The sequence below is a fragment of the Typha latifolia genome, chromosome 15 (genome assembly GCF_019914945.1).
Source record: "Typha latifolia isolate L0001 chromosome 15, TyphaL0001v2, whole genome shotgun sequence".
In the NCBI taxonomy this organism is placed as follows: Eukaryota; Viridiplantae; Streptophyta; class Magnoliopsida; order Poales; family Typhaceae; genus Typha; species Typha latifolia.
In genome coordinates this window covers 3,962,971-4,035,059 of record NC_133100.1, presented here as the reverse complement: position 1 = coordinate 4,035,059, position 72,089 = coordinate 3,962,971, and the positions used below count along the sequence as shown (strand labels likewise).

The 72,089-nt window shown below is 38.4% G+C and overlaps 1 protein-coding gene and 1 pseudogene across 2 annotated transcripts; one reads left to right on the top strand and one right to left on the bottom strand.

Moving 5' to 3' along the window:
* Positions 1–24,945: 24,945 nt before the first annotated feature.
* Positions 24,946–28,328, bottom strand: LOC140802168 (uncharacterized; annotated as a pseudogene).
* A 3,426-nt stretch (positions 28,329–31,754) lies between these two features.
* On the top strand, positions 31,755–62,410 carry LOC140802076 (cellulose synthase-like protein G2). 2 transcript variants are annotated; one of them, XM_073157502.1, is made up of 8 exons: positions 31,755–32,465; positions 59,532–59,636; positions 60,330–60,461; positions 60,549–60,761; positions 60,857–60,971; positions 61,054–61,235; positions 61,308–61,661; positions 61,743–62,410. In XM_073157502.1, exons 1-8 carry the CDS (start codon positions 31,848–31,850, stop codon positions 62,277–62,279), a joined length of 2,256 nt encoding a protein of 751 aa, XP_073013603.1. In that variant the 5' UTR covers positions 31,755–31,847; the 3' UTR covers positions 62,280–62,410. The 2 variants fall into 2 exon arrangements, with proteins under 2 accessions (XP_073013603.1, XP_073013604.1); XM_073157503.1 differs by lacking the exon at positions 59,532–59,636.
* The last annotated feature ends 9,679 nt before the right edge of the window (positions 62,411–72,089 follow it).

Below are 72,089 nucleotides of genomic sequence, written 5' to 3'. Positions count from 1 at the left end.
CGCATAGGTCCTTTCTGCAATGTGGAGGGGGGCCCCACTATAGCATCAGCTCCATGACCCATTGATTCGGATCATTGCCTACCCTAGCCGTAGGTGGCTCGGGCCAATCTTGTAATGCCCTCGCCCGGCACAAGCACGTGCGAACCCACGCGCCCACACGGCACGCGCGGCGCACGAGATAAGTCGAGCGGATCCCATTACACATAGATACACTTCTATGCACATATAATTATGACATCATCAAATAATACCTGCTAACATATCCATGCTCACATAATCTAACACCAAATAAATTATATTATCAACCAACTAAATATGTTAACATATGAATATTCGAGTCCACAATAATATACACTAGCCCATTGCATAATCTGGCAGGACCTACACAGGCCACGACAAACCTCAAGATACATCTTATAACTACTAACACACGAGTATAATATAATTTGACATGTATTATACTAAATATCATCTAATACAATGGAGTATAAATATCAAATAATTGTACAACTCAATTTCTATATAAACTATCATCTATACCATCTCGCACCAATAGCTCACCTCATCAATCTAAAATATCTTCAAAGGATACCTCAAGTCGCTATCACGTACCAATATCTAAGAGGCTTAGAAAAGAAATAAAGAGAATCATGAGCAAAAGGCTCAGTTAATAAACCTTACCCCAAATTAGTGATGCTAAACAGAGAGTAAATCATATACTGAATAATATGAATCAGAAAGAGTATCATATCATGAATGAGTATCTGAATGTATTCTCAATAATGTATAAATGAAAAGTAGATAACATGTCATAATTGATAAAAGTATATAATCCTTGACAATGAATAAACAAATCTCCATGTCATACTATCATCATAACTCTCTCTCAAATATGACACAGGATGCATGCCGACCATGACCATGCTATGATATCAAATGCAACTATATATGATGTATATTTACTACTCGATAATCAAGTAATCAGATGATAAGAAAATCATAGGCATTTCTCAACATCTTAGTCATCAATGTCATCATCATACTAGACTACTATGCACAGTCAACACTCGGTACCCGGTTTCAATATCATGCCCGAAGGCTGAGAGCATACTCTACCATCCGCAAAGAGTATCTCAAATATAACCATACCCTGCCATCCGCTAAGGGTAACAACATCCATCCAAACTGGGCACCCTTCTAGCTGATAGAAATCTCGTGAGGATAACTCACCACATATGCCCTAGCGAACGGCATGTGTCCGAATGTCTGCTGTGCACACAAACTAATGACCTCGGACGTAAGGCCAATAGGATCGCGACTATGTCGAGCGATCAATCATCTACCAAGCGCATTCTAACCCTCATGCCCACTCAGGTATCCTCATGCTTTCTATCAACTATCCTATTAATCACATTTCATGCTTTCCTTTTAAATGACAAATTATATGTATATATCTAGTATGATAACAAGTCAATGCATAATAAAAATTTAGGTGGAAAAGGAATCAAGAGAAAAATGATGCATTGTAGTCTCCAACCATGTAGTCAACACTTGCATCCCATGCTAATCTATTACATGCATACTCATACTACAGATCGACTGGACATAAATTATAAGAATATAATTCTCTTTAATCATATCTATTTATCATCATCATACTCATATTCAAGATTAGCCTAATTACATGCATGATAAAAATATGCTCGACTGTAATCATCTCTAGATAAAGTCATATTATCATGCTGGAGGGCCAAAACATGCATGCACATAATACATAATATAACATAGTTTGAGAAATGCGACTAGGGGATAAGACTACTCACCTCTGATAAGAAGACCCAACACACGTATCCCTCACGTCCATCAATCAACTGTCACACATCAATAGCAAAGTTCACAGGGTCTCAAATAAGGGGTTCGAGATCTGAAAATATTTAAGTAGCATGAATTTAGCCATTCATCTAATTAAAATCCGTTCATGTAATATATGATGATTTATTAGGTTTTAGAATTTCTACTTATCTTTATAACTAGCTAGATTTTTACTTATAAAAAAAATATAAATATAGATAAAAATGTAATTATAATTAAATTATATCTTGATTAATAAGGGACTATGTAGTCATTACTTTATAAAATAATAAATAAATACATAAGCATAGTATTTTATTTGTTACAAAATAATATTGTATAATATATTATTAGAATTACTTAAAATGTATCTCATAAGAATATTAGTATATATAAATTTGATAATTATAATTTACAAATCTATATATTAATCTAATAGATATATAAATAAATAAATATAAGTATTATCTATATTTATACCTAATTAATCATTAATTATACAAATTATAATTAATAATAATCATATTGAATAATATAAATTATTATTAAAATAATTAATAATAGAGATAGAGAGAGAAAGAGAGTGAAAGAGAGAGGCCCATCCAGCGGCCGGCCTCTCGCCGACGGCTCGGCTTCGGTGAGCCTGAATCCAAGGTTGAGAGAGAGAGAGAGAGAGAGAGAGAGAGAGAGAGGGAGGGAGGGAAAGAGAGAGGCTTCCCCCCAGTGGCGATAGGCCGACGGTGGCACGAGGGGAAATAGAGAAGAAGTTTGAGAGAGAGAGAGAGAGAGGAGAGTGAGAGAGACTGAAAGAGAGAGGGGAGAGAAGAAATAGAGAGAGAGAGGAGAGTGAGAGAGAGACCGAAAGAGAGAGGGGAGAGAAGAAAAAGAGAGAGAGAGAGAGAAAGAGGCAGTGGGTAGGGAGGTCGCGACGGCGGCGGCGGCGGTAGGGCCCGCCGAGCTTGCTGGCCTGGCCAGATTGGTTGGGCCGGCAGCTGGGGCGCGTGGCGCCGTCCCCTCCCGCCACTACATGGCACAAGGCCGGCCATGCTGTGGCCGGCCACATCGTACCATGAAATAAATAAATTATTTTTTTTAAGGTTGGGTTGTTACATTTTCCTTCTCCTGACTCCGAAACTTAAATCACAATGGTATTATAAGAAAATCCACATATCTAGTTCCACTACTTTCTAATCAAATCGAGAACTATTCAATATCACGTTTTCAAATCTATAACTTATACTTCGTTTACTATACTCATTAACTCCTAACATTACACAACCACAAGTAACTCTCTTACAAGAATAAAATTCCTCGATCTAGGTCAGTCAGGTAATCATACTATGTTTATAGATATCAATAATACCACTAGTATGCAAGAAAGAGCACATTCATTCTACAATATAAAAAGTGTTGTCATCTATTAATTGAATCATGTTCTACTACAAAATACCTCAAGCTGTCCAAATCTTTCAAATTTTCTACTAATTGCAACGATATAACAACGTAATGCCATAATCATCTACTAAATGTATACTCCGATCCCAAATATGCTCAATAGATTATCCCTCAATACTATCACTAATACTAGGTAGAACGATAAATACAAGTTATTTCAACAATATCCGAAATACATAATTCATACTTCTCTTTCTAGACAAATAATGTCACTAATCTAACCATACTCAGCATCATCCGATATCCTCATAAAATTTAGGCGATATCACAAACTCTCTTATTTAAAGTGCACTGCTCATATGTTTAAACCATTATACAAATTACTAAATAAATCAATATAAGAGATCACACCTATCTATATAAGACTACAATATCAACTTGTATTTATAATACATTCTTCAAAATAACGTACAGTTCATTGAATCCAACCTATCAATGTTAATCTTAATGCAACCTCAAACGAAATTTATACACTCTTCTGATTCTCCACATTATCTTCCTTCTTAATTTGCAATATCTAAAAGATTAAATTCAAACTACCTCAAGAAACATACATGATAAAACTTATAATGCTCTTTCTATCAATCATTTTCTAAATCCAAATTATTTATTCCTCGATTCACATAATGCCAATTTAATCATTATTTATTTAATTACTATCATTACTAGTATATCCATCATAATATCACTTAATGATAACGATATTCAAATCCAAAGACTATCTACTGAGTTTTACTAAGTAATCCAATAATCTCTTCAATATCTCGACAGATATAATATTCAATTCGTAATATTAATCCATTACCACCCAGCTATTTACTAATCCATCATACTTGATCTCTAAGAATACATAACCATGACTTAGACAAATCCACAAAAATATTGTACATGAACTAAAGCTACTAAGATTAATCTCCCGAATTGGTCATGCTATTATGATCTGCTAATAGAATAACTGACACTAACTGATTCATATAGATCAGAAGACATCCAAAAATATAAATTACAACCTTACTAGTATATCTTCCATTTTACTTTAGATCAACTTGCAGCCTTTAACTTTGCAATTCATGAAAAGATCAAATTTTCACCAACTATAATGGGACCAATCATGAAAAAATTATTTCCCAATCAAATATCTTATTAAGACTCAAATGCAAACTTGTAAGTCTTTACAATTATTAAGATCAATCTCATCATTTTAAAAGACTTGTTCAATAACCTCTAGTAATAATCGAACATGTAAGCCAACAGTTAAACAAATGCAAATATAATCACTTTTCTATACATCATTATCTATTTATTATCTAGCAGTATAATAAACATTCATCGATACATTGTATATGAAATATCATAGTCCTCTGTATTCCTTTCATTACCGTCCTATGAAGCAATTAGTTTAACTTCCAAATCATCTAATAGTCATAATAAATAATCATATCTATAGGCTCTATGAATAACTCTATCAAATTATTTTGTCCAATTAGTATCATCAAAACAACTAACTTGGCAAAGCACATAATATCTCAACTTAACATCTATGATTAAAAATCAACATATCTCATTTCTAATTAAATCACTTAAACCTCATATTTCATCAAGAGTTTCAACTTAATATTCTATCACATCCTCTATACAAAGTCCACCACATATACTGAACAATTTAATCTTATAGCATTATCAAAAATCTTTCTATAACATCATTAATATCACCTGATAATCATAAAAAAAAATAAGTCTGTATATTTGTAATTAAAATTCATCACCCAAAACACACGATCGTCATGCTATAATATTCTTATCCTCTAAATCAATGCCCAAAACTAAACTAACAATCAAAATATACTTTCACTGTCATATATGTCATGAGACTATCAACTTAGTAACTATGATCACTCTATATAATTCCTTTCATTATCATTTTTTCCATCTAATCATACTCACACAATTAGCAACTTCTAAACTAAACCTACTACCATGTCATCCAGAACTATATACATTACATTTCAACTACTGAAATTATTTATAATCCAATAACTGTATCCATACCATATTTCCTATGCTTAGTACCCTATTTGGTAATCATCAACTTAAAAATTTAAAAGGCACATTAATCTTACAATATTATTGGGCAAACATATCCCTATTAAATCATCCATTTTGTCGGTAAAATCAAAATTTTATACCTACTAACATAAGTATCTAGCTAACATAATTTATCATACTAGTCCTCCCAAAATTCTTTTCTATATACAATCTACAATCATCTATATCACATCACCTAATATCTTTTTCACTATACAAAATCATCATGTCTTACTCATCCATCCACAATCCATAATTATAACCCTCATAAAAATTCGAATAGTCTCTCTGCACATATATCTTTTTGCATCAATCTCCTAATCTCAAATGTATCCATAAGAGATCAAAATTCCAAAAATATGCTATATCTCCTCAAAATAACCTCAAATCTACTGATAATAATCCTTCTGCATAAAATACATATCTCCACATGTTTACAAATTTCTACACTTTATCACAACATATGAATATGTTAACATCTCCAATACTATGCTCCACTGATTATAACACCTCGACATTAATAACATCAATGCATGATTTAGTACTATCTCTTCCTATTCATTAGTCACTCAGATAAATTCTCAATATACCAATATCACAAATTATTTCTATCAATATCGTTAAGTATCAAAACTTAATAATCTCAACATTACAATCTAGATCTCTATCTCAACCAATTAATATCAAACTCATTGAGATTGATTACTAGGGTAACCCTAAAATAAACCGACAATAACTATCCTTGATGGTTTGCTAGATCATCCTTAAACCTACGTGTCCACACGGCACGCGCGGCGCACGCGACAGGTCGGGCGGGGCCAGTTACGCACAAATACACTCCTATGCACATATAATCATGACATCATCAAATAATACCTGCTAACATATCCATGCTCACATAATCTAACACCAAATAAATCATATTATTAACCAAATAAATCTATTAACATATGAATATCGAAGTCCACAATAATATACATTAGCCCACTACATAATTTGATAGGACCCACACAGGCCACGATAAACCATCAAGATACAACTTATAACCACTAACACACGAGTATAATATAATTTGTTCTGTATTATACAAAACATTGTCTAATACAATGGAGTATAAATATCAAATAATTGTACAACTCAATTTCTATATAAACTATCATCTATACCATCTCGCATATATAGCTCACCTCATCAATCTAAAATATCTTCAAGGATATCTCAAGTCGCTATTACGTACCACATATCTGAGAGGGTTAGAAAAAAAATAAAGAGAGTCATGAGCAAAAGGCTCTGTGAATAGACCTTACCCTGAATTAGTGATGCCAAACAGAGAGTAAATCATGTACTGGATAATACGAATCAGAAAGAGCATCATGTCATGAATAAATATCTGAATGTATTCTCAATAATGTATAAATGAAAAGTAGATAATATATCATAACTGATAAAAATATGTAATCCTCGACAATGAATAAACAAATCTCCATGTCATACTATCATCATAACTCTCTCTCAAATATGACACATGATGCATGTTGACCATGACATGATGTATATTGACCACTCGATAATCAAGTAATTAGATGATAATGAAATCATATGCATTTCTCAACATCTGATACAATCTCCCCTTTAGGCAAATGTTCGATCTATCCCGATTTTCAGATCGACGTGAATGGGGTGGCACCGGTGAGTACGTGGAGATGAAAGGGTTATAGGTGATGGAAGGGTTAGGGCAAAGTGATAGATAGATTGGAAGAAGGGGGAGGAATGGGCCGTCGCCCCTAAGTGACTATGGTGATTGGCCGATCGAGGGAGGCTAGAAGCGGCATCGTCGGGGAATGAAAGAACGAGAGAGAAGAAGACGAAGGAGACAAGGGCAAAACTCAATTCATTCAATCATCATTCCATGGTTGCCATCCACACCTTTAGAGGCTAACCGAACAATTCAAAAATGACAATTATTAATCCTAAAACTGTAGATTTTTGTCGATTACGTTCGAACGCAAATTTTGCATTCTCGTATTTGCGAGCCCTGATGCAGGTGTTCACAAGCACGTTCGAACGCACTCCATCCGTGTTCGAACGCGCCCGATCGCGTTTGAATGCATATTTTACGTTCTCTATTTTTGCGAACCTGATATAGGCGTTCACAAGCGCGTTCGAACGCACTCCATCCGTGTTCGAACACGACATACATAAAACTTATTTTTCTATGAAATAAACACTAAAACAAGAATAAAAGATACCCCTAAAGTGTATCCATGCTCGAGACGTCATCGGTGAAGTCCGAATCGTATCAACATCTCAGACATCAATGTCATCTCTATATGTCATCATCATACTAGAGCACTATGCACAGTCAACTATACCATCTGCAAGGAGTATCTCAAATATAATCATACCCTGTCATTCGCTAAGGGTAACAACATCCATCCAAACTTGTCATCCTTCTAGCTGATAGAAATCTCACGAGGATAACTTGCCACATATACCCTGGCAAACGGCATGTGTCTGAATGGCTACTGCGCACACAGACTAACGACCTCAGACGTAAGGCCAACAGGATCGCGACTATATCGAGCGATTAATCATCCACCAAGCGCGTCCTAACCCTCACGCCCACTCGGGTATTCTTACGCTTTCTATTAACTATCCTATCAATCATATTTCATGCTTTCCTTTTAAATGACAAAGCATATGTATATATCCAGTATGATAATAATCCAATATATAATAGGAATTTAGGTGGAATAGGAATCAAGAGAAAAATGATGCAATGTAGTCTCCAACCATGTAAGTCAACACATGCATCCCATGCTAATCTATCACATGCATACTCATACTATAGATCGACTGGACAGAAAATTATAACAGTATAATTCTCTTTAATCATCTCTATTTATCATCATCATACTCATATTCAATATCAGCCTAATTACATTCATGATAAAAATATGCTCGACTATAATCATCTCTAGATAAAGTCATATTATCATATTAGAGCGCCAAAACATATATATACATAATACATAAAATAACCAAGTTTGAGAAAAACATCTAGGGGATAAGACTACTCAGCTCTGATAAGAAGACCCAACACACGTATCCCTCACGTCCATCAATCAATCGTCACAAATAACTAGCAAAGTCCACAGGGTCTCAAATAAGGGGTTCAGGATCTAAAAATATTTATGTAGCATGAATTTAGCTATTCATCTAATTAAAATATGTTCATGTAATATATGATGATTTATTAGGTTTTATAATTTCTACTTATTTTTATAAATAGCTAGATTTTTAATTAATAAATAAAAGTATAAATATAGATAAAAACCTAATTATAATTAAATTATATCTTGATTAATTAGGGACTATGTAGTCATTACTTTATAAAATAATAAATAAATACATAAGCCTAGTATTTTATTTGTTACAAAATAATAATGTATAATAAATTATTAGAATTAATTAAAATGTATCTCATAAGAATATTAGTATATAAATTTGATAATTATAATTTACAAATCTATATATTAATCCAATAGAGATATAAATAAATAAATATAAGTATTACCTATATTTATACCTAATTAATCATTAATTATACAAATTATAATTAATAATAAATATATTGAAGAATATATATTATTATTAAAATAATTAATGTCTAAATAATCTATTTGCATTAATTAAGAAGGAAAAACCTAAATAAATAACATAAATAAATAAATAAATAAAACATTGCCATCAGTGCTAGGCTTAGCCTAGCATTGCGTGTCATCAGTGCTTGCTATAGTGCTGGGCTCAGCCTAGCACTGCCTGCCATCTTTATAAACATTGCCATAAATAAAACACTGCCTGCTACAGTGCTAGGCTGAGCCCAGCACTATGCAGAAAGAGAAGGAGAAGAAGCCAAGGAAGAAGAAGAAGAAAGGAAGACGAAAAAGAAAGAAGAAAGGAAGACGAAAAAGAAAGAAGAAAGAAGAAGAAGAAGAAGAAGAAGAGAAGAAGGGAGGAGGGAGGGAGGGAGTTGCGGACCGGGCTAGCGGGGAGGGCACCGGCCGTTGGTGGCCATCTAGTGGCCGGCCTCTCGCTGGCGGCCGGCTCTAGCAAGCCCGAGCCTGAGCCCAAGGGTAAGAGAGAGAGAGATAAAGAGAGAGAGAGAGAGAAAGAGAGAGAAAGCGAGAGGAAAAGAGAGACGGCCATCCAGCGGTCGACCTCTCGTTGGCGGCTCAGCTCCAGCGAGCCCGAGCCTAAGGGCAAGAGAGAGAGATATATAGAGAGAGAGAGAAAGAGAGAGAGAAAGAGAGAGGCTTACAGCCGGTGGCGGCAGGTCGGTGGCGACACGAGGGAAAAGAGAGAGAAAGTTTGAGAGAGAGAGAGAGAGGAGAGTGAGAGAGAGACCGAAAGAGAGAGAGGGGAAAAAGAAAGAGAGAGAGAGGGGAAAAAGAAAGAGAGAGAGAGAGGCGGTGGGGAGGGCGACCGTGGCGACAGCGGCGGGGAGGGCGACCGTGGCGATAGTGGTAGGGCCCACCGAGCCAGCTAGCATGGCTAGATTGGCCGGGCCGACGATTGGGGCATTTGGCGCCCTCCCCACTTGCCACTGCATGGCACAAGGCTGGCCACGCTGTGGTTGGCCACATCGTGCCATGAAATAAATAAATTATTTTTTTTAAGTTTGGGTTGTTACAAATCTCTAGTTGTAGGTTGCTCAAGCCCTGGTATTGGTGCAGGTGGTTCATGCCAGGGTGTACCCCACTCTATTTTGGGCCAGACCCTAGCTATGGGTGGCTCGGTCCAAGCCCTAGGCGTAGGTTGTTCAGGCCAAGCCCTAGGTGTCGTCAGGTTAGACCATGCCCTAGCCATTGGACGGGGTGGAGTTTTAGTGCGCTGAACTCCATCTCATGCACCTAACCTTGGTGGGTTCGTCTATTGGTGTGCACGCCCAAGGTATGGTTCCACCCCAAATCCTACGACATCCTCTTCTTCAATCGGTTCCGCATTCATAGGTTCGAAAGCTACAACACTCCTCTCTATTTGTGCTCAGGAAGTCCGTTCATCACGGAGTTCGTGAATAGCAGACACCATCTCAGCCATGAATGCTTGTATTAATTACAAGGATTTAAGCACCTTCGGTTGAGATGTCGAGGGTGGTGGGGTTGGTGGTTTCGGTAGTGGACTTTGTTCTTGAGTAGTCAGGTAGTCGTCGTCGGTGGTGGATCCCTGACCATAGAAGTCTCCCCAATTACTCTTGCTGCCATCCTTCATGTGATTGTCATCTAGTCCGAGGATAACGATGGCTCTAATACCAAATTGTTACGAACCACTAGAGATTATCTGCAACAAGGTAATGTAGGCTTTGATTAGGGTGAATGATGGTAGATGGAGAGGGTGGAAGGTGGGATGATGGCGGTGGTGATGGTGAGGAAGATGAAGGGCAGCGATGGGCAGCGATGGCGGTGATGAAGGGAGATTAATTTACTTCTCCTCCTAGGTTATCTTACTCTTACTCCTAAGATAAACTCAAGGCTAGAATACTTTCTCAATGCTTGCATGCTTAACAAAGATTAACAAAGAAGCCCAACCCCTCTATATATAGAGAGGTCGATTATAATGAGTCCTACTAGTACTAGCCCTAAAAGCTGACACAACTCGAATTAAGATGTCTTAAAGGCTTATATGACTTAATTGGACTTTCCCTAAATGCTTAGACTTAACTAGACTTGCCTTAAGGGTTGTCAGGACTTATTTGGACTTGTCTTAATAGCTCACATAACTAAACTAGACTTGCCTAAAAGGCTTACATCATAAATTAATTAAAAGATAAAAGACTTGAGCAATCGAGCCCAATGTCGCTGTGAATTGATCCGATTAGATGCGGATCACATCAAAAAATTGATTCGAATAGGGTTAAGCTAGTTCGTACCGCATTTGTTGATATGAACCGGCATGGTCCGATTCGTAATGGTTATGGACAAATTTGAGCATGAAACTTGTGAGGGTATTTTGAATGATTTAACCATTGGATATTTCTAAAATTTTGATATATGGTCACAAAAGAAGAGGGCTTTCAAATGGACCTAGATCTCATGGTTTGATTGCTTAAATATGGAGTTATCGACCAAACAGTGGCTAAAGGTTAGGATGTAAACTACTGGCCGATAGGAAGAGAAGGTAAGGGAGAGAAAGCTGACCCTTAAGGATAAGGGTGGTAAGGATGAGGGAGATTAGGAGCTTGAGATATTGCCAATGGAAGTGGTGGCACCAGTTGGTGAAAAAGGAGGGGATGGTGTAGCCTTGTCTAAGATGACTGGGAGGAGATAAACATTAAGGGCTTTAGCCAATAATTCTTCTTTAATTCATTGATTGAACATCAGAGCCATATATATTATTGGCTACACTCCATATATATATAGAGGCTAGTCTTAAATTGACTTAAACTAGGATTTGCCTTAAGGGCTTAAATTGGAGATAAATATGACTAGGGAAAAACATGACTTAGTTAAATGTCTTTCTTATCCTACAGATTATTTCTTTGTTCTATTATAGATAGAGGCTAAATCATAATTTTGAATACAAAAGTTGTAGATCATGATGTTGCTGATCTTTTCTAAGTGGTTTCATAATATTTGGATGTGAGATGAATATCATCTAAATATTTTCTTGAATTACACAAAAGTTAACTAAATTGAACTTAGCTAATTAAATAAACTTTAACCTACTTAGAATTTAACAAAACCACAGAAGAAAAATAAATAAGATAACTAGACAACTTGATGCAGATGGACTTCAAGGTGGAAGGGAGATCGGTTTGGCTAGAGCAATTGCGGTTGAACCCTAGGGTTAGCTTGCAAGCTCTAACTAGGCTACCCAAGCCAACTTCCAGAACATGTTGATATGACTAGTCTTCAACCATAGAGGAACTGAGCCCAAGTAACCCTTCAGGTGCTGTCTTAGACTCACTTTTTTAGAAGCTCGGCCAAGTCTTCGAGGAGTTGCACGGGCTTCCACTAATTCGAGACCATGATCACCGGATCGAGATCGCACTAGGGCAAGACCAACCAATGTGAGGCCCTACTAGTACCTACACGCCCAGAAGGAGAAGATCACATGACTAATCTACTAGATGCTTAACTTGGTGATACACCTTGCGAGAGTCTTTTAATATTGTACTAGTTATTTATTTCAGAAAAAAAATAAGGTTTCTATATGTTGCGTTCGAATGTGGGAGGGGGCGCATTCGAACGTCCGTGCGAATGCCTGCAGATATTCACATCGATAGAGAATGCAAATTATGCATTCAAACGTGCTCGGCCACATTCGAACGCCCACGTGAGAACGCCTGCATACATTCGCATCGCCATATATTGAAGAGGATGTTCCATTCCTATCAGTGGTATTACAGCCTAGGGGACCTCAAACCTCCATTAATGGTGGAGACAAGGAAGATGGCATCATTAAGGAGATCAATAGAGGCAACACCAACAACGAAAGACTCGACCCACGAAAACCCTAACCGAGAGGCCGATCCCCTTGGTGTAGCCGTAGTAGGACCAGTTAACCGATGCCCATGGACGCAATGCAGAACGATCATAATGCCTTGAAGGAATATGTCAAGAACCGGTCAGCTTCGTCATCTGCTCGAGAAAGATCGGTGCCGCAATAAAGACCAGCGATGGAACCACATCGAACCGATACAGGTACGACATGTTTATGTTAATGAGCCACTTTTACCTATTCCTACACAACATCTCTCACCTCCGGTACAGAACCCTAGGCCGGCGATGGTGGAACTCGAGAGGTGCGTGGCACCGGTGTGCTTCGTTGATGAAGAAGATTAGAACTTTGATGATTATGTCAATCCCTTTGGAGATGGTGTTGGACGTGTTTGAGGATTCCGAGAAGGAGGGCAACAATCAGAGTGGTTCAGACCTGAACCAAGGATCTTTCGCGAGTATGATAATGCTATTCGGGGGAGAACCATACGCTTGGACTTTCTAATATTCTAAGGTGGGGATCCGACGGATTGGTTATTTCAAGTGGAGCAGTATTTTGATTGTCAAGTGACAGCGGAGAATGCAAAGGTACGGTGAAAAGCTTTCACCTCTAGGGAACGATAGTGCATTGGTCCTGATCGGCCGTTCGAGGTGGAGGATTTACCGATTAGGCAGAATTTTATAGAAGGATTACACACATATTTGGGACAGCAGTGTATGAAGATTTTGTTGCCACATTAAGCAAAATAGTTCAGAGGACAATCGTATCGGATTACCAAGCAGAGTTTGAAAGAGTTAGTAGCCGGTGCGAGCAACCTTGGTCCGAACAGACATTGATGAGCACTTTTATTTTAGGGCGAAAGGAGGAGATCTAGGTGGACGTTCGTGCTCTCTGTCCTACCACTCTTGAGGAGGCCTTCGAGAAGGCCGTGAGGTTGGAGCAAAAGCACAAGGCTCTAAAAATGGCAGTGAAGGCAAGTTGGGGCAGTCGAGATGGGCGGTTTGCACCGAGAATGCCGGCTGAAAATTCTGCGAGTTCAAAGACAGTGGCTGCTAGTACAGGGGCATGACCACCCTTGAGACCATCTTCCAATGTTAGAGGAGGCACAAGAGACCCCCCCCCCCACCCCCGTTCGAACTCTCACACCTGCCCAGGTGGAGGAGCGAAGGGCGAAGGGGCTTTGCTTTCGATGCGATGAACGTCTTAACCCCAGCTATCGGTGTTCCAAACCGATCTAGTGTGTAATGCTCATTAACGATCTCAAGGGGGATGATGAGGTTGTTGGTAATGGAGAGTATGCAGAGGAAGTCCTTGGGGAGGACGTGGAGGAGGGCGTGGAGGAAGATATCTAAGTTGAGATATCGAAGCAAGCATATTTGGGTACTTCCACGCCGAGGACATTGCAGGTTGATGGACTTGTTAGAAAGCACTGTTTGCATATCCTTATTGATTCTCGGAGTACACACAACTTTCTAGATGAGAGGTTAGTGAGGAAGATGGGCTTGGATGTTGAACCGACCATGGGGTTTCAAGTTGCTATTGGAGACGGCACGAAGCTTTGGGCGGAGAGCTTGTGCTATCGGGTTGGTATATAGGTGCAAGAACACGACATCATTATGGATTTGTATCCATTGGCGTTGTGAGGAGTGGACATTGTCCTTGGCACTTAGTGGTTGCAGAGCTTGGAACCCGTCACATTTGATTTTCAGAGTTTGTGGATAAAATTTCAGCAAGGAAACAAAGTGGTGCAGCTTGATGACATTCGGTCCCTACCGATTCTAGCGATGCAGTAGATGGTCGGGTTGCCTTGTGCGAGTGATTGAGCTATCTTCTTCAGTTATAACTAACAGGAGATGAGCCTCAAATGAGTCCAAGTACTACAATTAATTTGTCTAATTTATTGAATAAATTTGCTGGACTGTTTGAGGAACCAAAGGAGTTGCCGTCGACGCGAACAGCAGACCATCGCATAGAGATTGTGCCTGGAGCTGCATTTGCGGACGTGAGACCGTATTAGTATCCACATGTGTAGAAGGAGGTTATCTCCAAAATGGTGCCGAGATGTTGGAGCAAGGCCTCATACAACCAAGTCATAGCTCTTACTCATCGCCCGTATTATTGGTGCGAAAGAAGGACGGGTCGTGGCATTTTTGTGTCGACTATCGGGCACTAAACGCTATCACCGTCAAGGACTGGTATCCCATTCCGGTCATAGAGGAGCTGTTGGACGAGCTTGTAGGGGCGACCATATTCAACAAGCTTGACTTAAGGGCCGGGTATCATCAAATTAGAGTTCACCTAGTGGATGTGCACAAAACTGCATTTCGGACTCCGGATGGGCACTACGAGTTTTGGGTGAGACCGTTCGGCCTCACCAATGCTCCAGCAACTTTCCAAAGCCTAACGAATGATATTTTTCGGCCTCTGCTGCAACGGTATGTTTTGGTATTCTTTGAGGACATTTTGGTGTACTGTAGGACTGAAATGGAGCATTTGCGGCATTTAGAGGATGTGCTGAATTTGTTGAAGCAAAACTAGCTGAAGTTTAAGAAGTCTAAGTGCCTATGGGAAGTACCACAAGTGGAGTATTTAGGTCACATTATAACAGCATGAGGAGTGGCGGCAAATCCTCAAAAGGTGGCGTGTATGACAGCTTGCCCGATCCCTACTTCCACCACAGGATTAAGCGGCTTCTTGGGGCTGACCGGGTATTATCGGCACTTCAACATTGAGTATGGCAAGATTGCTGCTCCTCTCACTTCATTATAGAGGAAGGACTCTTTTAGATGGACGGAGGAAGCCACTACAACATTTGAAGAACTAAAAATAGCAATGACAACGATGCTCGTTCTAGCTCTACTAGAACTGTACCGATGTCCCATAGCCTTTCTCAGCAAGGCTTTATCATAAAAATCCTGACAATTGTCGATTTACGAGAGGAAAATGTTGGCAATCCTCCACACGGTGACAAAATGGAGGCCCTATTTGATTAGGCAATTTATTATTCGAACCGACCAAAGGAGTCTTCCATACTACACTATGGGACAGCGTATTGACACTCCGGCGCAAAAGAGGTGGGTCACAAAATTGCTGGGGTATGATTATGAAATTCAGTATAAGAAGGGGACGAAAAATAAAGCGGCGGATGCACTATCGCGCCAACCTGATACTATCGAGCTCGCAGCCTTTTCTTCTCCCACTTTTTCTTTTCTTGACAAGCTGAGATATGCATGTACATCTGACCTAGATGTTAAGAGGTTGTTATAGGAGGTGTTAGATGATCGGGAGCGCCATTCAGAGTTGGAGAACTGAGGCAGTTTGCTGCTGGACCGCGGGTGCATCCGGGTGCCCACAAACGACGGGTTGTCGCAGAAATTGTTGCACTTCCATGAAACTCCGGAGACCAGTCATGAGGGTATTTTGAGGACTTATAGGAGGCTATCACGGAGCTGCACGTGGCCAGAACTGAGGCCAAACGTGAGGATTTTTGTCCAGGCTTGCTAAGTCTATCAAATGGTGAAGGCAACCACATTGATACCGGCCGGATTACTTCAGCCTCTACCAATGCCTGACAATGTTTGGGAAGACATTTCTATGGATTTCATAAAAGGTCTTCCCCCGATATGTGGCTACTCAGTTATTTTTGTGGTGGTTGATAGATTAAGCAAATATGCATATTTTTTCGCATTGTTGCATCCATTTTTAGCCATGTCGGTGCCTAAAATTTTTGTGAGATATATTGCTTGGTTGCATGGCATACCATGCATGATTGTCTTCAATCATGATCATGTATTTGTTAGATGGAGTTTTTTAGAGTGTAGGGGACTCGATTGAACCTTAGTTCGGCCTACCATCCATAGATGGACGGCCAAACAGAGGTGGTCAATCGAGGCATTGAGCAGTATTTGCCATGCTTTGTGGGAGAGATACTGAGACGCTGGTTGGAGTTCTTACCATGGGCGGGGTGGTCTTACAACACCGCCCACCACAGCAGTATTAGCATGACTCCATTTGAGGTGGTGTATGGGTGCACGGCTCTGACATTACGCGCCTATGACCTTGTGGCATCTGCAGATTGAACGAAGGTGGACTTGGCATTAATGGATAGAGACACCATATTGAGGAGGTTGCTTGCCCATCTTAAACTTGCTCAAAATTGCATGAAGCAAGTTTATGATTGTAGCCACCGGGAGTAGGAGTTCGACATCGACAGTTGGGTGTTCGTGAGAGTGCAATCGTACCAACAGGTGACTCTATGTCTGATACGAAACTAGAAGTTAGCACATTGCTACTTTGATCCGTTTCAGGTGTTAGAGCATATCGGTACGGTTGCATATCGATTGGAGCTGCTCGTGGAGTCGAGAGTACACCCGGTCTTTCATATTTCATTGCTGAGAGAGCGAATTAGAGATCACCAAGTTGTGGGATCAGTTCTACCCGAGCCATTGGAGGAGGTAGTAGTTGTGGAGCCGGTTCGTGTACTTGCGGGGCACCGATGACGTCATGGTATCAGATTGGAGATAGAGGTCCTAGTCCAGTGGCTTGGTAAGCCATCTAATGAGACAACATGGGAGCTGGAGACGGACATCTTGGAGCGTTTCCCTGACTTTGCATCTTGTGGATAAGGTGGGGGAAGCAAGGTGGGCTGATACACCTTGTGGGAGTCTTTTCTTATTGTACTAGTTATTTATTTCAAAAAAAACTAAGTTTTCTGTATGTCATGTTTGAACGCGCCTCCTATAGACATTCACATCGACAGAGAATGCAAATTATGCATTTGAACGTGCTCGGTCACGTTCGAAAGCCCGTGTGCGAGCACCTGCATACATTAGCATTGATAAAGAATGCAATTGTGCGAGAATCCACTATTTCTAGGGTTAATAATTATCATTTTTGGCTTGTTTTGTTAACCTCTTAAGGTGTGGATGGTAGCCAAAAAAAGATTATGATGAATGAATATTAATTTCTATCTCCTTTCTATCCTCTCTACCCTAATCTCCCTTTCCTTCCTTCAAGCCCTAGTTGTGCTCCATCTCGTCGTCAGTGTCCTTCTAACCTTCCTCGTCTGTCGAGTCCTCTCTCTTCCTTGGGATCTCGGGCACTTCTCTCCCGTCATCCTCATTCCTTAAACTCCACAAACCTCCATCTGTCACCACCACCATCACCCCGACTCTTGCATATTTTTGTCCCAGTTTTATTCCAAATATACGATGGGCATAAATACCAAAATCATAGATTGAGAAGTTATGGATCGAACATCCTTAATTTCATAATTTTCCAACTGCGGTAGAATATCTAGTAAATATTTTCCCTTGCCTGCGCGGGCTGCTTCCCTACAACCAATCTAGATATTGAAGAGGACATTCTGTTCCTTTCAGTAGGGCATCATCCAGCTGAGCCATAAGGTCTTACCCTTCACCGATACTACTAGTGCAAGAAAAAGAACAACACATGGTGATTCGGCATGAACTACTGAGTGTTGAATGCCATAACCATCACTATCTAATACTAGTTATCGAGGAGTAGTTAGATGAGCTAGCTGTGATACGAACTTGGTCAGATTGAATCCATTCACGGTACATTAGGCTCGCTTGGGTTGAGTATGGTTATTAATTTAGTCATTTACATTTTTAGCACCTACTACTCTAGTTGAGTCATACACTCAACTACCTACTAAATATGGACTCAACTTGATAATTAGTTAATTAGGTTTAGATAAGTCAATTAATTATTTTAGTGAAGTTAGGACATCTATCATGAGTCCTAGTACCACTTGGACATGCTAGGTCACCCTCATTGTTAGAGTATGAATCTAAGTCGGTCAAGACTTAGCCTCTATATATACCTGTGGAAAGCAGCTCTAATTTTTATTAAGCAAGGATTATTTAGCTAAGGCTTGTCGCCCCCTATCTCCTCTCTTCTTCTCTTGGCTGCCGACATAACTCTCTCCACCTCCAATCGAGCCTCCTTCTGTTATCAAGGTTCTCGACCAGCTTCTAACACGTTCTTCTCTCAATCAGCTCCTTTGATCTCTATTCCATAATCTTCATCCAATTGCTAATAGGCTATGAAACGATCCCTTCAAGATCTGGATTAATTGTAGGAAGCAGTCCGCGCAACCGAGAGAAAATATTTACCAAATATTCTTCCATAGTTAGAAAATTATAAAACCAAGTTGGATCGATCCGTAACTTCCCGATTTACGATTTTCTTATTTATGCCCTTTACAGATTAGAACTGAAACTAGGACAAAAACACGATAGAGTGGGGGTGAAGGTGCTGGTGACGGGTGGAGTAAATAATAGGGTTATGGATGATAATAGAGATGAGGGTGGATGGTTGATGTTGTTTAACGGATAAAGACGAAGGGGAAGAAGTGGTCGAGATTCCAAGGAGGAGGGAGGATCGATAGACGAGGGAGATTAGAAGTTAGATGAGACCTTGCCAACGGTAGAGGTGGCTAGTTGGTGAAAAGGGAGGATAGTGATTAGGGTAGAGAGACTAGAGAGATGACAAAGGAGGAAAGAAACTAATATTCATTAAGTATAATGATTTTGGCTGCCATCCACACTTTTATAGAGGCTAGCCAACAAGCCAAAATAACAATTATTAACCCTAATTATAGTGGACTCCCGCGGATCATGTTCGAACGCGCCTGACCGCATTCGAACGCAGAAAAGGTATTCATTGTCATTGCGAACTGATGCAAGCATTCGCACGTGAGCGTTCGAACGCGTCCGACCACGTTCGAACACACATTTCACATTCTCTATTTTTGCGAACTGATGCAAGTATTCAGAAAGGCGTTCGAACGTGCCCCCTTCCGCGTTCAAACGCGACCTATAGATTATTTTAATAAAAATTAATAACTTATGTAATATGAAAAGACTCTAACTAGGTGTAACAGCTCACTACGCTTCCCCCACCTTGCCCTCAAGGTGTAAAGTTGGGGAAACGCTCTAAAATGTTCGTCTACAACTCCCATGTCGCCTTGTCAAATGGTTTGCCAAGCCACTCGATTAGGACCTCCATCTCTAATCTGGTATTATAACGTCGTTGATGCCTAGCAAGTACACAAACTATCTCCACGATCTCTGCCTCCTCTAATGGCTCCGATAGAACTGATCCAACGACCTAATGATCTCCAATCCACTCTCTCAGCAATGAAATATGGGAGACAGGATATACTCTCGACCCCTCAAGTAGTTCCAAACGATATGAAATTGGACTAATATACTCTAACACCCGAAACAGACCAAAGTAGCAATGTGCTAACTTCTGGTTCGCATCGAACGCAAGGTCACCTATCAATATGGTTGTAGCCTCACAAATACCCAACTGCCAATGTCTAACTCCTACTCCTGATCGCTGCAATCATAAACTTGCTTCATGCGATTTTGAGCAAGTTTAAAATGGGCATGCAACCTCCTCAATGTGACGTCTCTATCCATCAAAACTAAGTCCATCTCCATCCGATTTGCAAATTTCACTAGGTCATAAGCGCGTAATGTCAGAGTCGTTCATCCATACACCACCTCAAATGGAGTCATGCTAATACTGCTGTGATAGACAGTGTTGTAAGACCACTCCGCACATGGTAAGAACTGCAACCATCATCTCGACAGCTCTCCAACAAAGCACCGCAAGTACTGCATAATGCCTCGATTGACTACCTTGGTTTGGTCGTCCGTCTGTAAATGGTAGGCTGAACTAAAGTTTAATCGAGTCCCCGCAATCTGAAAAACTCTATCCAAAAGTTGCTCACTAATACACGATCACGATTGGAGACAATGGTGCGTGGCATGCCATGCAATCGAGCAACATCTCTAACAAAAATTTCAGCCACTGACTTGATTGAAAATGGATGTGGCAATGCAAAAAAGTGCACATACTTGCTCAATCTGTCAACCACCATAAAAATAACAGAATAACCACTTACCAATGGAAGACCTTTTATGAAATCTATAGAAATATCTTCGCAAATACAGTCTGGTATTACTAGAGTCTGAAGTAATCCGACCGGTTTCAATGTGGTTGCCTTATCCCTTTGATAGACTGTGCAAGCACGGACAAAACTCCTCACATCCCGCCTCAGTCCTGGCTATGTGCATCTCTGTGATATACAGGAATAAGTCCTCAAGACACCCTCATGACGAGCCTCTAGAGTTTGGTAGATGTGCACCAACAATTTCTGCCGCAATCCGTTATTTACAAGCACCCGAATGCACCCGTGGTCCAGCAGCAAATTGCCTGGGTTCTCCAATACCTCTTGTAACAATCTCAAAACATCTGGGTCAGATGTACATGCATACCTCAGCTCGTCAAGAAAGTGAAAGGTAGGAGAAGAAAAGGCTGCGAGCCTGACGGTAATTGGTTGGCGCGATAGTGCATCCATTGCTCTATTTTTCGTTCCCTTCTTGTATTGAATTTCATAGTCATACCTCAACAATTTAATGACTCATCTCTATTTTGTCAAAGTGTGGATACGTCATCCCATAAAGTATGGAAGGCTCCTGTGATCGGTTCGGATAATGAATTGCCTACCAATCAAAGAAGGCTTCCACTTTGTCACCACATGCAGAATTGTCAACATCTCTCTCTCATAGGTCGATAATTGATGAGATTTTTGTGATAAAGCCTTGCTAAGAAAGGCTATGGGACGTCTTCCTTATATTAGTACAGCTTCTATGCATACTCCCGATGCATTATATTCCACAACGAACTCTTTGGTGAAGTTCGGTATAGCTAGAATGGGCACCATTGTCATTGTTTTGATTGCAGAAAGCAGTCCGCATAACTGAGAAAAAATATTCACTAAATATTCTGTCATATTCAGAAAATTATGAAACTAAGTTGGATTGATCCATAACTTCTTGATCTATGATTTTTATATTTATGCCCTTCGCAGATTCAAACTGAAACTAGGACGAAAACATGATAGAGTGCGAGTGAAGGTGGTGGTGACGGGTGGAGTGAATGATAGGGATATAGATGCTAATGGAGATGAGGGTGGATGATTGATGTCGTATAAGGGATAAAGACGAAGGGGAAGAAGTGGTCGTGATCCGAACGAGGAGGAAGGACTCGACAGACGAGAGAGATTAGAAGTTAGATGAGACCTTGCTAATGGTAGAGGTGGCTGGTTGGTGAAGAGGCAAGAGAGAGATTAGGGTAGAGAGACTAGAAAGATGATAGAGGAGGAAAGAAACCAATATTTATTATTCATAACGATTTTAGCTGCCAACCACACCTTTATAGAGGCTAGCCAACAAGCCAAAATAATAATTATTAACCATAATTCTAGTGAACTCCCGCCAACCGCGTTCAAACGCACAAAAGACGTTCACTGTCGTTGCAAACTGATGCAAGCATTCGCATGCGGGCGTTCGAATGCACCCCCTTCCGCGTTCAAATGCAACCTACAGAAAATTTATCTTAATAAAAATAAATAACTAATACAATAAGACTCTAACTAGGTGTATCAAGAGCCCATCAATTTATGCACCAATCCAGCCATTAAGGGCAGCAAGTGTTCAATCTAATCCAAGTATATCTTGTTCGGACCTTCATCCAGCAAGTCTTTCTCTTCAACCTTCATCCAACAAGTCCATTGATTCGAAGATATCTCTAGATCTAGCCATCCAAATATCGAGATATTAAATTCATTGGAAATCTCTCTTCTAGAGCTATGACATATCTAATTTTCGAGAGCATCCAACAAGTAGAACTGTCAAAATATTCCTCAAAAGTTTCTTGTCTAGATCTATCCAAGACTGCACCTTATTACAATCTCATCTTCCTCGAGGGTGATCATAACAAGCTGGTGCCACCAACTTCACAAAGCATGATTTACGGACCGACTACCGCCAAATCATAGTTCGGGTGGACGAACACCAGAAGATGGCTTTTTCAACCCATGACAGGCATTATAAATTCTTTTGTTCGGCCTCACCAACACTCCACTGACTTTTCAAGGGGTTTTGAATGATGTATTCCGTCTGCTCCTACGATGATACATTTTAGTGATTTTTGATGACATCCTTATTTATAGCCAATTGAGGAAGGATAACCTACAACACCTGCGAATAGTAATGGAGATCTCGCAGACACATGGGCTAGAGGTGAAGAAGAGTAAGTGCCTATAGGGGACCTTGGGTTGAGTTCCTATGGCACTTTATTTGTTGTGTAGGCGTGGAGGTCAATCCAGCAAAGATGGCAAGCATGGTGCATTGACCATGCATGAGGATGCTCAAGGAGCTCTATAGCTTCCTTGCCCTCACCAACTACTTCCATCGAATCATTCATAGCTATGGAAAGATCCGTGGCCCACTGATTGCCTACTCAACAAGAATGAGTTTGGTGGAATGACAAAGCAAAATGGGGGGTCGAGGAACTTAAGACATGATCGGCGCATCCATGTTAGCCCTACCCGACTTCACCAAAACTTTTGTGATCGAATGTGACACATTCGGTTTAGGGATCGGTGCAATCTTGATGCAAGACAGTTGGCCTATAGCATACATGAACAAGGCCCAAATTGATTGTGCAAACTATTAATATAAATAGTTATGGCCCATGCATAGGGGTGTCAAAAAATAAACAAGTGGCTCAAGCTCGGCTTGGTTGAAGCTTGGGCAAGGCTTGGCTCAACTTGAGCTGAGTTGAGCCTAAGCCTTAATTTAAGGATTGATTGGAGTTTCGAACCGAGCTCGAGCCAAAGCCAGCTCACTCAAGCTCGACTCAGTAGGCTTGATATATAAAACAATGATTCTCAAGGCTCAAACCCTAATCCTAAACTCTCCCGGGGTGGAAGAAACTCGACCCAGTCGAGTAGCTCTGATAGTACTCCAAAATGTCAGGGTCAAGCTGCTGTAACTCCTCGCGAGTGATCCACGTACAATCAGACTCTAGTCGCCCGTGCCATCGAACGAGAAAATGGTGAACCCCTCCTTCTGTAGTAGATGTTATTTGATCATCTAAAATAGCGTCTATCTTTTCTTGTGATATGGATAGGAAAGGAGAAGTGGTAGGTGACACAGTAGGGATGTCTGGAAGGGTAGTAGATGTAGCATAGGGTTCGGTAGGGATATGCATAGGTAGATGGTAGGCTGCTAGATCCTCAATATTAAAAGTATAACTAATGCCATAATCAGGGGGAATATTAATGACATAAGCGTTAGCACCGACAGGTTTCAAAACTTGGAAAGGTCTTGCACTATGGGCATGCAACTTCCGAACAACTCCCGAAGGGAATCATTTAGGTCTGAGACAAATCATAACATAATCTCCAACATCGAACTCCTTGGCACGTTTGTGCAAGTCGGCATGTATTTTATACTGATGATTACTCGCCTCAATTCGCTTAATGATCTCTTGATGCAAAGAATGAACATGATGTGCAAATACTTGGCAGACTTCAGAGACTCTAGAATGAGATGACATAGGCAACAGATCTAGAGTTTTGCGTGCTTTAAAACCATGAACAACTTCAAATGGGCTCATGCCAATAGACCTATTACTGGAGTTATTATATGCAAATTGGGCTATAGGAAGAATGGCATCCCAATTTTTGGTATGATTACCCATGAGATAGCACAAAAAATTTCCAAGACTACGATTAACGACCTCAGTTTGACTATCGATTTAAGGATAATAGGCAATAGAAAATTTTAATTTTGTGGCAACTATGTGCCATAAGGTTTTCCAAAAATAACTAATAAAGCGAACATCCCGGTCGGAAACAATAGTTTATGGAAGACCATATAACTTGACGATATGGGCAAAGTACAATTTGGCCACTTGTGACGCATCAGAGGTCTTAGCACAAGGAATAAAATGGGCCATCTTAGAGAAGCAATCCACAATCACGAGGATTGAATCATGTTTTCTAAATGTGCGAGGCAATCCCAGGACAAAATCCATACTAGCATCCTACCACGGGTGATCAGGCACAGGTAACGGAGTGTAAAGTCTAGTGTTTTATTTTCTGTGCTTTGCTAACTGATAAGTCCTACATTGACCAACTAATTTTGCGACGTCACATTTGAGACTTGGCTAGTAGAATTGGCGCTCCACTTCCTCAATGGTTTTATCACGTCCAAAATGACCTGATAGGCCACCGGCATGGATCTCCCAAACAAGAAAGTCATGCACGGACGTATGGGGAACACAAAGCTTGTTAGCCTTAAATAAGTAACCGTCTCGGAGGGAATTACTATCCAAAGCTAAGTTCGGATTAGTCAGCAAAGTGAGAACGATTTTGCTAAAGTCTAAACAAGTTGTATAATCATCCTTCATTTTGTCCAACCTAGTGACTTTGATGCTAATGGCAGACAGAAGGTTAACCCTTCGGCTAAGCACATCAGCCGCCTTATTCTTAACCCTAGCTCTATGTTTGAGTACAAAAGTGTACTCCTGTAAGAACTCGATCCAACGAGCATTTCTCAAATTTAGTTTCTTCTGAGAATTTAGGAATCGAAGAGCTTCGTGGTCGGAATAAAGCATGAATTCATACGGAAGTAAATAATGGCGCCAATAGCGTAAAGCTTGAATAACTGTATAAAATTCTTTATCGTAAGTGGAGTACTTTTGCTTAGCCTCATTCCTGGCTAAGGACACCGCCGATCCTGATGCCTGAGGCATCACATTCCACCTTGAAAGCTTTAGAAAAGTTAGGAAGACGCATTACAGGCACTATTGTCATTTTCTTCTTAAACTCCTCAAAAGTCTTATTTGCTGCCTTACTCCAATGAAAATCTCCTTTCTTCAAGCAAGTAGTGATCGGCGATATGATAGTACTAAACCCTCTAATGAAGCAGTGATAAAAAGTAGCAAGGCCATGAAAGCTATGCACATCATGAATATTTCGTGGTTTCGGCCAATCAACAATTGCCTTGATCTTCTCAGGGTCAGCGTGGACTCCTTTTGAAGTAACCACAAATCCTAAGAAGATGACTTGATCGACAAGAAAAGAACACTTCTTCCTATTGCCATAGAGTTGAGCAGCACGAAGCGCTAGACAGACTTGACGCAAATAGTCCAAATGAAGCTCTTTTGATCGACTATATATCAAAATGTCACCAAAATACACCGCAAGAAATTTTCCCATGAATGGGCGAAGCACTTGTGTTATAACACGCATGAAAGTGCTTGGGGCATTTGATAAACCGAAAGGCATTATAAACCATTCATGCAACCCATCTTTTGTCTTAAAAGTAGTTTTCCATTCATTGCCTGGGCGAATTCAGATTTGGTGATAACCACTTTTAAGATCGATCTTAGAGAAAATTGAAGCTCTCGCCATCATATCAAGCATGTCATCAAGTCGTGGAATAGGAAAACGATATTTGACTATTATTCTATTGATGGCTCGACTATCGACACACATACGCTAGGACCTATCCTTCTTTGGCGTGAGCAAGGCAGGCACAGCACAAGGGCTTAGGCTCTCGCGGATGAAACCCTTCATAAGAAGTTCATTTACCTGATGTTGCAGTTCAGAATGTTCTTTGGGGCTCATTTGATAGTATGGCAAGTTTGGGAGAGGTGCTCTAGGGACAAAGTTAATTGTATGTTGGATATCGCGTAAATGAGGCAATTGGTCCAGCAGATCATCCAGGAACACATCTTGAAACTCATTTAGTATAGGAGCAGATTCGCCGGATGATGGAGTGAGGGTTGTGCTCCCAACTTCACGAGCCACCAAGGCAAACATAATAGAGCCTTGGTTTGTTTCCTTTTAAAATTCTTAAGAATTTATTATGTGCAAACCCTTTTTACTTGGAGCATTTTTTTTATTATCTTTATTAATTATTTTAGGGCGCATAGGATTTATCTTAATCTTTTTTCCTTCAAAATTGAAAGAGCACGAGTTGGAACGCCTAAAAATAGTTTCATCATGATCAAATAACCAAAGGTGGCCTAAACTGATATGTCCTACATCCATCGACACAATGTCACACCACACATCTTCCTTATAAGAAATGAAAGTGATAGGAACGAGGCATTTCTCATTTATAGCAATGGAAGAATCATTTACCCAAGATATCTTATAAAGATTCGGATGAGGTGTAGACTTTAAAGCCATGCGAGATATAACGTTAGAAGAGACGGCGTTAATACAACTCCCACTAATGATGATGACTTTGCGATCTTTAGTCCCACATTTAATGTAAGTGTGGAATATTGCATTTCTTCGCCAATCATCGATCTCCCGGGGTTGCGTCAAAGCGCAACGAACGACACCAACAGTATGGTTTCCATAATCATGATCTTCGTCACTATCTTGGACATCATCAGGGTTAGGTTCATAAACTTTTTCATTGAGCTCATTTTCCTCGATAGTGTCATCCTGTTCCCTAAGATAAAGGGGTTTTCGAGGATAGTCTGATGCTACAGGACCAACTTGTTTGTATTTGTAATATCGACGAGGGTCATTAACAGGTGCAATTTCATGGAGGGGCCCCTTTCCTTTGTCAAGTTGGGGATGTGCGGCAGTTTGAGTGGTTTTGGTAGGTACCGATGGTGGTGGAGCTTTTACGCCAGCAGGTGCGTAACTGGGAGGGTTGCGCCCAATTGGTCGCCTAGGAAATTGTTGCCTATTAACCATCTCGTAGTTCAATGCAAGAGTGTAAGCTTGGTCCAAGGAGGTAACCTCTTGGATAACTAACTCTCTTCGAATGTCGTCGTTAAGGCCACGCCTAAAATGACTCAGTGTCATCCTCTCATCCTCCACAATATTACACCTCAGCATATATTCCTCAAATTGGGAGACATAATCGCTCACATGCCTATTTCCTTATTTAAAATTATTCCATTGATCCAAAAGGTCACCAAGGTAAGAATGTGGCAAATATTTTTTTTATTTTTTCTTTCATTTCATGCCAATGTACTATGGGAGGTTGGTTTCGTTGCACTAAAAGTTGTTCTATACTTTGCCAAAATAGTTTGGCTCGACCAACTAGTTTCATTTGGGCAAATCTAACGCGTCGGTTTTCTGGTAGATCATACCACTCAAAAAAGTCGTCCATCTCACGGAGCCAGTCAGTAAATACAGCAGGATCTAATCGACCGTCAAAAGTTGGGGCATTCACCTTAATATTTTTTATAATTTGATTGTCATAGTTTTGAGATTCCCTAAAGGCGACATTGCCTCTAAACCCCCTGTTATTATGAAAATCAAATGTATCTTCACGATAATTTTGCCTATGGGGTTCTCTCTTAGGACCTCTCTCATGGTGAGGGTAGTATGGAGCCTGTCGATTGGTCTCGACATTAGGAGCGGCATGCGTGGCACCCGTGTTAGATGCACCGACGTCACTCTTAGTCTCATGTTTGTCACGACCCATCTCAATAGCCTCAAGACAAGCATTGAAGTTATCCAATCTGGTCGTAATGGTTTCAATGGACTCTTGTAAAAATCGACAAAAATCTTCCATGGTATTGGGTTCCATAACAGACTGGGATGAAGAGTGAGAGACTCTCCTACCACTACGAAGGTTCATATAAAGTGTCTCTACCACTAAAAAAATAAATGCAATAAATGAACGATGATATGTAAGCTAAGAGATCACAGCGAACAATAAGGGAGTAATAACTAGAATAACTTATAACCACTTATGAAGTTTTCTGTAAGAGCCAATCAAACTCAACAGAAAAATTACAAACCAGTAGTACAAGCTCCTGAGATCGAGATGGAGACTGCAGATATGTCAAGACTTTCCCTCTAACCTAGCTAGTTCTACCATTAATATTAATTATTTTTTTAACAAACAAAAAGAAGTAGGTAGGCAATATCAAGCTTAAGCGCTTGTTGAAATAAAACAAATGAATTAAGCAATGTAAATAGGTAGGCAATAGTAGGCAATAACAGGCTCAATATGGTTATGATCCACATCAACAGAAAGATAGTTGCTCTTTTAAGACTAACAAATAAAAGTAAAGAAAGGACGGATGTTACCGAATGTCGCACGTCCACTGTAGAGGGTGGTCATGATAACAGTGGCCGGAATCCGACAACAGCGGCGGTGGCGACGGCTGTGGTGGTAGGGACAGCGGCGGCGGCTGCGATGGCAGGGAGCTACAAGAATGGTAGCGACAATTGTGATGGTAGGGACAGCGGCAGCGGCTGCGGTGGTAGGGAGCTGCAAGAATGGCAGCGACGGCTACGGCGATGCAGTTGCAGGACCGCGCAGGGGCTGCAACGAAGACAATAGTAAAGCAGCGGCGGTAGTGGAGATGGGTTGCGGTAGGGGCGGTGGAAGTGGCAGTAGTGGTCATAGCAGCAAAGATGGCTGCGGATGGGCGGCTATGGCAGGAAATTGTAGCAGAGGGTGCTGCGGTAGCGGTGGCTTTGGCAAGGGCTGCAGGGGCAGCGGTAGGCAGTGGTGGTGGTGAAGATGGTGGCACGACAGAGCAAGGGCCATGGAAATCGGCCGTGGCGTCATCCGTGGAGGTCGACGGCAGTGTCGGCGAACAGAGGAAGATGGGATGATAGATGTAAGTGACGGCTGGGGCTAAAGAGGAGGAAGATGATGATGAGTTTAGATTGGGTTGTAGGTAAACGGGTCGGTTTTGGGTAGGTGTCTACTAGACATGATCATCGGGCGGGCCGGGCCGGGTTTGGGCCGGGCTCTTCCGGCCAACCGGGCTTAAGTATTTGTCCATGGCCCGACCCACCAATCACTCGGGCCGGGCCGAGTTCGGGCGGGCTAGAATAGTCTAGCAGATTACCGCCCGTTGGCCGTGAGAGATCGGGCTAACCGATCGGGCCGGGCCGGCCTGACCCACCAATCACTTGGCCCAACCATATTTTAGCTATTTTTAGAATTTTTTAACTATTAGCTTATTTTAAAAAATATATATTTATATTCCTCCATTTAAAAAAAATTAAAATAAATTAAATTTTTTTAAATGTGTGCTTAAAATAATGCAAAATGGTATAATACCAAAATATTTTTACTGTAGCAGTGGTAAATTACTGTAGCAGAAGGGCAAAGTACTATAGCAAACGGGCGGGCTTAGTTGCGGGCCAAACGGGCGGGCTTTCGGGCCGGGTCGGGCGGGCAAAGAGCTGGCCCGTGCGGCCCATGGGTAGTTTGGGCTCGGGCCGGGCTGGGCCTAAACCGGGTCCGGGCCGGGTCGGGCCGGGCACGGGCGGGCTGGGCTATTTGATCATGTCTAGTGTCTAGTGATTCACTAAGGCTAAAAGATGGGCTAGGTTAGGCTGGTGGGCTTAGTTGGTTAGTGGTCTTTGGGTTTTGGAATGAGGAGAGGTTTAGGCTAGTGGGTTAATGAGTTTAGGTTTGGGTTGGTTGGGATTAAGTTAGGTAGATATTTATTCTTAAATTAGGGGAACTAATTTTTAAAAATTATGGAAACTAATTCCTAAAATTGTGGAAATCAATTCCCAAAATTATGGAAACTAATCCATAAAATTTTGGAAACTAATTCCCAAAATTATGGAAATTAATCCCAAAATTATAGAAACTAATTTCCTAAAATTAAGGAAAGGTAAATAAGAAAAATAAAAAAATATCTTCTAAAATTAATTTCAAAATTTAAAATTAAAGATAAAGATGAAACAAATAAAGTGAATTTCGGAATTTTTTTTTTCTCTCTTTTTTTTTCAAAGAGTTCTTTCTTTTTCTTTTTCTTTTCTCTCTCTCTTTTAGAGAGCTTTTTTTTTAATCTAAAATGGGGAAAGAAAATTTATTGAATAAAGCTTACCTGTGATTATCTCCTTGTGTGGAGATTTAGTGATGGTATTGATTTATTGTTTTCCTGCTTGAGGGTGATCTCCTCGCGTAATTCGGATCCGGATCCTAATGTTATCAAGGAACGGATCTCGTAGCGATCTAGTATTCGTGGAGCGATTGATCTGACGAAGAAAAGATGAGGCGCTGCGTAGATACTAGGTGGTGGAGCATCCATAAACTAGGAAACGATCTGCTCTGATACCATAGCTGATGCAGGACAACGTCTTGATTGTAGTGTTGAGAAGAAAAAGTAGGGAAAAATAATCAAACCCGTGGAATCCAGCAATCGGGGTGTTGGAATCTACCGATGTTGAAATCCACCAACAAACACTCAATAGGTAAAAACTCTCAAAAATATTCATTAACCCATAAAAGATTATTACAAGCCTTTATATAGGCAAAATAAAGTAAAAGACAAACGACGAAAATAGCCCTAGAAGGTGACTAATCATAACTCTCATTAAGCCAAAGGGCCATGGGTGAAGCCCTTTTGTGCGTACGAAAATAAATGTGACGAAAAGTGGTGTCCCCACCAGATTTACTAATACTAAATTGAAAATATGAGATGATTGTTGTTCTTAACATTACTCTAATTCAAGTTCAAGATAATCCAAAATGAAATCAATAAGGCAGATCATGGACACATTGTATTTTGTTCTCTACTATCTATTATAAAAGCATTATTATCTTTTCATTAAAATGGTTTTATTGATCACTCATTCACAGGTTAATAATCAAACATAAATTTTACATAAATTTATTCAAGATCATCATTACAGTTTTATCTACATTTTACAATTAAACAATAAAATATAAGTAAAATTATAAACATACTGTATTTGTATTTAAATAATAGTACATAAAATTATCTTTAAAAATTCTTATACACAAACCGAACGTTGCCTCACTTGTTACCATCTCATTATGACATATTAATTATTTTATATTATTGCAATAAGTTGTACTTAATTTTATATTTTCGCAATATGTTATATTTAATTTTACGCGATTCAACAAGATTGGTTTGTGCCGATTTATGAAATACTTATAAGGCAAAGTCAACAACAACGTGGCAAAAATGTAAAAGGATTCGCTCGATTCTTTAATCCAAAGCAGCCACTTTCTACTCTATACTTGCAATAATTGAAGAGAAGCGCATAAATACACACGTATCTAGCTTAGCATATTACAATCTCAAAAATGGGAGGAGATGAAAACCCTCAACCCCTCCAAATCAGCCATGTGGATCAGCCCATCGCTACCATCAACCGCCTCCAAATCCTGGTCCACTCATCGGCCCTGCTCGCCGTCATCTACTACCGCGCTTCCCGTCTCCAATATCTCTTCTATCTCCACCCGTGGTCTCCGGCCACTCTATCTTGGCTCCTCCTCTTCCTCGCCGACCTCCTCTTGGCTTTCCTCTGGGCCCTCGCCCAGCCCTTCCGGTTGCGCCCGGTCACACGCACCGTCTTCCCCGAACGGCTACCAGAGGACGGCAGCCTCCCGCCCATAGACGTGTTCATAGTAACAGCAGATCCAGAGAAGGAACCGGCGGTGGAGGTGATGAACACGGTCTTGTCGGCGATGGCTCTCGATTACCCTGCCGATAAGCTCCATGTATACATATCGGACGACGGCGGATCGCCGATCACGTTGTTCGCGACGAAGAGGGCTTATTCCTTCGCCGAGAAGTGGGTCCCGTTTTGCAAGAGGAATAACGTAGAGGTGAGGCGCGCCGAGACTTACTTCTCTAACGAGGGAAGTAACGAGGGGAGTAACGATAGCACGGAGTTTTTAGAAGAACGTCGGAGAATTAAGGTACGATTTGTCAATTTATTTAGTATCCTTTCTTGCTTGATTCTTGTAGTGATCTGCTCTGCAAATTAAGTTCGATTCTCTACTAGCTGGCATAGATTGAATATATCGGAATAGCGAGTAACAATATTATTGATTTATTTCCCATCTAGCTAGCTGTTTGCTGAAATAATGACTACATAATTGGAAATGCCTGGCTGATAGTTGTGCTAGGGCCTAGGGGCCAAGTAGAATTTTTGTGGTCCCGGTTCATCTACTATGGCTGTATTGACCGCGTGTAGGACAATTTTTCTTATCCAAAATTTAAAAGGGCTTATATATAAAAAATACTGTAGACTTGTACATAATTGGATACTATCCACTTGAGTTTAGATCAATTTAGAGTAGTTATTTTTATACTTTTAACTTCGAATAAAGTACCTTCGGCAACTTATAAAAATTGGATGTGTAGTATAAATTAGAATATGTTACGAACAATCTTGATCTGATGCGTAACGATTTTGGACTATTTTAAAGATATGACTTTTGAAGATAACTGCGGATGATTTAACCGTTGGATCTTACTGAATTTTGGATATATTGTCGCCCTTAAATAGAGCTTTCCAACGAATCCAAAATCATAGGGTTTGGATGGCTAGATCTTGAGATATCAGCCGAACAGTAGCCAAAGGTCGGATGAACCTTAGCTTAATGGCTAGATAGGTGCTAGCTTAATTCATTCAGAGTGAAGGGGAAGAAGTTGCTATAGAAGAGGGGTGATTAGGAGTTAGAGAAAGCCGACCAAAGACTTATGCGATGGAAAGGATGTGGGAGAGGGTGCTGATAACTAGAGCAAGAAGAAGAAGATAAAGGCAACAATGCCATTTCAATTATTAGATTAACTCCAATTAAGGTTTCCTCTACATATTTATAGAGGCTCACCCTTGTGACTCAAACAACCAAGTTAAAATTCTAATAAACCAACAATTTTCGCCGCGATGCGGTCAAACGCGCCCGATCGCATTTGAACGCGCAACTATCGTTATTTGTCGTTGCAAACGCGTGCAGGCGTTCGAACGGTCGAGTTCAAATGCAAGTCCCTAGCATTCGAACGCTCTTTTGGCAAAATGATTTACTCTCAAGCAAACATAAACTAAATAGACTCATCCATGAACCCAATGCTGCGAGTAGATCCAATTCGACAGAGTTGTATCAGAATACTAGTGTCATTATTATCTTTCACTTGACATGAAAACGTAGTGGATTAAAAAAATATGTTATGTCAAAATGCTAAAATATCATATAATAGATGGACACAAATATTAGGGAGAAATAATAGTTAATTAAAATAATATTATTTCAAGAGAAAAATGATAATTACACTTTATTAGTAAATGTAGAATAGTTCGATGGATAAGTAGACAGAGAAGAATAGGTTTAAATTGGTAGCCTTTAAATAAATGATGTTTGGTTCTCACAGTCAGTATTAGTGATTATTATATATTCGGGGATAGATGGCTTAGCATCTCACCTATCAATTTAGTCAAATTTGTCTGGCGACTGGTGATATCTACGACATCAACAATGGCGGGAAACATTCATCAAAGATTATGATGACACCGAAACTTTTTATGTGGCGTTTAGATTTATAATAAGAATATTTTAAACTTTTTTGTGACGTATAATCATCCTTCTACGTACGACGGATATGGTCAAATTAAGACGCCAAGAAATGCACGGCTCCAAAAGATACCACGCACGAATCAAGAAATGCACGGCTCCAAATATAAAATTCCCAAATATTCCAACAGTCTCGTAAATAAATTGACAATATCACACAGCTCATCATATCAATCTATTTTTACACAACTACTAACATATACTCAATGCACCGCATGTCATCGTATAACTAATAAAGTTCTAAGAATTAACTAATTCATCATATTTGATCATTAAAAATATATAAAATTAATTTAGATACATCTGCAAAAGTTATATCCATGAACTATAAAGCTACTATAATAAATCTCCCAAATTATTCATGCTATTACGATCCTCAATAAAACATTTGAAACCAATTAATTCATATAAATAATAAGACTTCCAAAAGTATTAACTATCCAACCTTTATAATATATCTTCTTTTACTTTAGATCAACTCACATCCTTAACCTTGCAATTCATTAGAAATTAACATTTTACAATTATAATGGAATTATCAATCCTATAATTATTATCTCTCAATAAAATATTTTTACTTTAAGACTCAAATACAAACCTATAAGTCATTACAATTATCAAGATCAATCTCATCATTCCAAAATGCTCACTTAATAACTTCTAATAATAATTTAACATATAAGTCAAAGGCTATATAAATACTAATATAATCATTTTCTATACATTAATATTTGTTTATCATTTAGAAGTATAATAAACATCCATCGATAAACTGTATTTGAAAGATCATAGTCCTCCATATTTCTTTTATTACTATCCTACAAAGCAATTAGTTCAACTTCTAAATTGATCATAATGCATAGTCATATCTGTCATATATTGTAATGCCCCCCGCTCGGCATGGATGGGCACGTGCACGCCCACGTGCCCACAAGGCGCACACGACAGGTTGGGCGGGGCCCGTCACGCATATACATCCCTGTGCTCAAATAATCCATTACCAAATAAATTATACTATTAACCGAAATAACCCTATTAACATATGAATATCCAAGTCTACAATAATATATACTAGACCATAAAATAAATCATGACATCATCAAGTTAAACCTGTTAAAAAATCCAGTAGGGCCCACATAGGCCACGATAAACCATCAAGATACAACTTATAATCACTAACACAAAAGTATAATATAATCCGACTTGCATTATACAAAACATCGTCTAATACAATGAAGTACAAATATCAAGTAATTATACAACTTAATTTTTATATAAACTATAATCTATACCATCTCGTACAAATAGCTCACCTCATCATCGTTCTCCTTAGGATATCTCATGTCTCTACCATGTACCCTAATATCTGGGGGTTAGAAAAGAAATAAAGAGAGTCATGAGCTAAAGGCTCAGTGAATCTATCTTACTCTGAATCAGTGATGCCAAACGGAGAGTAAATTATATACTAGATAATAAGAATTAGAAAGAAGCATAATGTCATGTATGAGCATGTATATGTGTATCCTCGATGACATAAATATAAATGAAATCAAGATTGTCACATGAAGAAGCATATTATATCCTTAACTAAAAATATATCTCATGATGAAATTATAATATAACATCACCGAATATAACAATATATAATGTATAACAATCATAATCTAGTGATACTAGTCACATCAATGATGATGCATGATGCATGCCAACCACTACATAATCTTATATGTCAGAGCCAAATACAATCTATATATCTTTTACTATCACAATCATTCGTCTCAACTTTGAATATCATCCACCATGTTGGACTACAATACTCGGTCACAAACTCGATACACATCATGCCACAAGCTTAGAGCATATCCTATCATATGCTAAGAGCATCTCTAGAGATAAATCATACCCTGCCATATGTTAAGGGTATCTTATAAGAAAATCATACCATATACACTAAGGGTATATCAATGATAGTTGTACCCGGTCATACGCTAAGAGTACAACCATCAGCCATCACCATACTCTGTCATATGCTAAGAGTATGGTGATGTACTAGTTCGGACTAGATATTGTTCCAACCATCATATCAAATACATAGGTATTTTCATGATTTTCTAATACATGATATATCATATGCATATATCTAGTACTATAACAGATCATGCAACTCAGAAATTTAGGTGGTAAAGAAGCTAAGAGAAAGATGGTGTAATGCAGACTCCAACCATATATCTAACATATGCATACTCTTGCTATAGATCATCTGGACATAATGAAGTGACGAAGTCCTTCTATCCAGAGGAAGAAAGGACTTCAATCTCTAATCATCTCTATATATATATCATCATCATACTCATATCCATGATCAACCTAATTACATGCATGATAAAATATGCTCAACTGTAATCATCTCTAGATAAAGTCATATAATCATACTAGAGGCCAAACCATGCATGTACATAATATATAATATAACCAAATTTGAGAAAGGCATCTAAGGATAAGACACTCACATCTGATTAGAAGATAGCACCACATATCCCTCACATCCGTCAACCGAGAGTCATTTCATCGGTAACAGGGTCCACAGGGTCTCACATAAGGGGTTCGGGATCTGAAAATATTTAGGTAACATAAAATTAGTCGTTTATCCGGTTGTAATCCATTCGAGTAAAGTATGATAGTTTATTAGGTTTAAAATTAATTAGATTCATAGGATACATTTAATTTTGATAATATTAATACTAATTATTTTGCAATGCTTACTCTTATTTAACTAATCATAAATTTTACATACAATAGTCATTATCCTATTATACAAAAATAATATGCAAGCTTAGTATTTCATTTTATATAAAGTAGTAGACAATAACAAGATGCTAAAAATAGTTATATAAAATATAAATATAAATATAAGATTATTATTAATAAGGCTACATGAATTAATCTAATAAATAATAAGTAAATCATAAATAAAATGTATATGCAAATATTATAATTATAATTAATAAATTATTATACTAAAAATACTTAGCTAATAATTATACTAGTGTGAGTAAATTATCAACATAATTAATTATCTAAATAATCTAATTTACGTAACATTAGAAAATAAATTAAATAATTAATAGAAAGGAGAAGAAAAGAAATATTTGCTATAGTACTAGGCTTGGGCCCAGCACTGTTTGCTATAGTGATGGGCTTAGCCCAGCACTATAGCAGCCATGAAAGAGGAACTGGGGAAGAAGAAAAGAAAGGGAGAAAGAAGAAAGAAGAAAGAAGAAAAAGAAGAGAATAGAAGAAGAAAGGAAAGGAAGGGAGGAGGAGGTTTGGCGCCGGCAGGGAGGGCACTAGCCGCTGGTGGCTAGCCGGCAGCTCAGCTTCGGCGAGCCCAAGCCCACGGGCAAGAAAGAGAGAGGGCGAGAGAGAGAGAGAGAGATTTAAAGGGAGAGAGATAGAGAGAGAGGGAGAGACCTAGAGAGAAAGAGAGATTTAAAGGGAGAGAGGCGGTAGGGACATTGGCGCTGCAGCTGCAACGTTGGCGGGCCCATCGGAGGTAGCTGGCCCGGCCTGGTTGACAAAGCCGGCGGCGAGCCCGAATATGGCCGGCCACGTCATGCCAAGCAAAATTTTTTTTTTGGGATAGGTTGTTACATATACATACCTCTCTAGTTGTATCATCAAGACAATATCATAATACCCAATTTAATATTCATGTCAAAAAAATCATCATATCTTATTTCTAATGAATAAATCACTTAAACTTGATAATACCTCAAAAATTTTAACTTAATAATTTATTACATCCTCTGAACCAAGTCCATTACATATACTGAATAATTTAATCTTATAGCGTTGCTCAAAATTATTCTACAACGTCATTCGTACCACATAATAATTGTAAATTAATATAAGTCTACATATTTTCGACTCAAATCCAACGTCATAAAAAACACACAATTGGCATGCTATAACATTTTTATCCTCTAAATTGATACCAAAACTAAACCGGTAATGCATTTTTTAGTCTCATACTAGGTATATAATGCTACCATCTTAGCAAATTACTATCATCCTATATGGTACATCTCATTATCATTCTTTCACTTAATCATATCCACATAATTAGCAGTTTCTAAACTAAACTCACTTTCATATTATCCAAAAAAATTATATATTAATTTCTACTACTCAAATGACTCTTAACCTAACATCTCTAGCAATATCACCCTTGTGATGTTCATTATCCTCTTTGTAATCATCAAGTTAAGAATTTAAAAGAAACATTAATCCTGTAGCAATATTATTGGACAAACATGTCCTACTAAACAACCTATTTGCTAGTATAATCATAACTTACCAGTATCTTGCAGAAACAATCTATCACACCAATTTCTAAAAATTCTTTTATATTTACAATCCATAATCATCCATCGTATCACTTCATATCTTTTTCACTATATAAAATCATCACTAGTCTTATTCTTACCTAGAAAATATATTAATCATCCATCTATAATCAATAATTATAACCCGCACAATGTCTCTCTAAAAATATACCTTTTTACATCATCTCCTAATCCCATGTGTATCCATAAAAAGATAAAAAAAAAATCCAAAATATGGTATTTCTGCTCAAAATAACCTCAAATTTACTAATAATAATCCTTTTGTATAAAATAAATATCTCCACATGATTATGAATTTCTACACTCTACCATATCATATGGACATGTATACCATCTCCAATATTACGCTCCATAGATTATAACACATCAGCATCAATACATGTCCGCTATAGTACATCAATGCATGATTTAATAATATTTCTTCCTCTTCATTAGTAGCTTAGATAAATACTCAATATACCAATATCTTAATTATCTCTATCAATATCGTCAAGCATCAAACTTAATAACCTCAACATTATAACTTAAAAATCTATCTCAATCAATTAATATTAAACTCATAAAAATCGATTGCTAGCGTAATCGTAAACAAAATTGGCAACTACTATGCTTGATGGTTTGCCAGATCATATTTAAACCTAGGCTATAATACCACCTGAATTGTAACGCCCCTGCCCGGAACTAGCACGTGCTCATCTACGTGCCCACACAACATGCGCGGCGCATGTGATAGGACGAGTGGGGCCACCAGGCACAGATAAGTTCTGAGCTCACATACTCAATTACAAAATAAATTAGGACATCATCAAATAAAACATACTAATATATCCATATCAAAATCCACAACAATCATACTACACAACTACATAATCTGGCAGAGCACACACAGGCCCATACAAGGCCACAACAAACTATCAAGATACAACAATTACAACTAATACAATAATGTCCGACATGTACAACATTTCCTATTATACAAATCATGATCTAATATAATGGAATACAAAAATATACATCAGTATAACTCAATATCTAGATAAACTAACATCTATACTGTCTCGCACCTATAGCTCACCTCATCATTGTTCTAAATATCTTCTCAAGATATCTCAAATCGCTATCACGTACCACATATCTGAGGGGGTTAGAAAAGAGAAATAAAAAAAGTCATGAGCAAAATACTTAGTGAATAGATCTTACCCCGAATCAGTGATGTCAAACAAAGCATAAATCATATACTAAATAATATGAATCACATAGGAGCATTATGTCATGAATAAGTATATGAGTATATCCTAAATACTATATAAATGAAAAGGTAGATATCATGTCATAACTGATCAAACTATATAATTCTCGACAATGTATAACCAAATCTGTATGTCATACCATCATCATAACTATATCTCAAATATGACACATATGATGCATGCTATTATATCAAATACAACCATATATGATGCATATTGGCCACCAGATAATTAGGTATATTAAATGATAATGAAATCATATGCATTACTTAACATCTCAATCATCAATGTCATCTTTGAATATCATCATCATACTAGACAATTGTGCACAGTCAACATCCGATACTCGATCTCATTAATATGCCCGAAGGCTCAAAGCATACCCTATAATCCGTAAAGGGTATCTTAATCATAATCATTCCCTGCCATCCGCTAAGAGTATCAATATCCATCTAGACCGAGCACCCTTCTAGCTAATAGAAACTACGTGAGGATAACTCGCCACATATACCCTGGCGAATGACATGTATCCGAATGTTTATTGCGCACACAAATAAACGACCTCGGATGCCAGGCCATAGGATCGCAACTACAATCATCCACAAGCGTGTCCTAATCCTCGCACCCGCTCGGGCATCCTCACACTTTCTATCAACTATTCTATCAATTAGATTTCATGCTTTCCTTCTAAATGATAGATCATATGTATTTTATCTAGTACTATAACAGATCATGCAACTCATAAATTTAGGTGATAAAGAGGCCAAGAGAGCAATGATGCATTGTAGTTTTCAACCATGTATCTAACACATGCATCCACATGCCAATATATCACATGCATACTCATGCTAGAGATCATCTCGATATAAACTCATAATATTATAGTGATTTCTAATCATCTCTATATATCACAAATATATTCATATCCCAGATTAGTCTAATCAAATGCATGATAAAATATGCTCATCTTAAATCATCTCTAGATAAAGTCATATAATTATGCTAGAGGCCAAAACATGCATATACATAATTATATAATATATTCTAATTTGAGAAAGGCACCTAGGGTATAAGACTACTCACCATCTTATCAAAAGACCCAACACGTATCCCTCACGTCCATCAATCAATCATCACTCATTGCTATTAAGGTCTCTAGGGTCTCAAATAAGGGGGCGGTTTAGAGTTTGAAAATATTTAAGTAGTATGAAGCCAGTCGTTTATCCGATCATAATCTATTCGAGTGAAAATATAATAATTTATTAGGTTTGAAAATTAATTACATTCATAGGATAAATTTAAGGATTATTTGCACCGAAAACCTACTTGGTTTTCGATTTGACATCCTAGGGTCATTTTCGGTTTCCCTTGCACTTGAGGCTTTTTTTATATTTTTCTTCCAACTTTGCCCTTCCCGTACTCGAATATTGCATTAAATGATGCAGACAGAGAGCAAAGAGAGAGAGAAATCAATATTTTTTACATGAAGTTGATTGACTGGACGTTGTAGGAACAGATTGAGCTACTTCTTCTTCTTCCTCTTCTTCTAATTTGTGCATTTGGGAACTTATCTTCACTATATCCATAAGAATAGAACATCTATCTGACCATAATGTGAGAGTTTTGTTGCACTATAATGGTGCTATTATTTTGGACGATAAGAAGAGATTTTTGCACTATGAAGGCGGTTGCATTGTTCACAGAAGTATAAGAAGATAGTGTAGTTTGTTAGATTTGAAGTCAAAATTCTCCGAAGTAATGCGAATCCCTCTAGGTAAGTTTGAAGTCTCTTTGAAAGTATCTATTCCCTTCGGACAACCACAATATATTTGTCGATATCTTCAAAGATAGTGATGTTATAGAGATGTATGATCTGTCACCATTATTTTGTCGAGCTATACAAATTTCTAGAACGAGGAAAGAGAAGGATTTATCCAGGTGAGTTAATATTTTTATGTTCGTGATCACATTGAACATATGTAGGAAAATAACTTTTGCTTATTTAATGATGACATTGAACATAAAAGTCGTTATTGATTAACATATGTCGTACTTAATTATGAAATTCGTAATTTTAGCTACAAATTTCATAATTGAACTACGAATTTAGCTATGAATTTTACAATTGAACTACGAATCTCGAAATTGAACTATTAGTTCAACTATGAATTTCGTAAATGAAGTACGAATTTAGCTATCAATTTTGCAATTGAACTACGAATTTTGAAATTGAACTATTAGTTCAACTATAAATTTCGTAATTGAAGTACAAATTTAGCTATGAATTTCGCAATTGAATTATGAATTTAGCTACAAATTTCGAAATTGACCTATTAGTTCAACTACGAATTTTGTAATTGAACTACGAATATAATAGCTAAGTTCGTAATTGAACTATGAATTTCGTAATTGCACGACAAATTTAGTTACAAATCTCATAATTGAACTATGAATTTAGTTACGAATATTGTAACTAAATTATGGGTTTTCTTAATATTTTAACATCATCATGTTATTGATGTTATTTTACAACAATCCATATGAAAAGTTCTATGAATGAGCAACTGCCTATTGTTTCAAATGTTTCAAATCCTAGCAATATTAATTTGGATACTTTAGGGGCAGGAGGATCGTCTCTTCTCAGTCATCCTACTGACCAGCCCTTTGACATAAATGGACAGTATGTACCCGATAGTGAGATTGATTCTCCTGTACATAATCCTAGTAATATTATCACAGCAAATGTTATTGATTGTATTGATTCGTCTTTAAATGAGGAAACATATCCCAATCTTCAAGAATAATTCCCTATCTTTGATTCTATTCATCCATCTCTAACCAATGAAGGTGATGTGCCGACAAACTTGTGCATCCAACCTTATGGTGATAATAAACATATTTCAAGTACTATTGATTATGTAGAATCTTATGTACAACATTTAGAAACCCCTCTAAGTGAAGTGGCACAATATATCACATCAAATGATCTATTTATAGGACAAATATTTCGTAACTCATTAGAGTTTGCAAAAGTACTGAAATCATTTGCTATCATGTGTAGATTTAAATTAAAGCCTATTAAAACTAACCCTTAGAAGATTATTTGTTCAATATAGTTCAGAGGAATATCCATGGAAGATAAAGGCTATAAAGATAGCAGGTGTTGATACATTCAGGATAAATTATCTTATTGGACAACATGCATACATCAGAGGTATATCTAGGAGGGAACATAAGCAATGTACAAGTTTATTCATACGCAATGAAGTGTGTGAGCACATCCTAAAGAGTACTAAAGCATACACTCCGAAGATGATTCAAGTTGAAATACAAAAAAAATTTGGTGTTTCAGTAGGTTACTATAAGGCATATCGAACTAAACGGACGACAATAGAAGAGATCCGTGCTAGCTATGAGGAATCTTACAAGTGTGATTGTAAGGCTACCTCCGTGAGCTTAAAAAGAGAGATCCTAATATAATAACTGAATTCTACACTGTATAGTATTTGATGAAGGTGACAAGACAAAAGATAGCTGAATTCTATTTTAATCGAATGGCACTTGCCGAAAAATGCAATACTCGTATGGTTAAAAAAATTAAAGATGCTCTAGACATTTCTCATGAAAATGCTCGATTTGTGAATGTCATTCCATCCTCTATTTCTGAATTCTAGATCAATACCTTTGATGGAAGTTATGTTGTGAACATTGAAAAAGGAACTTGTAGTTGCCGTGCGTGGGATATCCTTGGAATTCCATGCACACACGGTGTTGCTTCTCTAAGCTTTAGGCATCTTGATCCTTATGAGTTCTGCGAGAGATATTTCACTAAAGAAATATATTTAGCTACATATTCAGACTCAATTCCACCTACTGCAGGAAGGGAAGTTTGGCCACCGAGTCCCTAGAATGAGATTGAAATGCTACCTCCCTTAGTGAGACTTCAACCTGGTCGAAAGAGGAAGAAAAGGAAATCGTCGCAGGGTGAAAACCAAGGAGTACAAAGGAAGAAGTGCTTGAATTGTAAAGAATTAGGACACAACTCTAGGTCTTGCACGAATCCCCAAGCAATTTGTAGGAAGCTTATAGTAACCTGCTACAGCGTATCAAACTATCTAAATGTGCATGTGTTTATTTTTGTGTGTCTTTGAAGTGTTTTGGAATCAATGTGTTTTATATATAATGTGTTAGGTTCTTAAATTTGTTTTATACATGATGTGTTTAGGTTCACACATGTTTGCCATAGACATGATGTGTTTAAACATCAATTGTTTACTAGTGTTTGAATTGCTTCAAACATATCAATGAAGTTCATAAGTTAAGTACGAATTCTTTTGGCATAACAATAAATTTTACCAATTTTCTATGTAGGTTAAGCAGAAAGACAATTTATTTGTAAGTACGAATTTTGCTTCATACATATGAAAGATCAATTGTTTTACTAGTGTTTGAGATGCTTCAAATATATTAAGAAAGTTCATAATTTAAATACAAATTCTTTTGGCATAACAACGAATTTTACCAATTTTCTATGTTGGTTAAGTAGAAAGACAGTTTATCATTAAGTACGAATTTTGCTTCACACATATCAATGATCAATCGTTTTACTAGTGTTCAAAATACTAGTAAAACAACAAAGATCACCCAGATAAGTACCACATAGAACATGACATATGCTACTTTACACATGTTTATCGACTATCAGGACTTAGTCGGGTGATTTTCATTGGACATTTTGCACATGGAAAAAAAAAAAAACTTACAAATATATTGCACGAAGAGTACAGTACATTTTTCTCTTTCTACATTGAAATGGGGAGTATTCTCTTCGTCAGGCTGACTTGCAGCACCTCCAAAATTTTGTTCATCTGTTAAAAATGAGTAATTTTGTAGATGTGCAAGTCAGCCTTACAAACAGAGTACTTACAATATCACCAGCTCTTCTTCTTCTTCTTCTTCTTCTTCTTCTTCTTCTTCTTCTTCTTTCTTTTCTCTTTTTCTTGTAGTTGTTTGCGAATATAATTAGCTATTTATAAAAGATTTTAGCTAATGTCTGATTTGATAGTGAAATTAATATCATCAGTCAACCAACTTATTTACGAAGTTCGAGAATATGGTTGAAGCATAATAACAAGAGTAGTGCATGATTTAATTATGAAATTAGATATAATAATAACGAAAGTAGTACGTGAATTGAGGAGTCTCTTTAGTAGTGTCACCTCCGCTCCCGAGATAACCTCACGTCTCCTAATAGTATCCCTAACAGGATTAGAATATTTATTTCGTACTTAGACTTTTCATATGCACGAAGATCGTCAATGATTATCCCTAAAACATGATGATTTTGGAATCAATGTTTTTTATATATAATGTGTTAGGTTCTTAAATTTGTTTTATACATGATGTGTTTAGGTTCACACATGTTTGCCTAAATATATGTGTGATGTGATGATGAAGAATAATAACATGGCAGTTTTAAATATAATCATGGCAGTTTTTAATGGTTGCGAGACTATTAATCGACAACATTCACCTTATTCTCTTCTTGTTTCTAACTGATCTTCTTCAGCACTTATTCATTATTTTCAGCCTGCCATAGCATATTGTTCCTTGTCTGAAGTCAACACCTACTATGGAAACAAAATAGGGAGAATCGGTTCTTAACAGGCCATCAACTTCTTCTGTTTATCTGTCATATAATCTTAAAATGAAAGAGCAGTACTGCAGACTTCTTCAATCAGCAATAGTGCTTACCTCTCCGGCTATTACTAGAAACAACCTTCTATCCTCGCTCCACCATTAGATAATATTGACATCATTAGTTGGAATTGGAATATAACTCTTCTCAAACCAGGTGTATATCTCGTTGAATTTCCTTCAAGGGAATAGATGTGGAATGTTGCCATAAGGGGATGCTATCCAGTGATTGGAGGATCCTACATCTTGAAGCCTTGGTATTTTGAGAGTGGCAATGCAGTGAAATCTAAACTGCAATCCTGTGTTTGGATCCTTTTTACAAATGTTCCTTTTTTTCTGTTGCAATGAGAGATCAATTAGGGAAATAGTTAGCCCTTTTGGCTGTGTGGAAGTCTTCAACTCTACTGAATTATGGGGTAGAAATCTATCATACATTAGTCCAATTATATCTTATTCATCTCTCCAAGATATTCCTGAGAAGGTATCAGTGTCCTTTGCTGGGTTTACGTTTTCTATTGACGTAACCATTCAAGGATGGGTTAAGGGCTCTATGAAGCCCAAACTTCCCTGGTCAGGTGATGTTGCTACTAATTGGTCTCTTTGGAGAAAGGAGACCTACGAAAATCTCAAACATTCTAATCTTACCAGGGATAATGCCTTGTCAATTGTGTAGGAGAAGATTAAAGCAGAGTAGGATATTTCTACTTCCCCTCAAGTAGCATGGGGACAAATCCCACCACCTTCACCAGCCATATTTTCTAATCCAATAATTGCAGGAGTTCATGTCAAAGCTTCTACATGGGATCGAGATGCCCAAAATCAAAGGGTGCAGTAGCTACGTAGAGATTGGGAATCTCCAACATGGCATGACCCGATTTCAGAAGAGATAACTATTAAATAGTTTTCTATTTTGGCGAATTCAATTATGGAAGGTGTGGCCACTCTATCCGAGGACCATTCTTTGGATATTACTCCTGTTCAGACTAGACATAATGTTCTACCTTGGCTTAATATTTCAAGTCCCGTTAAAGGACCACATGTTTTTATGTGATTCCTCTTCTCTTCGTAAATTATATACTTATATTGTTCATTAAAAATATAAATATAGAGTATCTTTTTGTCGCAAATATAATAAAATCTTTTATTAATAATATATTAACAACTTTCAAAACTATATTAATAATTTTTGAAACTATATTAACAACTCTCTCAAATATAACAACAATTTTCGTAAATATATAAACAAATTCAATAGTTATATAACAACTTTCGCAAATATAAAAATAAATTTCATAGTTATATAACAACGTTCGCAGATATAATAACAACTTGCCTTAAAATGGCTAGTCATAATAACATATTTTGCAAATATAATAACAACTTTTGTAGTTATATAACAACGTTCGCAAATATAATAACAACTTGCCTTAAAACGGCTAGTCATAATAACATATTTTGCAAATATAATAACAATTTTCGTAGTTATATAACAACATTCATAAATATAATAACAACTTGCATTAATGACATATTAATAATTTTCGAAACTATATTAACAACTATTGCAAATATAATAACAACTTTCATAAATATATAACAATTTTTGCAAATATATAAAAAATTTCGTAGTTATATACAAACTAACAACTTGCTTTAAAACGACTATTCATAATAATATATTTCGCAAATATAATAACAAATTTCGTAGTTATATAATAACATTCGCAAATATAATAACAACTTGCCTTAAAACTGCTAGTCATAATAACAACTTTCGCCAATATAAAAACAAATGTCGTAGTTATATAACAACGTTCACAAATATAGTATCAATTGCCTTAAAATGCCTATTTATATAAACAACTTTCCTTGTATAACAACATTGACAAATATAATAACAATTTGTATTAATGACATATTAACAACTTTCGGAATTATATTAATAATTTTTGAAACTACATTAACAACTGTCGCAACTATTCACTACAGAATTCACAAACTTCCCAATTACAAGGACGAATAGGGTCAAATAAGAATCGTGGACAAAGATTCTTGCTTAATTAAATCTTTTAGTAGCAGCATCACCCTAGAAATCCCGTCTCTAACAATTGTAACGCACGTGGAAACCTTAAGTCTACACATGTCTTCCTATTCAAAATAAAACTTGCCCTCTATGGATATAGTCAATATATAACATTACAAATATCGCACAATCAGCCCTATAGAAGAATGCAATATGAATTATTACGAATTCAAGAATAACTTACATCATATTTACTAAATGGATTTACGAATCAGCCTATTTTAGGCAATTGGCTTTGAGTAGCTTCTAGTCCCTTATGCGATTTCCTTCCTTCAACACCTCTCCAGCCAAGATACCATATATTTGCGGTGCAGAAGTACGTAGCCATCTGTTGACCCATCTCATCTGCATATACAATTGAGTTATTTAGATATCTCACTACAAACATTTAATTAAATGATGTCATGTAAAAAAACTATTCACCATTTTTTTTGCAGCTTGTAAATATCTAGGGTCCCATAGAGAATTATAATGAATGCCCTTCCAGTTCTTTATGTCAACCACCAAAAGATGGTAATGGTTACAAGTGTGAAGAGGGATAAACCAGAACTTTGCATTATTAAGTTCTGAAGGATAATTTGTAGTCATTCCAACAACCATAGAGTCATTTTGCATTTGAACCCCTTGATCAAGAGATGTCGATGAAAATATGCAATGGCTGTACAAACTAGGATCCTCTAATTGCTGATAGAAATAAATTCTGCTAAAATAATTAATCACTGCATCATCAATTAGCTCATAATTACTTAATAGAGGCAGAAGTTGACACTTCTCCACTATTGTATGATCATCTTTCCAAACAGAGGCCCCTACATTAGGAAATAAAAGCATCTATTTAATCAAACGTTTATCATCTTCCATCAACAATTGTGTTCTAGGATAATCAAATGTGACACTTTTCTTCTTTTTTTCCTTTCGAATGGACTTTTGTTTCCTTGCCATCTTTGTCTCCAAAATGAATTTCCTATTTGCCGAAGATAATGTTTTCTATCAAATCAATTAGTTTGGCAATAAGTAATTGATCTGGTTTGCATATGTCATCAACTATCCTCACTATGCCACTAGATTCTAGATCCACTAAAGGTTAATCAAACTGTTCTATCTCCTCTTCCCCTCCATTATCTTCTTTATCTTTCTCCTCTTCTCCTTCCCCTTCCTTCTCTTCTTTCTCTTTCTCCTCTTCCCCTTTCTTCTCTTCCTTTTCTTCATCTTTCTCCTCTTCCTCTTTCTTCTCTTCCTTCTCTTCCTCTTCCTTCTCTTCATCTTCCTTATGCCGTTCACCATCATACTCTTCCTCTTCTCCCATCTTCCACTAACATAAAACAATCATTAGACAATTCAACAATGTTGGATCTACTACAAAGCATGTAAGGACTTCTTCGGAATCTGAGCATCTCGTTTAGGTCCACCACAAATGTCGAGCTACTTGAACCAATTCACTCTGCAGTCCCAATTGCCTTCTCATTTTCTATCTTCTAAAATCGTCTTTTGAATTAGACGTTTTCAGCCTTCAATTCGATAATTTTTCATTCCATTTGGCTCATTCGTCTCTTCAAATCATTCACAACTACGCATAAATTGCAGATGGATGATTCTTGTTCCGTTCGGCTCGCGTAGATGGATAATTCTTGTTCACTAGGGTAACTTGGATTCATCCTGAAGAAAATAAATTTGGCATATATATAAACTTATTGATAATCTAATAAAAACAATTAATTGTACAACACAATCTATAACTAACTAACTCTTTTTCTTTTCTCAACATGTATAGATTTTATTCTTAGTAGAATTTCACTTGAGCCATGATCCAATCCTTTAACCATTTTTTCCTCTTAAGTAAGTTGAATAGGAGGAAGGATCTGCAAAACATAAAGTTTACATAAGCATGTCATGGACATAATTAAATAACTCTGTAATAAATAACTTTCTAATTAGACTTACATTCTCAGCACTCAATTGAGGTATAAGAGTTGGAAGAGTGTCTTTTCGAAACTTGATAACACCAGCCCATCGAAATATTTGGGATCATGTCAGGAAAATTGGGTTTCAAAATTTGCCAACGCTCTAGGAACCAAACCTGTGATGAGAAAAATAAAGATAAATTAATCCAAAGTAAACAAGTTTATAATCATCAACATAATCATGATTATTGTCAATACAATGATACATCCACTCATGAACACTTCATTGGCCACACTCCCCATCGCCATCATGGAGTTGACCTTCTCAACTGTAAATTGGAGGGAATGGAAGAGGAACTCATGAACAATCAATCCCCAATTATATTTACAAATATATTAAAGATTTTTAATATAGGTGATAAGCTCTAAGGGGCAAGTATAATTACTACGCTGAAATAAAACAGTACTGAAAATTAACAAAATGTACACTTTAACAAAATCAATGACACTCTCTTCATCGTCCAAAGGTGACAACTTCTCCAACACAATCTCCATTTGTTTTCTCGTTACTATCATTCCACGAATAAAATATCTCTTTACAAAAGGAATGTCGTACCATTCCTCATTCACTTTTCCACCTTTCGGATTGCTCAGGTCGAAGACTACCTTTTCACCATTTAAAAGTAATACAGGAATTACGGCATTTTCCACTACCTTCAACTGAAGCTTAAATTTCTCAAAAACAAATGTTAATCCACTCCTCCATCTCTTAGTTACCTCTCGAAGGAATGGTGTGTCTTGTGCGACATTAGGAATGTCAAATAAATACTTGAAGGGTGTTTTGGAAGCAATCTCCATATGTCGATCATGAACAAACTTGAACATCTCACTTATTTTACTTGTATAGCATCATGAAGTAATCAGGCACGATTTAATGAGCTTGTATTTTCTCCACCGACTCTGAGAATTAGATCCCTCTATGGCCTTATCAATCTTCTTCTTTGATAGAGGGGTCTAACTGGTTTGAAAATTATCATCAGAGTCCCTCTTCCTCTTTGATAGAAGGGTCTGACTTGATTGAAGTTCTTTCAATTGACCACGATTAGTGGAATCTCTCTTCCTCTTTGATAGAAGTGTCTGACTTGATTGAAGTCTTTGCAATTCACCGCAATTAGTGGAGTCTCTCTTTTCGGTCTTTGCCATTATATTTATTCAAATTATCTGCAGAAACTATAAGAACATAATATTTCAAACATTGAACAGGTATTTAAGTGTACAATACACAAAATATACGTCTAATTTTGCTAATTAAAATCCAAATAACAAGTACAAATGTTGTCAATAAACTAGAAATAAAAAAACAACTTTGAAACCAAAATAATACGGATGAATGTTATCAATAAATTGAGAACTAAAAATAACAACGACGTATGTTGTTAATAAACTGTGAAACCTAAATAAAAACAAGGATGAATTTTGTCATTAAACTACAAAACATAAATAACAATAATGACGGCTTTTGTCAATAAACTACGAAACCTAAATAATAATAAAGACGAATTTTGTTAATAAACTATGAAATCTAAATAACAAAAAGGATGAATTTTATCAATATAACTGTGAAATATAATTAATAAGGATGAATTTTGTCAATAAACTGTGAAACTTAAATAAAAATAAGGACGAATTTTGTCAATAAATTACGAAACCTAAATAACAACAAGGACGAATTTTGTCATTAAACTGCGAAACCTAAATAACAAGGATGACTTTTGTCAATAAACTACGAAACCTAAATAACAACAAGGATGACTTTTGTCAACAAACTGCGAAACCTAAATAATAATAAGGATAAATTTTGTCAATAAACTACGAAACCTAAATAACAAAAATGATGAATTTTGTCAAAAACTACGAAACCTAATTAACAAGGAAATATTTTGTTAATAAACTATGAAACCTAAATAAAACAAGGACAAATTTTGTTAATAAACTCTGAAACCTAAATAACAATAAGGACGAATTTTGTCAATAAATTGTGAAACTTAAATAACAATAAAGATGAATTTCGTCAATAAACTACGAAACCTAAATAACAACAAGGACAAATTTTGTCAATAAACTGCAAAACCTAATTAACAGCAAGGACGAATTTTGTCAATAAACTGCAAAATCAAAATAACAAAGATGAATTTTGTCAATGCTACGAAACCTAAACCTAAATAATAATAACCTCAATGCTACTAGTTAAAAAAATAGAGTGAAAGATCTTGCTTGCTTACCGGTGATGAAGAATACATTTAGAGGGAACCTTAGATGAGACGTCGGGGAGGGACATGATCAATGAAGCGAAAATCCAAAAGTAAAAGAAGACGATAGCTATGATGGATATCCCCTAGCAAAACCCTTTTTCGTTCTTCAAGTACGAAAGAAGATAATAAAAGTATTATTTTTTTTATTTCAAGTCAATGATTGCGCTCTTTGCTCTGTGTCTGCGGCATTTAATGCAATACTCAACTATGAGAAAGGCAAAGTTGGAAGAAAAATATGAAAAAAGCCTCAAGTGCAAGAAAAACTGAAAATAACGTAGGCTGCCAAATCGAAAACCAAGTGGATTTTCGGTGCAAATAACCCTAAATTTAATTGTGATAATATTAATATGCTAATACCATAATTTATATTTATTAATAAGAATCCTAGTTTGCTAATTATAGAGTAAGTAATATAGTAATTTATCTCTTTTTGTATATTATTAATGACAACCATATTTGATTTATAAAAATATAATTATAAATACAATCTTATTAATAATTATTTTGTGATACTTACTCTTATTTAATTAATCATAAATTATATGAAAAATAGCATTTATCCTATTATACAAAAATAATATGCAAGCTTAGTAATTCATTTTATACAAAGTATTTGACAATAATATGATGCTAAAAATACTTATATAAAATATAAATATAAGATTATTATTAATACAGCTATAAGTATTAATCTAATAAATAATAACTAAACCATAAATAAATTTATAGGCAATATCTATAATTATAATGAATAAATTATTATACAAAAAAATACTTAGCTAAAATTGTATTAGTGATTGTAAATTATCAAAATATTTAAGTATCTAAATAAACTAATTTAACTAATAGAAAATAATTATATAATTAATAGAAAAGAAAAAAAACAAGCACTATTGCAGCAGGAGGAGGAACCAAGAAGGGAGAAGAAGAAGAAAGGAGGAAGAAAAGAAAGAAAGAAAGAAAGAAAGGAAGGAAGGAAGGAAGAAGAAGAAGAGAAGAGAAAGAGAGGGGAGGGAGGGAAGGTCGGGCCGACAGGGAGGGGCTCGATCGCTGTTGGCTAGCCAGCGATCAGCCTCTCATCGGCAGCTCGAGTCTAGGGGATTAGAGATCACTAGGGGGAGAGAGAGAGAGAGAGAGAGAGAGAGAGAAAAGAAGTAAGGAGAGGGGCTCACCTCGGTGGCCACGATGGCGATAGTGTGCCTCCATTAACAAGAGGGGGAGAGAGAGAGAGAGAGAGAGAGGAAGATGAAGAGAGAAAGAGGCGGTGGAGAGTGGTTTGGCAATAGCTATGGCGACGGCGGGGCCCACCGTGCTAGTTGGCCCGGCTAGGTTGGCTAGACTAGTAGCCTCAACCCGCCCGCCACTGCATGGCACGATGCTGGCCATGCTGTGACCGGCCACGTCATGCCACGCAATAATTTTTTTTAAAGATAGGTTATTACATGGCTACCATGGCTTGTTTATGCGGTTGTTCTCAACCACGGAGGAACAAAACCCAGGTAACATAATAGATGCTGATTTGGACACACTTTTCCAAGGGTTTGATCATGTCTTTAAAGAGTCGTATGGACTACCGTTGATCCAAGACCACGATCATCGGATCAAGATCACACCTGGACCAGCAAACGTGAGGCCCTACCGGTATCCACATGCTCAAAAGGATGAGATCACATGCTCAAGATAGTCTCTCGAACCCATGATGGGCATTAAGAGTTCCCTTGTAGTGCTCTTTGGCCTAACTAATGCGTCGACAAATTTTCAAGGGCTGATGAATGATGCATTTTGCCCACTCCTTCGACGATATGTTTTGGTATATTTTGATGACATCCTTATTTACAGCTGATCGAGAAAGGAGCACGTACATCATCTATGGACAATCGTGAAGATACTACAAGTGCATGGGCTAAAAGGTGAAGAAAAGCAAGTGCCTTTGGGGGCAGGCATGAGTTGAGTACCTAGGGCAATTCATCTCTTCCGCAGGTGTGGAGGCCGATCCCGCGAAGGTGGTTAGCATGGTGTGTTGGCCACAACCAAAGATGCCCAAGAAGCTCTGAGGCTTCCTTGGCCTCACTATCTATTACCATCTATTCATCCAAGGCTACAGGAAGATTGCAGCCCCACTGACTGCCCTACTCCACAAAGACGGGTTTGATTGGAACAACAAGGTGGAACGGTGGAATGACAAGGCAGAACGAGCATTTGAAGAACTCAAGTAAGCCATGACTGAGGCGCCTGTGTTAGCCCTACCAAATTTCACCAAGACCTTTGTTGTTGAGTGTAACGCATCTGGGTTCGGGACTGGCACAATTTTGATGCAGGAAGGGCAACCAAAGAAGTCTACCCTACTTGCTCCGACAAAGAATCTGCACTCCAGTGCAACAAAAGTGGCTCTCCAATTTGCTCGAGTATGACTATGACTTGGTTCAAAAAGGGTTTGGAGAATGGTGCAGCCGATGCACTTTTGCGCCAACCTAATGCTAGCGAGCTAACCACCCTATCGATTCCAAACCTCCTCTTGTTCGATCGAATCAGGTGACTCAAGACCCATCAAGTTGGATCGAGTATAGCACGGGAGACAGACTCGTGTTGATGGGGGACCGAATCCTAATCCCAACTATTGCAGACTTGTGGACCTCTTAGATTATAGTTCTACAACTCACCCCTCGTGGGCCACAAGGGCATCTTTCAGACCCATAAGTGACCAGGCCTCAGTTGCTAGTGGATCAGCATGAAGAAAGACATGCGCAACTACATTCGCACATGTGAAGTATGCCAATAAGCCAAACCAGATTTGACTCGACTAGCCGGCCTTCTCCAACCCCTTCCTATGCCCGAGCGACTCTGGGAAGATATTTCAATGGACTTCATTAAAGGCCTACAAACCTTCCAAGGGCGATCAATTATCATGGTGGTGGTCCACTGCCTCTCCAATTATGCGCACTTCTTAGCATTCGGCCATCCCTATATCACACGAACGATCACAAAGGTCTTTGTTTGTTTTCTATCCGATTTGATAATTTGGATAGAATTCATCACAAAACTTGTGAAGGTAACTAGGCTCGATCCGATCATTGGATCGCTCAGAGATTCGGATATGTTGTTCCTCTAAGTGTTAGAAATCTAACACCATCGAAATCTCACTGATCAGATGAGTAGATGAAAACACTGACTGAAGATTAGGAAGTAGCAGAATGGACATGGAATATGTGGTTAGGGTTATGGGAGATGATTATGGATATAGTGGATGGATTAGTGCTTGGAACTAGATGAGAGGAGAGAAGGGAGCTTTCAGGTATGATTGGTCGCTAGAGGGAGGAGGGAGAAGCAACGAAGAATTAACCTTGGCTGTAGACGAAAACTCATGATGGATTCCAAGGGGGATGAAGGAGGAGGGAGAAGAAAGCTTAAGCTTAAATAAAAATCGATTTCAATGATCAATAATCCAAAGAGGCTGCTTTTTTACATATTTGGAGTCTAGCCAAACATTCAAAAGCCCTAAACAAATCCTACTATAACTCAACTTACTCGTTGTGCATTCGAACGCACCCTGATCGCGTTCGAACGGCTAAAACGCATTCTCTGTATGTGCGAATACGAGATTAGGCGTTGGAACGACCAAAATATATTCTTTGTATGTGCGAACGTGAATCAGGCATTCGATTGCCATCCATTTGCATCCGAATGCACCTGCTAGAAACTATTTTAGTTTCCTAAAACATAAATAGAAATTGATATAAATTGAAGCGGTTTAATCATATTCACTATGCACCCAAATCAAGAACCGTAAGAACCATCACATAAGTCAGTATCGCACATCGATACTACCATCCGAGCCCCTAGTTCCTTATTATGCCTACGCCTTAATTTAAATATTCTAAAGGGTTTGACTCTCGTCAATCGATAGTAATTAGCCTATTGTCGCTTGGCAAAATGGCTGCTTGATTTTCTGTGATCAACAGACTAAACCTCAAGCGTGGGCCCTAATATATAAATATAATAATCCCCCTCTTCTAACCCTGGCTGAGAGGTGTTATGTACTTTTAAGAAGCAGAAGTCATAGCATGATATTATATAGCACAACAAGTATGATGGAACACACATTATTATCATATATTACGTGCTATCACACATAGATCATGCCCAACATATATGCGTAGAAATCATAATACGCAAAATAATGCTGAACAATGAAATAAAATTAACATGTACGGCGTTCGTTAATAGCAGTAAGGAAATGTATGCACATGCATAATATGAATGCAATGATGCTATAAGGTAAGTCATTGCATTATCTACACTACTCCTAGATTATAAAATTTTATTTGCCTGAAATTGTTTCCCAAATAACTAGCTTTAACTGCGCCGTGAGATCATCCTCGCATAGTAGAAAATCCACTCAATAATAAAGCAATAAAAAAGTAAGCACCACAATACTAACATTGATTAATTAAATAATCCTATAGACATTCACTGTAGCCTTGAGTAGGTCCATCTAAGAATTTATATATTTATTAATTAGGTAGAGCTAGCATAGTTGTACTGATGCCTGACACGTTATTAAACATAATTAAAATAATTTACCTCAAATTATTGTTCAAATCATTATTACTAATTTATATTAAATCACATAGATAATATTTAATTAATGAGCTTTATTAAATAAGACAACTTGCTTAATACCATTTTTCTAGACTGATCTATATAAATTCTCTCATAGGAGCAACTAATACAGATACACTCAAACCACCAACTCTTTTGGTCAAATAAATTTAACCAATTTTAAAATCAACCACACTAAACCTCTACGTAGAAAGTCGTGGGGTGCCACACGCCATGGCAAGCCATGGGGTGCGATGGGCCACACGCCCGCGCCCGGCCAGCTAGCGCTTCTCTCTCTCTCCTTCTAAACCTCTCTCTCTCTCATTTATTATCTCTCTCTCTCTCTCTTGTTGATGTCAGGATTGTCGCCCTTGGAACCCACCGCTGCCACCTTCATCGAGCGCCGATGAGCCTTCTTCCTCCTCTCTCTCTCTCTCTCTCTCTCTTCCTTTCTTACTCTTTCTCTCTCGGGTTTGCCGGAACCGAGCCGTCGACGAGAGGCCGGTTGCTGGTTGGCCAGCAGCAGCCGAGTCCCTCCCCTCCTCTTTCTCTCTCTCTCTCTTCTTGTCATCCTTCTCTTCCTTTCTTCTTCTTCCTCGGTTTCTCCTCCTCTTTCTGCAACACTACTGGGGCTCGGCCCAGCTCTAGTGGCAATGCTCTCTTAAATTATTTTATTTTATTTTATTTATTTATTTAGGTATTTTCTTTCTTAATTAATGCATAGATTATTTAGGCATTAATTATTTTATTAATAATATATATTCATCAATATGATTGTTATTAATTATAATTAGTATAATTATAAATTAATTATCTTATAAGCTATTACTTTTAAATATATGTAATACTTATATTTATTTATCTATTTATATTTCTATTAGATTAATAGATAGATTCGTAAATTATAATCATTAGATTTATAGAGGTATAGTAATACTCTTATGATACACATTTTAAGCAATTCTAATAATTTCTTATATATTTTATTTTGTAACAAATGAAATACTAGGCTTATTTTATAACCACAACTTAGTTATAATTAGGTTTTTTTATCTATATTTATATATTTTATTTTATTTCATAATGTCATTCTTAGACTATTTTATAACCACAACCTTTTTATTCTTAATTCATATTTGACCTTTTATGATAAAAGCAAATTCTCAACTCTTTGTGGGAGTTCTCCTCTACCAAATCCTAGCACTGCTCCCATCCCCAACGGCTTCCATTTCCTATTCCCAAATTCCTTTGCCTCCACTCCTCCTCCCCTCCTACCTTATCCCCCTTTCACATCTTATAGGTATTTCCCACTGGCCTCCTAATGGCAACCAATGATGACCTTCTTGAAAGATTCTCAAAGCTCTTTCAAGATGACAGGATGGATGAACTCATCCCCTTCCCTAAGAAACTAAATATCTCCACTATAGATCCCAAGCACTACTTAGTTGAAAAGCTCATAAATGACAGAATTTTCCATCTCGACGGAATCAAGGCTTCTCCAACCAAAGCCTAGAGCCCTGACGGAAAACTCTAGTTCACTGAGGTTGGTAACTACACCTTCCTCTTCTGCTTTAAACTCTAACCAGACCGGTGGTGAGGGTGGTTATCTCTAAACCTCTTATTAACACCCTCTCTATCGCTCTTCTCAACGGTGCAAGTAGGGAGGTGGTCGTCTGCTATGAAAGGCTACCTCGCCATTGCAATTTCTATTGCAGGCTCAGACATGATTTACTAACTACATGCATAAGGCTAGATATGAAGCTAAGGCCAAAGAGGACTTTTCATGGACCTCCACAATGGGTTGCTCAAGCTTCTTCATCTCAAATATTTGTACTTGGGAGGCCTCCAATGCTAGCTGGACACCTCGGCTAACCACGGTGAATGACCCCCACCTGATTCCTAGATTTCCCACTTCCACTGGAACATACCTTTGTAGCTGAGAAGTCCCTTCCCCTCGCTTATGTGTCCCTAACCCATTGTCCAATTAAAGCTACATGTTACCTTTTGAAGCATATGTCCTGTTGGAAACTTAAATGCTACTTTTAATGCAGCTCACACTCCTATCATCTTGAACCAGGTGATAGGTCTTTTGAGATAAAGTCCCTTCCCCCGCCCGCCCCACCTGCACCCGCACCCGCACCCGACCCGCACCCGCACCCGCACCCGCACCCGCACCCCCACCCCCACCCGCATCTATCTTTACATTTTATCTCACTTACCGCAGCCATTTTATCTTCCATAACCCCAACTCATATTTCACTATCCATATTCATTCGGCCACTATTGACATTTGGTCATTCTATCTATTATATTTTTCAATTTACTCATCCGATAAATGAGAGGAACAACATATATCACAAGTTTTTTTGGACGGTATCGATTAGCACTGTTCTAAAAGTTGTGTCCAGAGTGTGTCCTTTCAAAAAGACATTTTCATCTGGAATGACACATTTTTGACAAAAGGTTTTGATTATTTGGTAAAAATAAGAATACACATTCTTCTAACACACATTTTCAATTAAAAGGTACCATCATAAAAGATCACATCCTTAATTATAGAATGATGCACCTCTTCGACTCATCTAAAAGGACGCACCTCTTCAAATTAAACCGTCGCTTTAAAACTAATTCTCTTTTACTCTCTTCTATCAAATTGAATAAATAAATATATTATATTAAAATAGTCTTTGAGCTCTTTCAATTCCACCTCTCGACCGAATTGAATAAGTTTATCATCACCAAAATATTATTAAAAGGATATGATCTTGAGTTCGTTCCCTTAAATATGTTTATTATTTCACCCTTGAGAGGGCTACATTTTTTACGTCATGCTATCTTCTAGAAGTTACATTAAGGGTTCCTCATAGAGGATGAGTAGTACTAGTGGTTAATAAGTCAGATTATTAGATTCACCTGGTTAAGATTCCTCTTATACCCATTTAAGAGCTTCATGCAACTCTTAAAGGCAATATAATAAAGAGGTCAAAAGTCTAATCACTTCTAAAATATAATACATATCCGTATTTTATCTCATTGTATTACTTTTTACAGAAAATTTTCTTATGCACGATTAGTTCTATATGCGGTAAATATCAAAATTGCCATCTACATATGAGCATCAAAAACAACAGTTATGAGATCGATGAATGTCAATTATCACAGCTTGAATATGACAATTTCAAGGAGAGCATAAAGAAGGCAGTTGATAATGCAAGAAATACTAATGGCTTGACTGGAAAGGGTAAAGACCGTCTTCCTTATATTGAGGTAAATTAATCTAGTAACATTTAGCTTTTGCTTTGAAATGAAAATCAATGATTTTCATCATAAAAGATCTTACTAATTTCATAATACCTGAAAGTGTGATGTTTAGTGCTATTTTAACAAGAAATGATGGCTTCTAAAAATCAATGTTAATTCTCTGACAAATTCAATTGTTTCAGCCTTTTGGATTTGCTACAGCTATTGTATCTTTCGTTTCTTATATTTTGGTTCTAATCTAGTTTTGTTTACACTCTAAATCTAAATATATATATATATATATGTACTTGCTCTAAGCTACAATTAAGATTTCCCAAAGTTTATGCACCAAACAAGTGTAATCATCATTACCAACCCCAGATATTTTTTCAAATTTTACTGTCACACAGCTTCCAAACTTTGTCTTATGCTATAAAAGGTCTATTTAACGAACTTTAGTCATATTAAACTAAGCTGAAAAAGCCTTAGCAATTTATGACGGTGAATCAAATAAAAATCGATGTAACATGGAACCAAACATTTGTTTTATAAGGAAAACTTTATACTAGACAAACTATATAGATTGATACATAGATTCATTACCAGATGATTTGTTTGAAAACCTATCCATCAACCCCCAATAGGTAGTTTATCATTAATCTTTTATTTATGATTACATTAAGTAATCCAATCTTTCACCTTCGCATGGCTGTCTTTCAGATTATGAAGGATGAGGAACAAAGAATGACAGAGTTAGAGAAACAACCTCAGATTCCTCCATTAATTTACATCGCTCGTGAAAAAAAGAAGAGCTATTCTCACCAATTCAAGGCTGGTGCATTGAATGTTCTTGTGGGTTAAACTCTTATCTTCTCATCTCTTCCATTTCTATGTTTTTCAAGCTCTAATAAATTAGAGTCATTGTGGTCTTCTCTCCAGCTCCGCATCTCAAGCATCATCAGCAATTCCCCCTATATTTTGGTACTAGACTGTGACATGTACTGTAACAACCCTATTTCCGCTCGCCAAGCGATGTGCTTCCACCTTGATGCCCAAGTCTCCCCCTCTTTGGCTTTCGTTCAATTCCCTCAGGCCTTCCACAACATCAGTAAGAATGACATATACTCTTCTGGACTAAGAACATACTTCAAGGTACAATTATTGGAGGGAGCAAAAGAATCTGTGGAAGTTTTTGTTTAAAAAATAATTTAAGCAGGAATGATGTGACTAGTGCTCTCCATCTACAGATTCTATGGAAAGGCATGGATGGTTTCAGGGGTCCAGTTCTGTCTGGTACTGGATTTTACATCAAGAGAGATGCATTGTATGGTGCAGAACCCGGCCATGCATCAATAAGAGAAGGTAATTTCATCATTTTAATTAATAACTCCTTGAAGTTCATTGGGCCACTGTACTTGCGCTTACTAAGTTTAGCGGCTTGCAGAGTTCAACTCCGTAGGGATCTCAGAACTTAAGCAAATCTTCGGTTCTTCCAACGAGTTCATTGTATCCTTACGCGAAAAAAGGAGTAACAATTCCACTAGGACTAAAGCTTACTCACTTCTACAAGAGGCAATCCGTCTGGCTTCATGTTCCTATGAGAATGACACACAATGGGGTCACCAGGCAAGCTTAAGCAGTCTAAACGGATAAACGCCATAGATTCATAACAATCTTATCAAATCTTATCTTCTTCAGGTAGGGTTCTTGTATGATTCAGTAGTTGAGGACTACTTCACAGGCTTCCGATTGCACTGTCGAGGATGGTTATCTACTTACTTATGCCCATCAAAGCCGGCATTCCTCGGGACTGTGCCGATCAATTACAGTGATACGCTGGTTCAAAACAAGAGATGGGCAGCCGGATTGCTTGGAGTTGGCTTATCAAAGTATTGTCCTCTCACATTCGGGATTTCAAGTAGGATTAATTCTGTCCTTCAATGTATGTGCTATGCCTGGCTCGCTCTGCTCCAACTCTTCCCCTTTGCTTTATTTTGGTACGGTATCATCCCCCAGTTGTGCTTGTTGAATGGCATTCCCTTGTTTCCTAAGGTAAGTAAAATATCCGTTGTTATTTAAACTCCATTAGTTGGCACTTTCAGTACTTCATCAATGATTGACAAAGTCTTCCAGGTTTCAAGCCCATGGTTTGCTGCCTTTGTTATAGTTTATGCTTCATCCATATCTCAACATATAATGGAAGTCATCATCTCTGGGCAATCCCTCAAGGCATGGTGGAATGAGCAAAGACATTGGTTGATAATTGCAGTCACCAGCCAGTTCTTCGCATGCATGAATGTGATCATGAAACTGGTCGGCGTCAGAGAAGTAGACTTCGAGCTGACAAACAAGGCGATCGACGAGGACCAACTCAAACGGTATGAGAACGAGCAGTTTGATTTCCAAGGAGCCTCATCGATGATCCTTCCTGCAACAACACTAAGTCTCCTAAACATGGCGACGCTGTTCCGAGGAGGGTGGAGGATGATCATGGAGAACAGATTTGATGAATTGTTTGCACAGCTCTTCATTTCATGCTATATCTTGGCACTTAGCTATCCATTGCTTGAAGGGATTTTATTTAGGCGCGACAAAGGAAGAATTCCGACCAGCATTTCTTTATGGTCGATTGCAGTAGCAATTGTACTGTCATGTTTGATTGGTCAATAGAATGATTAAACCATGTCGTGTTTTCAGATTGGATCAACAATTAAATCTGGGTTTGTACAAGATAATCTGTTATTTGAGACGATCCTCTTGGGTTATTAGAAAGTCAAATAAAATTAGATCTTTTATCTCTAGTTCACTTCACGATTATAATTTTCCTATTCTAGATTAGGAAACACCAAGGAGGTCGAGGACATGAAGTTTGGCAGCGAATGAAAGTTTGGAAACCAAAATGGACACCTTCAGGTAGGGGTGAAAACGGGTCGGATTAACTGCGATCCGACCCATTATCCGACCTAATTCGGATATGATTTGGATAAAAAATTTCTATCCGATTTGGATACGGATTTAGATACGGATAGAGTTTTTGAAAAAAATTTGGAGACGGATTCAGATATGGGTCAAGATATATTTTTGAATTCATTACGGATATCGGATATCTATTTACCTGCATATTTTTTTGAATGATTTACAATTTTTAGTTTGCTTATTTAAATAGTAAATATTAATATTGTTACTAATAATACGTTATATATTATTTATAGAGATTAATTTCTCTAATTTTACATATTTGACATATAAAAAAATTATTTGTTGTAAAACTCTTAATATTTTTGTGTTAATTATATCTAAATAAAATATTATAATTATTTTAAATTCAATCAATATCCGTTTAAGATTCGATCATCTATCTAAAAATTATTCGTATCCGTTTAGTTACGATATGGTTTTAAAATTTGCTATCCGTCCATTATCCGTATCCGAATCCATATCCAGACTAAAAATATGGATCCGGATATGGGTTGAGCACTATCCGATCCGTTTCACCCCTACCTTCAGGACAAGATGGACGGAAGCATAGTGGATTGATGCGATCCAGGTCAGATAGACATTATAAGGGTATTGGGCTCGATGAATCAAGTCTCGTTATCTTATCTTCTTATTTGGTTTAGTTAGAGTCCAAATATGTTAGAGTTTATTTAATTAATTAAGTTTAGTTTAGTTAACTTTTGTGCACTTTTAGAAAAATATTTAAAAAATATTCTTCACTGAATATTATGAAATCAATTGGAGAAGATCAGTGATGTCCTAATCTAGAACTTTCATATTCAAAGCTCCATCAGATTCAAACTCTATTTGTGGCAGAACGAAGCACTAATCCAAGCTGGATAAGTAAGATTAATTTAGCTAAGTCATATTTATCTCTACTTTATGCTTATATCTTATGTAAGCCTTTAAGGCAAATTCTAATATGAGTCAATTTAGGACTAGCCTCTATATATATATATGCAGTGCAATCAATGATGTGATCCGAGTTTGATTGGGTCGATCCATGGGGATATTGGGCTCGATGGATCAAATATATATATCTTTTAATTATTTCACGATGTAAGTCTTTAAGGCAAATCTAATTTAGTTATGTGAGCCATTAAGGTATGTCCAAATAAGTCATGAAAGCTCTTAAGGCAAGTCTACTTAAGTGAAGTAAGCATTTAAGGCAAGTCCAATTAAGTTATATAAGCCTGTAAGACAAATCCTAATTCGAGTCGTGTTAGCCTTTTAGAGCTAGTCTTAGTAGAACTCATTGTACTTGACCTTTATATATAGAGGGTTGGGCTCATTTGTTAATCATCCAAGCATTGAGAAATTTATTTTAGCCTTAAGATTATCTTAGGAGTAAGAGTAAAATAATTTAGGAGTAGAAGTACAATAATTCTCTCTTTTACACCACCACCGCCCATTAACTCTCTCTCTCTCTCCATCATACTCCATCTTCTTCCTCCACTACCACCACCACCATCATCCCTCCTACAACTGAGATCCACCATCTTCCATCATCTCCATCAATCATTATTCACCCTAACCGAAGCCTAGATCTCCCTTGTTGCAGATCGACTCTAATTGGTCCGTAACAATTTAGTATCAAAGTTATCATTATTTGTGGACCAAATGACAACCACACGAGGGATGGCAACAAGAGTAACCGAGGAGATTTCCATGATCATGGATCTAGCACCGGCGACGACTATCCGATTGCCCAAGAACACAAGCCCACTGCTAGAACCACCAACCCCACCACTCTTGATAGCTTAGTCGGAGGTGTTACAATCCTTGTAATCAATACAAGCATTCATGGCAGAGATGGTGATGCAAATTAGGTCAAATTAGGTCGCATCATGAGGACGTTGGCTCGATTGATTGAGCCTATTTATCTTTTAGTTGATTCATACTTATGTAAACCCTTAAGGTAAGTCTAGTTAAATCATGTAAGCAATTAAGTCTCTAACTCAAGTCCTAGTTCGAGTTGTATAAGCTTTTAGAGCTAAGTCCGAGTAAGACTCATTGTATCCAACCTCTATATATAGAGGGGCTGGGCTTTTTTATTTATTAATCCAAGTATCCAAGTATTGAGAATTAATTAAATTTAGTTATTTTTTTTATTATCGCATTTATTATTTTTATCATAATCGTTAGAATGTCTTTATCTTCATAGGAATAGATTGTAACCGTAGAACCCTTCCAACCACCCAAACCCTAGCCACCACCTTTCTCCAATAGCTACCCTACTATACGGCCATCCACCACCACCCTTTGCCGTCCGCCACTCTCCGACGGCTGCCACAATGTCGAATATTTACCGTTTTAGCCTGTGCTGACCTTGCTCCACTATTTTAATTATATCTTTTCATCAAAGATATTCAATTAGTGTGAAACTAGAGCCATTAGAATCCTATATCATGATGCTACGATAACCTAACTTTTCATAATTTTCTTATGTCCGAATTGATTCAGATCTGGTTCATAACATTAGTATGAGAGCTGATCCTCCAACCTTCATCCACTTTTTTGAAGATATCATCTAATCTAGCCATCCGATCTGCGAAAAATTAGATTCATTAGAAAGATCTTTTCTAGGGCTACAACTTATTAAAATGTAATATCAATCCAACAACCAGGTCTACCAAAAACTCTCTTAGGAGTTCCGTACAAACTTTTGCCCAGAAACTAATTTGAATTAGGACAAGCCTATTCATAACATTGGTATCAGAGCCAACATTCCTCGGACGATGGTGAGAACGTGATCCAAAGCTAAACTAGGGGAAATCATGACCATGGAGGACTAAAAACTCATCTCCATTCCTGTGGAGTTTTTCTCAGCACCATTAGCCACCATCGATGATGAGCCACTGGCGTGGGCGAAGGCACTGGTAGAGTCCATGGACTCATTGCAAGAATCATCGAAGAGAGCAACAAAGAGATTTGAGAGGATTGAGAAGGCTGTCCAAGCCTTTTGATGGCAATTATCCTAGCTCAACTCCACCCCCCTACGTAGTTAGAACCGTCGACCACGCCAAAATCAACCACCCATGGCAAGACAAACTCCACCCTTGAATGAGATGGAGGAGAGCTCCAAACCGCCACAACCACTCCTCCTCCAGCCACGTTGGAGTCCCTACCACCCCTGCAAAGCCTCCAAGCCGACCCTACTACACCGGAGAAGACCCCGCAATAGCCCCAACATCATCTTCCCCAGCCATGGTGGAAGCTAGGGCCCGAAACCCTAGCCTTCCACAAGTGACGATCTAGTAGTGTTTGGCCCAAATGACCATGTCCAGTACCTTCCATGGGAATCCCACACCCAAGCTACAACCTAAACAACATGTAATAAGACCCTAGCACGAACCACCCGTGGCTAGTATTTGTCCGAAGTCACTTATGACTAGGGCAAACTATGGCTCAAATAAGTGGGCTCAAGAGCAGAACCTACCATGGGGCCCTCCTTCTCGTGGCAACAGACCCACAAGGAGATCGAGGATGTTACGGATCGACTAGAGAAGATCCACAACAAGGGAGTGTAGGCTTCAATTAGGGTGAATGATGATTGATGGAGAGGGTGGAAGGAGGGATGATGGCAATGGTGATGGTGAGGAAGATGATGGGCAGTGGTACAGGTGATGAAAGGAGATTAATTTACTTTTACTCCTAGGTTATCTTACTCTTACTCCTAAGATAAACTCAAGGCTAGAATACTTTCTTAATGCTTAGATGTTTCGATTAATAAAGCCTAGTCCCTCCATATATAGAGGTCAAGTATAATGACTACTACTTGGACTTAGCCCTAAAGACTGACGCGACTCAAATTAGAATTTGCCTTAAAAGCTTACATGACTTAATTTGACTTGTCTTAAAAGCTTACTTGACTTAATTAGACTTGCCTTAAAGGCTGCCATGACTTATTTGGACTTGTCTTAATAACTCACATGACTAAACTAGACTTGCCTAAAAGGCTTACATCATTAAATAATTGAAAGATAAATAGACTCGATCAATCGAACCTAATGTCCCCATGAGTCAATCCGATTAGACTGGATCACATTAGAGGATATGCAGTTCGAGAGCAACGAAAGGTATGGAAACCACCATGGACACCTTGAGGACAAGGTGGTTGGAAGCGTGGTGGATTAATGCGAATCACGTCAAACCGGATCGCATCATGAGGACATTGGGCTCGATGGATCAAGCTTATTTATCTTTTAATTGATTCATACTTATGTAAACCCTTAAAGTAAGTCTAGTTAAGTCATGTAAGCCACTAAGGCAAGTTCAACTAAGTCATGTAAGCCTCTAAGGCAAGTTCTAGTTTAAGTCGTATAAACCTTTAGGGCTAAGTCCAAGTAGAACTCATTGTACCTGACCACTATATATAGAGAGGATGGACTTCTTTATTTATTAATCCAAGTATCCAAGTATTGAGAATTAATTATGTTTAGTTATTTTCTTATTATCACATTTATCATTTTTATCGTAGCCATTAGATCATCTTTATCTTCATGGGAGTAGATCGTAATTGTAGAATCCTTCCAAGCACCCAAACAGTAGCCAACATCTTCCTCCAACATCCACCCTACTATACTGCCGTTGATACGATCTCCCATTAGGCTAATATTTGATCTATCCCGTTTTCAGATCTAGACAGGATCTGGCATGGAAACTTGGAAAAGGATTTTGAAAGTTATAGCCATCGGATCAATGTGAAATTTTGATATTGTAGCCCTCAAAAAGAGCTCTCTAACTAATCTAATTTCAGGGAAATATGATAGTGGAATCTCAAGATATCGTCAAATAAGTAGACAAACATCAGGGAGACCGACTATGGATCCGTGGATAGAGGCACGAGATCCTAGGTGATGATGGATGGGTAAGGTGGTGATGGAGGGAATATGGATGATGGAAGGGTTAGGGCAAGGGTAGATAGATTAGAAGAACGGGGAAGAGTGAGCGCCTAAGGGACTAGAGTGAGTGGCCGGTCAAGATAGGCTAGAAGAGGTAGAGCCGGGGATTGAGGGAATGAGAGAGACGAAGGAGATTAGGGCAAAACTCAATTCATTCAATAATGACTCATTGGTTGCCATCTACACCATTACAGGCTAACCAAACAATTCAAAAAAAGATAATTATTGACCCTAGAAACAGTAGATTTTTGCTGACCGCGTTCGAACGCACTAAAAACGTTCTCAGTCAATACGAACCTGATGCAGGCGTTCGAACGCGGGCATTTGAACACGCCTAATCGTGTTTGAATGCACATTTCACGTTCTCTATTTTTGCAAACTTGATGCCGGCGTTCGCAAGCACGTTCGAACGCGACCTATAAAATACTTATTTTTCTCTAATCAAGACACTAAAATAATTAAGAAAATACACTCATAAAATGTATCCACGCTCGAGACGACATTGGTGAAGTCTGAATCATATTAGCCATCCACTACCACCCTTGGCCATCCACCGCCTTCCGACGACCGCCGTTTTGGGATCAATGATGGGATGGGGATAAGGTTGACGATGAGCTGGGCGATCGAGTTGCCTGCTGAGCTTGGATCAATGGCCGTTAGCCATCGTGATGCGAGGGTGAGGAGATAGGAGATGGGGAACATGTTGGTGAGCATAAGGGACATGGGGTGATGGTGGTGAACGTGAGGGAAGTAGAGGTGATGGTGATGGTGATGTGAGCTGACGAAGATAGCACAATTATCGAGGCGAGGTGAGTTGAAGTGTTATGTTAGCTCGAGTGGAAGCGACATGTTCAGCTAGTGGCCTCGTTAGGACTGCCGCCAGCTGAGAGAGAGAGAGAAAGGAAAGGGAAAACTAGGGTAATTCTAATTGCCTTCTTAGGGAGCTCACCACATCATCTTTATAGTGGCTACCCTATGCTAGGTTACTTGCTCTCCAAGCAACCCTAGACTCAACTCAACTAGATTAACCCTAACTCGACTAGACTCACTCGATCAACCCGACTCAACTAGACCAACTGTCATAACTCAGATCTAATAATAATAATAATAATAATTATAAAATATCAATTAAATTAAAAAAAGATACAAAAAAAGAAAAAAAGAAAGAGAAAAAAAATTGGTGTTGCATGGCACGAGCTAGTGCCATGCAATCTTTGGGCGTGCGCTAAGGGCCAACCGGGCCGAGCTAGCTGGCTACGATGGGCCCCGCCGTTGCCGCAGCTGTGGCCTTTCCCTTCCTCCACCGCCTCTTTCTCTCTCTCGTCAACACCGACCTAACGCCGTCGTTGCTTCCACCACCATCGCACCCCCCATCGCCTCTCTCTCTATAGCGTCCTCTATCTCTAACTCTCTCGTTCTCTCTCTCTTTTACCCTCCTCTCTCTCTCTCTCTTACTCTCCTTTCTCTTACTGACCCGGCCTGCCGCTGTCACCACACTAATAGGCTACGAAACGACTCCTTCAAGATCTCGATTTATTGTAGGAAGAAGTCCGCGCAACTGAGAGAACATATTTACCAAATATTCTTTCGTAGTTAGAAAATTATGAAACTAAGTGGGATCGATCCGTAATTCCTTAATTTATTTTTTCGTATTTATGTCTTTCATAGATTCGAACTACAATTGGGACAAAAACATGATATAGTGTGAATGATGGTGGTGGTGACAGTGGAGTGGATGTTAGGGTTATGGATGATAATAAAGATGAGGGTGGATGGTAGATGTTGTTTAAGGGATAAAGACAAAGGGAAAGAAGTGGTCAGGATCCCAAGAAAAAGGGAGGACTCGATAGATGAGGGAGATTAGAAGTCAGGAGAGACCTTGCCAATGGTAGAGGTGGTAGGTTGGTGAAGAGGGAGGAGGGAGATTAGGGTAGAGAGAAGATAGAGAGGTAGGAAACCAATAATCTAATAGCATTATAATTTTGGCTACCATCCACACCTTTATAGAGGCTAGCCAACAAGCCAAAATAATAATTATTAACCCTAATTCTAGTGGACTCCGGTCGATTGCGTTCGAACGCAACCCTTCCGCGTTCGAACACGACTTACATAAATTTAATTTTAATGAAAATAAGTAACTAATTTAATAAGAAAAGACTCTAACAAAGTGTATCAGCCCACCATGCTTCCCCTACCTTGTCCTTAAGGTATAAAGTTGAGAAAACGCTCCAAGATATCCGTCTCCAACTCCCATGTCACCTCATCAAATGGCTTGCTAAGACACTCAACTAGAACCTATATCTCTAATCTAGTACCATGACATCGTTAGCACCTAGCAAGTACACGATCTTTGTCTCCTCCAATGGCTCTGTATTATGAACCAGATCTGGAAGGATCCATCTATAGGATGATTATGAAAATTTAGGTGGAAGTAGCCTCATCTAGTTTCACCTAAATCGGAGGTTGGGATGAAAAGATAAAAATAAAATAGTGGAGATATGTCAGGGAGGGCAGAACGGTAATATGCGACATTGCGGCGGTCGTCGGAGGGTGGTGGACGGCCAAGAGTGGTGGTGGACGAGCATGTAGTAGGGTGGCTGCTGGAGGTAGGAGGTGGCTAGGGTTTGGAAGCTTGAAGGGGACATATGGTTATGATCTACTCTTATGAAGATAAAGACAATCTAACGACTAAAGTAAAAAAAAAGAAGATAAGGATGAGAATAATAACTAGCTAAACTTAGATTTCTCTCAATGATGATCCTTATCAACTCATGTCCACCCCTATTTATAGGAGTAAAATTCCTAACAGATCAGATCCACATGCAGATTATCCGATTTAATTAAAATTCAAAATAGAAAGATAAAGCTAAGTAACTAATCTCTAGCGGATCGAATCCACAAGCGAATTATCTGATTTATTTGAAATTCAAAACAGAAAGATAAAGCTAAGTAACTAATTTGACTCGACTCGATTTGACTCGACTTAACCCATATGGTCGGATCGTAATAATCCACCACGCTTTCGACACCTTGTCCTCAAGGTGACTAGTCTCTCGCGTCCTTGTACTCATATAACTTATCGTGCCAAATAGTAGATTCGGGTTCGTCTTCTTCGAGTCCACTCAGGAACATGACATGGGCTGGCTGGCACTTGCATTTATGACTGGGGGTAAATCGGTCATCATAGTAAAAACACAAGCCTTTTCTTCGGCGCTCTTCCAAGTTGTTGGGTACAAAGTGGCGTGTGATCATCTGTCAGTTTGGCTGAGCCGTTGGTGCAGTCTAGGTCGGGGCAGATGCCGTCTCTACTGGACCGTGGGTTTTGGGTCGCCTTTCTTCTCTCCTCCTTGTGGATCTAGTTCAGTTGATCCAACTTGGACTCCATCAGAATAGCTAAGGAGAAAGCCTCTTCAGAAGTAGTGGGTCTTAAAGCCTTGACCTCAGCATGAATGTCGGGCCTAAGCGCACTAATGAAGGTACTCTTTAGGGCCGAGTCAAACCTGTTAGTGACTCGGTTGCATATCTGCTCGAACTCTTCCCGGTAAGCTCAAACTGTTGTTGACTAAGTCAGCTTAGTCAACATGGCCTAAAAGTCCTTGTACTGAGTCGGACTGAATCGAGCACAAATCGCATCTGCAAAGTCGTGCCAAGACCCAAATGGTCAAGTCCGCTCAGCCGACTGGTACCACCTAATAGCCACGCCCTCCAAGTGAAATGAAGTTAGCTGGACCTTCTGATGGTCGGGCGTGCCATGGTATGTGAAAAACTGCTCCGCTAGATAGGTCCAATCTAGCAGGTCTCCTCTAGAAAATTTTGGAAAATTAAGCTTGATGGTCCGAGTTTGGATCCCAAAATGTGGTATGTCATCACGGGCGAAGTGACCTCGGGGTCGAGGCTGGTCTCGTGGGTCATAGGCCTACGAGTTTGTCTCATGTTGCCCCCGGGCTACACGCTGGTTCGCCTCAGTTTGATGACACGGCCCACCGGTTCATTCCACCATTCATCCTCGGGCTCGTACTCGTGCTCAAGGTCTTGCTCATGGGTTCCAAACTGGTTCGCAAAAATTTGGCCTGCCTCGAAAATTGTGTGCTTTATCTCCATTCCAATAACCTAACCCTAGGGCTGAATTTGGAATTCAGCCTAGGGGTGCCGCCATAGGGTGCATGGGGGGCGGCGGCGGCTGGGCTTAGTCGAGGATCATCGGCACTTGACCCCTGGCTGGTCCTCGTGGCGGTGGAATGACGATGAGCAGCGGTGGAGGGCCAACTTGAGGTCGGGCTCGAGCTGTTGTAGCGGCGGTCCTAGTGTGTGGCCCCATTGCAATGGAGCAGTGGCGGCAAAAAATTGCGGCGGAGCTACCCCGACGTTGAGGTAGCTTCCCGTGGCTGTGGTTGTCGGGTTTGGCACTCGATAGTCGCTGACGGCTGCGGCGGCTACCACTAGCCAGCAGTCGGCCCTAGGAAGCCAAACATGGCCGTCGGTGGCTGTGGGAGAGTCAGACCTGCGGCCACCAGCCACGGATTTGCTACAGCACGAACCGCCGCGGCTAGCGGTCTTCCAGCCACTACCAGCGCGAAAG

Coding starts and splice junctions, on each gene's coding strand:
- LOC140802076 (XM_073157502.1), top strand. CDS start 31,848: ATGGGAGGAGATGAAAACCCTCAACCCCTCCAAATCAGCCATGTGGAT. Junction 59,637..60,329: donor ACCGTCTTCCTTATATTGAG/GTAAATTAATCT, acceptor GCTGTCTTTCAG/ATTATGAAGGATGAGGAACA. Junction 60,762..60,856: donor GACTAAGAACATACTTCAAG/GTACAATTATTG, acceptor CTCCATCTACAG/ATTCTATGGAAAGGCATGGA.